General features: G+C 38.9%; 1 protein-coding gene across 1 annotated transcript; it reads right to left on the minus strand.

Moving 5' to 3' along the window:
* Positions 1-12,706: 12,706 nt before the first annotated feature.
* HDAC2 (histone deacetylase 2) lies at positions 12,707-46,573 on the minus strand. The gene is made up of 14 exons (XM_001925318.7): positions 46,282-46,573; positions 34,578-34,690; positions 33,363-33,480; positions 30,965-31,039; positions 30,360-30,498; positions 27,322-27,463; positions 24,224-24,316; positions 24,034-24,142; positions 19,336-19,476; positions 18,989-19,097; positions 17,834-17,964; positions 16,706-16,861; positions 13,749-13,806; positions 12,707-13,082 (listed from the first exon to the last, which is right to left on the minus strand). The coding sequence occupies exons 1-14, from the start codon at positions 46,331-46,333 to the stop codon at positions 13,052-13,054; spliced, it is 1,467 nt and encodes a 488-aa protein (XP_001925353.2). The 5' UTR covers positions 46,334-46,573; the 3' UTR covers positions 12,707-13,051.
* Positions 46,574-72,089: the final 25,516 nt, after the last annotated feature.

Below are 72,089 nucleotides of genomic sequence, written 5' to 3' on the forward strand. Positions count from 1 at the left end.
CCCACAGGCTCCTCTACCCAGCTCCGCCTTGCGCTCTTCTCTTGTGCTTTACTCCACGGGCTCCAGCCACACTGTTCTTTCCATTTCTCAAATGTACTAGAGTTTTGCTGCCGCAGGCTGCTGCGTGCTGCTCCCTCTGTCTGGAGTCTGACACCCAGCTCTTCATTAGGTGAATTACTGCTCATTCTTTAGACCTCAGCTGAAAAGTCAGACTTTGCTGACACCCTTTCTCCCTTCATCCTCTCTCCCTTGCATCTCAATCTAATTTAATTTCCTCTCTATTCTCTTCATGCCACTCCTTCCTTCCCATTATATAGCTCTTACCACAATAATAACTACCTAAGTGTCTGCATGTGTGCTTATTTAACGTCTGCCTCTTTCATAAGATGAAAAGCTGGATTTAGGGGCCAATGCTATGAACACCACAGTAAATACATCATTTAGGAAAGGGTGTTAACATGCACATTTTTTAAGGCGAAATGTGCACAGCACAGAATCGAGCATTATAAAGTGAACAATCTGGTGACATTCAGTGCATTCACAATGTACAACCACTTCTATCTAGTTTCAGAACATTTTAATGCCCCCCTAAAGAAAATCTCATATCCACCAAGTACGTATTCCCCAACTCCCCCTCTGCCATAGCCCCTGGCAACTACCAATTTGTATTCTCCTGCTAACAATTTATCTGTTCTGGATATTTTACATAAATGAAATCATACAATGTGTAACTCTTTGTGCCGGGCTTTTTTTGCACTTGGTCTTAATGGTTTCAGAGTTTATCCACATTGTAGCACCTATAACATTTATATAAGTCCATAGTTTTTCCTTGTGTCTTCATCTGGCTTTGGTATCAAGGAAAGACTGATTTCATAGAAGATAGTGTTCCTTCCTCTTCTACTTTTTGGAAGAATTTGAGAAGGATTGGTATTAATACTTCTTTAAATGTCTGGCAGAATTTACCAGTGAAGCCATTTGGTCCTGAACTTTTCTTTATTGGTAAGTTTTTGCTTGTTTTTTTGTTTTTACTGCTGATTCAATTTCAATCTTCTTTACTTGTCATGTCTATTGAGATATTCTATCTCTTCTTGAGTCGGTTTTGATAACGGAAATGGAATTTCTCCATTTCAACTAGGTTACTAAATTATTGGCACAAAATTCTCCACAGTATTCTCTTATAATCCTCTTCATTTCTGTTAAGTTTGGCAGCCATGCCTCCACTTCCACTACTGATTTTAGTTATTTATGTGTTCTCTTTTATTTATTTATTTATTTATTTATTTATTTATTTATTTATTTTTGCGGCGGTACTCACAGCATACATAAGTTCCCAGGCCAGTCAAAGCAGTGACCCTCACTACAGCAATGACAATGCCAGTTTCCTAACCCACTGAGCCATCAAGAAACTCCCTTCTCTCTTAGCATAGCCTAGCTGAAAGTTTGTCAATCTTGTTAATCTTTTCAAGTTTGATGAAATATACAAATCTACAAATCTAAGAAGCTCCATGAACTTGAAGAGTTATAAACACAAAGAGATCTACACTGAGACAGAGTAGGGTCTCACAGTTCAGCATGAAGGCTTTCATTTTTTTTCAGTGTGTCACCTCAGGTCTTAAGTCTCTGAGGCCAGAGCCAATCTGGTTCAACTTCTGCAGAGGGCAAATCTCTTCTATTGGGGTAGAGGAAGTGTGCCTTGCAGGCTTCTCAGGGTAGGTATTTAGACATCTAGCTGCTCCTCTTAAAAACATTACCAGTCTTCCCATTTTTATTTCCGATCAGCACTACAGCTTTCAGCGATGCCTCCCATTCTAAGCCTTTCTGAGTTTTGGCAAGGAACTGACTGCTTCCTGGCTTTTACCCTTGCAGGAGTAGGTTTCTTTCTTTCTTTTCTAAGTTGTTTTAATTTTTATTTTTGGTTTCTTTCTTTCCTTCCTTCCCTTTTCTTTCTTTCAGAAGTTTTCTATTTCCTTTTTTAAAATTATTTTTATTTTATTTTATGCTTCCTTCCTTCCTCCCACCCTTTGTTTCTTTCTTGCTTGCTGGCCTACACCACAGCCACAGCAATGCCAGATCTAAGCCGTATCTGCAACCTACACCACAGCTCACGGCAATGCCAGATCCTTAACCTACTGAGGGAGGCCAGGGATCGAACCTGCATCCTCATGGATACTAGTCAGGTTCATTACTGGTAAGTCACAACAGGAACTCCAAGAGTAGGTTTCAATCACCACTTTCTGTTAACTTTCCAAAATGAGCATTTCTCTCCCATTCTCCTTCTGGATTTAGTTATTAACCTTTTCTTTTCTTTTCTTTTTTTTTAACCTATTAGTGGTTTTAAAAAGGACCAGAGATAAACTCATATCTCACTTAATCTTTAGATCTATCTGAAGTCCATATTATTGCCACTGTATAGATGAAGAAACTGAGACCAGAGTTTAGGAAACTTGTCCAAGGCTACAAAGATACAAAGTGGTGATTTTTATACTACCTTGTAGTAGTAAGCTATACTTAGCATCACTAAGCATAAGTAGTCACAATTCATTCTCATGTCATCTGGTTTCAGCAAGTGTTCTTTATAGAAAAGTTTTCTTTATAGCATTCCCTCTGTTCTCTATGGTAAATACAAGAAGTTCACCCTCCTAGTGCTCACACCCCAAGACCAGACAGGTTCATTATTTTCACCTTTACTCATACTCAATATTCTAGAGACACAGGAATCTCTGTGAGGTGATTACTAGCAAAGTTTTAAAAAGCAGTAAAGAGGAAACAAACTGGTGGTGATAGTGGCTGAGAGAGATTTGAAAAGTTGTGCAGGAAGCAAGAGTGGATCTGCTTCTAAGAGGGCCAGACAAGAGTGACTCAAGCCCAGCCTGCCTGAGCCCATGGAGAGAATGGTTTTTCCTCTCCATTGCACACAACAGCTAATACCAGAGAGTCCTTTGGAAAGAGGATCAGGGCAGTTATGAATTTACTTCCTCTCAATTCCAGGTAGATCCTACAGTGCCTGTACGGCAATATCAGAGTTGACTCTTTCAAGTATCTCTACTTTGTCAGCTGGCATGATACCAAGCTTTTCAGTAGAGTGTGTGTCACCAGGAGGGGCTTCTCTTCTCTGGTTCTGGTGTGCTTTTCTCACTCAGCAAGTGCTTGCAGTGTGAATGGCTTCTCCAGCACCTGGCTCCTGCATCACCAGTCAGTTCTCTAGCACTTGGCCCCATCACACAATGGTCAGCAGCATCTCCCTAGCATTGTAGAGGGAGAATTCATGGCAAGTTGTTGGAGGGTGGATTTCCAGCATGTTCCACCCCTGCAGTACCCCTGTGACTTCTCTGTCACTCAGAGAGCCATGAATGTGTCCTCACCAGAGCTGGATCTGCCTTGGGTGGAGGTGATGTGCTATTCTTTAGACAACCTCTCTCAGCCCTAGGGGCTCACAGCTCTTACTCCTGTGGGAGAATCTCTGCAATTATTTTCGTTTTGTAGGTTGCCCACCTGGTGTGTATGAGATTTGATTATATCATGAAATTGCTCCTCCAACCAGCTTGTTGTAGCTTCTTTGTCTTTGGATGAGATTATCTTTTTTTTGGTAGGTTTCAGTCTTTTTGGCCAATGGTTGTTCAGTAGTTAGTCATAATTTCAGTGTTTTCATGATAGGAGGTGAGCTCAAGTCCTACTACTCCTCCAGTTTGTCTCCTAATCTCTGCGAAATTAGATTACCCACTATAGTCACAAATAGATCTGAAATAAAATGAACTTATAGTGTTTTCTATCTAACTCTAGAAGTAAGAATCATTAAATTAAGATACCTAATGCTTTACCATTTACTTAAAGATGCATCATGTGCTAATTTGGCTTTCAAATATTTTTCAAAAATGTATTCAACATCAAAGGGGAATAATAGCACAGGGAGTTTTCTTGCTGCTCAGTGGATTAAGAAGCATTATCACTGCAGTACCTTGGGTCTGCTGTGATGGGGGTTCGATCCCTGGCCTGAGAGCTTCCATATGATGCAGGTGCAGCTAAAAAATACAAAAGGAGTAGCACAGAATTTGCACTTAAGCTTGGTACGTATAAAATTAACTATACAAGTAAATATGTCTAAAAATAATATTTTCTTTTTTAATTCACCAAAAAGAAATCTTATTTGCAACTGATTGATGGGGAGGATGATAGCTAATAATGCTTTGAATTTAAGATTACAAAGAAAATCTTTTCCTGGAAAATACTATATGTCCCCCTCAGATCCCATGGAAATTAGAAATTCAACCTGTTTAAAAGAATATAACTTCTGAAAAGCTAATGAGATGTAGGCTTCCCATTCTTGCACATGGAGGGCTGTTTTCTACCACAGGAGCACACAAGGGTGCTTTGAAGCACCTTCATCTCACCTAGAATCTAAGCTAAGGCAACCCAAGTTTGAACTATCATTCCAGGCTACAGAATAAGACTTTTTTTTTTTTTTTTTTTGCTTTTTTAAGGCCACACCCGAGGCATACGGAGGTTCCCAGGCTAGGGGTCAAATCAAAGTGACAGCTGCCAGCCCACACCACAGCCACAGCAATGCAGGATCTGAACTGTGTCTGTGACCTACACCACAGCTCACAGCAACGCCGAATCCTTAACCCACTGAGAGGGGCCAGGGATCAAACCCGCAACCTCAGAGTTCCTAGTCAGATTTGTTTCTGCTGCACCATGATGGGAACTCCAGAATAAGATTTTTGAAGTGCTTTTCTTACCTAAGGGCATAGCAGTTCAATTAAAAAGGACAAAAGAGAAACTCTTGTCTCTTAAACACTAGTTGCCAGAACATGGTGACCTCTTATTGGTATTTGTCAGGCAGAAGCAATTTTGAGAAATGTTTTCTGTTTTAACTTAGGAACTACTTTTCTATATTTGCCTATTTATTGAAAAATTTCAACTTCACAATGGCCAATTAAGCATATGCAACTTGACTGGAGGTTGCCCCTGAAATGTTGATTTCTGAAGAAACAAAAAAGGTAACTAGTTTTATGATACATAAGAGAAGTTGGAAGGTTCTGATTTATCAAGAGAACCAAAATTCATAACCCAAGAGAGATTAGAGTCTTAGAGTTCAACTCACTCCTAAACACATACCACTGGTCACAAGGTAGGCCTGGCAAAAAATACCCATTCAGAATTTTACTATTAAATTTACTTTTGAAATAATTTGTACATATTTCCTCAACAGAGTAAATATCCTTAAATTATTAAATAAAAAGGGCAAAAACACAATCTAATCAAGAACTCAGGTGTTCCTTATAATTTATTCCACCAAATTCCAATTAGAAGTGACTAATAATCATGGAGTTTCCATTGTGGCACAGAGGAAATGAATCCGACTAGGATCTATGAGACTGCGGGTTCCATCCGTGGCCTTGCTCAGTGGGTTAAGGATCTGGCATTGCCATGAACTGTGGTGTAGGTCGCAGACACAGCTGGGATCTGTCGTTGCTGTGGCTGTGGTGTAGGCCAGCAGCTGTAGCTCCGATTTGACCCCTAGCCTGGATCATCCATAGCCGCAAGCACAGCCCTAAAAAGCAAAAAAAAAAAAAGCTAATAACCAAACTCTGCAAAGTTTTCTAATGTCAAAGATCAAAGAGGTTATGTACTTAGTTTAGTAACAGAAGTTGTGGAACAAGAGTCATTGTCCCTGCATATGAACTTCACTATACTGAGCTACATTTCTCAGAAATCAATTTCAATTTTCCTTTTCTATCGTGTATTTTAAATGATTACACTCCCAGCCAAAACTGAAAATTACTCTGGCTCTAACATTCATTTCCGTTCCACTTCTTTCCCCCCTCCATTCTACTTCTGACTAGAAAGGTTACAAGTAACATTTACTATCAGGTACACTCTACTGTGTTTTATTGAGTGTAAAGCTCAGGAATTAGTGTTATAATTGTTTTATTTAAAGAAGCTGTTAATGAGCGTTACTCAGCTTGTTCAGTGGACAACCAAGTGACTAAATGAAAAACTGCACAAACAATAGAACCAAATTTAAACAATGGAATATCTGCCATCTTGTGGTAAGGTCGAGGAAGTGCAGCAACAGTTGAGCAGCTTCTAAATATTGTTACTTCCTGCGTATTCCTTCACTCTAACATTGCTACTCATGCAACTAGTCAATGACAATATAAGTCTTATTTTTTCCATAATCCATTAGCAACATTTTGCTTGACAGATTTCAGCAGCACGAAGAACCCTCTAAAGTTGCCAAATCTCAGTAACTTCCTTGTTGAAACCAGTTCTCAAGACTGCTCTCCGCCTTCCAAAGCTTAGTAGTTTGATACAAGTAGGCACCAATCTGCAACAGAAGGCTCCTAAGCAATTCATTTGATATCTAAAGAAACACTTCAAGATTTAAGATTTCCCTCATCATTCTGGCCTCATCTATCTCCCTTCACCTGACCTAACAACAATAATAGTTAACACTTACTGAGCTTTAACTATGCATCAACTCAACCTTCACAATAGCCTTAATCAGGTGAGGAGGACTATCTTCTTTAAGAAGCAACTGAGGCAGAGAGAGATTAGCAACTTGCACAAGATTGTGGAAAAGAAGAAGGGATCTTTTTTTTTTTTTTTTTTTTTGTCTTTTTTGTTGTTGTTGCTATTTCTTGGGCCGCTCCCCTGGCATATGGAGGTTCCCCGACTAGGGGTTGAATCAGAGCTGTAGCCTCCGGCCTACACCACAGCTCACGGCAACGCCGGATCGTTAACCCACTGAGCAAGTGCAGGGACCGAACCCGCAACCTCATGGTTCCTAGTCGGATTCGTTAACCACTGCGCCACGACGGGAACTCCCAGAAGGGATCTTAAGCCATTGAAACTTACTACTTGTGACAGCATACAAAACTTTCACTTAAAACCTTGAAAATTCATGTCATTTATACAATATAAATAAATGCTATGAATCTTAGGTATCAGAGAAGCTTCAGTAGTAATATTACTGAAGCCAGAGAAACCAGAAGATACAGGTAAATTGCTTCAACATAAGAACTTCAAAAAATCTCCTACTGACAGAGTCCTAGTAGCTTTGGTTATTACATAACTACCTTAGAGTATCAACGCAGATTTGGAAGGCATCAGCCACGACACAAGAAAATGAGATATTAGGAACAACTCAGTAGTATCTTCATTCAATTAATTAAAGGGTTCCTTTCCCACCAAGTTGAGGTCTTAAAGTGCCATTAAAAAAACAAACAAGGAGTTCCCAACTGTGGCATAGTTAAGTAACAATCCAGGGTTGTCTGTGAGATAGAACAGGCTTGATTCCTGGCATGGCACAGTGGGTTAAGAATGTGTGGCATAGATTGCAGCTGCAGCTCGAATTTGATCCCTGACCCAGGAATTTCCATATGCTGTGGGTGGGTGTGGCCAAAAAAATTAAAGATACATTTTAAAAATACAACAATTAAATGGTAGGGATGGTTAACAGCTACTTTACGTCCATCAGGACCACATGATTCTTCCGGATGACTAACATTCTTATCTTTGGTGTTAGAGCTCTTAGCCACATGGCAAATCTTCCTTCTCCTGGAAAGAAATGAAACTAAGATAATCACTAATGTCCCAGCAATACTGAACTACATGAACCTGCAAGTCATCGCAAAAAATTTGAGACAAGGAAGACAGATGTAAGGTCGTGTAAAATTTATATCCCTTTGACTAGAAATTATCTGCTCATGTTTTTATTAATTAAAAAAAACTATACCATGAGTTCCCACTGTGACTCAGTGGTAAAAAACCCAACTAGTATCCACGAGGATGCAGGCTCAATCCCTGGCCTCACTCAGTGGGTTAAAGATTTGGCGCTGCCGTGATTGTGGTGTAGATGCCAGTCAAGGCTCTGATTCCATATTGCTGTGGCTGTGGTGTAGGCTGGCAGCTGTAGTTCCAATTCAACCCCTAGTCTGGAAACTTCCATATGCCGCAGGTGTGGCCCTAAAAAGACATAAATACATACTTACATAAATAATACACATTAACAAATTGAAGCATAAAAACATGATCTTAATAGATGCAGAAAAAGGTTTTGATAAAATTCAACATTTATTTATGATAAAACTCTTCAGAATGTGGACACAGAGGAAACATACCTCAACATAATAAAGGCCATATATGACAAAGCCATAGCTAACATCATATTCCACAGGGAAAAGCTGAAGGCATTTCCTCTAAGACCAGGAATAAGACAAAGATGTCTACTCTTGTCACTTTTGTTCAACATAGTTTTGGAAGTCCTAGCCACAGCAATCAAAGAAAAATAAAAGAATCCCAAATTGGAAAGAAGTAAAACTGTCACTGTTTGCAGATAACATGATGCCCTTAAGAGAAAATTCTAAAGATGCTTCTAGAAAACCATTAGGGCTTATTAATGAATTTGGTGAAATTAATACACACAAACCTGTTGCATTTTGATACACTAACAACAAAATACTAGAAAGAGAAATTAAGGAAACAATGCCATTTACCACTGCATCAAAAAGAATACCTAGGAATAAACCTAACCAAGGGAGCAAAAGACCTTCAAAACCTGTAAGACAGTGGTGAAAGAAGCTGAAGACAAAACAAAGATATGGAAAGATACACCATGTTCTTGGATTGAAAATATCAATAATCTTAAAATGACAATCCTACCCAAGGCAATCTACAGATTCAACGCAATCCCTTTCAAATTACCAATGGCATTTTTCACAGAACTAGGACAAAAATGTTTAAAAATTTCTATGGAAATGAAATAGCCAAATAGCCAAAGCAATCTTGAAAAAGATCATTACAATTATCATATATACATTGTTATATATCATATACTTATTGTATCATATAAAATATATAATTATCAACAGTAGAAAATTGATAGGACACTGTAAGCCAACTATAATAGAAAAAACAAAAATCATTTAAAAAACAAATAATAAAATATAATTACAATTAATGATAATTTATTATCGAGATGTAATTATAATTTAAAAAGAAAAATGGAACATGATAATTATGATTGTAATAATGATCACTATTATAAAAATGCAAATCAAAATTACAATGAGGTATCACCTCACACTGGTCAGAATAGCCATTTTAAAAAGTCTACAAATAATAAATGCCAGAGAAGGTATGGAGAAAAGGGAGCCCTCCTGCACTGTTGGTGAAAATGTAAATTGGTACAGCCACTATGGAGGACAGTATAGAGGTTCCTTAAAAACTGGGAAGAGTTGCCACATGATCCAACAATCCCAATCTTGGGCATATATCTGGAGAAAACTCTAATTGGAAAAGACACATGCACCCCAATATTCATAGTAGCATTATTTACAATAGCCAAGACATGGAAACAACCTAAATGTCTATCAACAGATCAATGGATAAGAAGATGTGGTACATATATACAATGGAATAAAGCCATTTGCAGTAACATGGATGGATCTAGATATTATCACACCAAGTGAACTAAGCCAGAAAGGAACAAATGCCATATGATACTGCTTCTTTGTGAGATCTAAAATATGACACAGATAAACTTATTTATGAAACAGAAACAGATTCAAAGACATCAAAAACTTACTTATGGTTACCACAGGGGAAAGGGAATTGGGAGGGATAAATTAAGAGTTTGGGATTATCAGATGCAAACTACTATGTAGGAAATAAATAAATAACAAGGTTCTGCTCTATATATGGAACTATACTGAGTAATTTGTAATAACCAATAATGGAAAAGAATTTTAGAATATATATATATACACACACACAACATAAATATATTATATATATGAATCAATTTGCTATACATCCAAAACAATGCTTTGTAAATTAACCACACTCCAATTTTTTAAAAAGGTTGAAAAAATTGTGGAATATTCACCTGGTCCAGTATTCGCATCACCACGAAAGGAGCCGATGCTCCAAGGCTACCAGTTTCACAATCATATTTCACAAATATTTGCATAAAGTGATTTTGTATATTTTTCTCTTTTTTTTACATGAAAGGTAGTTTGCCTGATGTCCCAAGACTTTCTTGAACTTGGTTTTTTCATTTAATGATGTTTTTACCTTGACCTCTATATATAGTACATAATTCTCATACTTGTTATATAGTATTTTTTTCCTAAGTATATTCAAACCCATCTCTGCTGAAGATTTAGGCATTTTCAAATGGTCATTTTAATCATTTACTTTAAACAATGTTGCATAATGAAGACTTGAACATCACATTGCACTTAAAGTATGTTATATTTTCCAACATGAAATTTTAAATCAGATTATTTGATTTTAACATAGAATGTTAAATGAAGTTAAAGGTTATACTGACCTACACACCCTACTGCAATACATGACAATTTCCTTGAACCCTTCCAGTTTTTTGAAATTTGCAACATACATTTAAAAGATTAGGTTAAACAATTTATGCATCATCACAGCTTTTTAAATTGCATATTTAAGAACTATTTGCACTTCTTCCCAAGTTAACTGTTCATATTCTTCAAGCCTTAAAATACCCTTTTCCTACTATCTTTAGATAACTCTTGAACTGTGACATTATAATTCTGTACACTCCCCACCCCATTTCTCAATTAGAAGTTGCTGGCTTACAGAATTCTATTTTCAGTCAAATATCAATTGTTTCTTTTATAGTCTGGGTTTGGCATCATACTTACAAAGGCCTAGTACCTTCTCAAGTCTCTTTTGGTTGGTTGCTCATAATTAATTTCATTTTACCATTCCAACTTACCTGATTCTTCTGGTGGAAGGCATAAAACTGTTTTTCCATTTGGCTACCCATTATCCCAACATCACTTAAGGAAAAATCTCTTTGCTCACTAATTTGAAATAGTTTTATCCAATATTAATTTCCATATGTATTAGGCTATTTATCTTGACATTCTGTATCATGATCTTTTTCATTATACAGCAGAATAACTTCTTCACACTTCTATTTCTAGAAATTTTTGTTATTGGTATTGCAAATGGGGTCTTCCTTCTTCAACAGATCTTCTGGTTTCTGTATATTAATGTTGCACCAAGCCACCTGGCTGAACTTGCTGATTTCGCAGCATTCTCTTATGGCTTCAGTTTTAAGTAAATGCTTCTATTCGTAAGCAGGAAAACAAAACATTATTGTGACCAAGGAGGTTGATTACAGTATTGAAAACATTTTTTTGGCATAAACTTACAAACAGAACACTAATACAGAGCAGTTAAAATACAGCTGTACTAGTTCAACAGTAGATAATTACAAGGTAAAGAAGCAAGTGTATATATGAATACCATTTATTTCACAAACAATAAATGCAAGCCACTGCTCCACTAATGACAGGACATAATTTTTTTTTGTCTTTTTGTCATTTCTTGGGCTGCTCTCGTGGCATATGGAGGTTCCCAGGCTAGGGGTTGAATCAGAGCTGTAGCCACCGGCCTATGCCAAAGCCACAGCAACGCAGGATCCGAGCTGTGTCTGCAACCTGCACCACAGCTCACGGCAATGCCAGATCCTTAACCCACTGAGCAAGGTCAGGGATCGAACTCGCAACCTCATGGTTCCTAGACAGATTCGTTAACCACTGCGCCACGACGGGACATAATTCTTAAGGTTCTAAGGTTTTATATGCTGACAGATACATGGCGAAAACACGGACAAGATGTGGTTCATTCTGAAAAGTGGGAGGGGAATTAAATGGCAAAGTGGATAAAGAGAGCTTCAACTTCTGTGTTTTTATTTAAAGAAACAAACAAAAAAAGCTTGAAGCAAATAAGACAAAAGTGAAGCATCAATTAAATACAGGTGGGAAAATGGCTGTTCACTACAAAAGCCCAGGTGCTGTAGTAAATGTCTGAAGTATGTTGTAACACAGGGGCTTTTAAAGAAACATTTTTTTAATCTCAAAATAATCAATTTGGGCTTGGCTGAGAGAGTTCACTGATTTCAGCAAGTTTCTCAAAAAAATTGCTTCCCTTATCTTAGTAGTAGAAATCACGCCATTTATCTTCTTTCTACCATCAGGATGCAAAGCTCTGGGAGCAGCCATACAATTTCCATTACAGTCAGTTGCACAAAGCCTTAAAACAATCAATAAATTGAATGATAAATGACTTTGAGTGTTTATTCCCTTGGTTTGAAAACCTGGGTGTAATAATGGAACCCAAATATCATGAGAATGCAGTAGAAGAACCAGGTTTTCTCCAAGCAGCAGGTTTTTATTTTAGACTTACTATAAATACAGAAAGGTTCCTCTGATCAAATACAACCATACAACTCCTTGTCTACTTGGTATATACGTAGGGATGGCAAAAGTCACGTATAGCTAGTTTCCTCCTCTGATTATAGATTTCTTTTTTCAACTCAATTTCCATTTTCAATTTTTTGACTCTTTGGTTCAGCTCAAAGATAACTCCTATATCTCAATTGCATAGCTTGTATCATTAATTTCAGAGATAAATTATGATAATGAGATATCAATCTTCAATATTAACCAGTTAACCTATAAAGGACAAGACGGCACAACTCCTATGATACTAAGAAATAACAATATGGAAAATACTCTTTGCTGAAGAAACGATGTTGCATGTTTTTGAAGCTGTAATCAGTATCGTTCACCTATAGTGTATTCTATTTCTAAAGAAAAGATCATGTCACTAGCTTATGAGAAAAGACTCCATGTTGTAATAAACAGACAAAAGACAATCCAAGTACAATTTTTTAATAAAGATAATTACAAAAGATGGAAAAATCAGCTCAGAAAGGCCAATTACTTCTTTAATAGATCAGGTTTTTGACATAATAATGCACATCAATTTTAAATACTATCACATAAAGCATGGTGGAGAAAAGAAATTTTGCTTCATAATTAGAAAACTCACAATAAAACTTGCCAAGAAAAACAAAAACAAAAAAAGCAATTTTGAAAATAAATACAGTCCATGCCAAAGTAGTATAAAACGAAGCCAGATGTCTTCAAAAAGAAAACATTTTTCTTCCCAATATTTTCTCACTTTTTTGTGGTTTCTGAAATTGGTGAAACTCTCAAATTCAAGGGTTGCTGAGCTGTTCTGATTTGGCTCTGTTAAAAGAAGCATCATGAAATATTAATAATGGTACAATCTCAGTTTAAATGCACTGACCAGGACTATGGGCTCATGACAAAAACAAGCTGATAGTGCCTGAGTGTTTTTGGAGTACTGACTGCCTGGATCTTTCTAGTGATTTTACAATCTACTCCTACTTTACAGGATATAAAGACTAGTACAAAATTATTAAGCATGTATTACATGCTTTCTGACAATAAAACTCAATTTTGGTTCTTTTTTTAAATTATGTTATGCTAGCCAAGTGCTTCTTAAATTTACCTGTCTCGCGACACTAAAAAAATTGTGTATATAAGAATAAAAAGCACCACAAAGGTTCAGGAGTGCCCATGTAAAAGTAAATAGCAAAAAAAAAAGTCTCAGATAAACTGATCCATATTAAGTTACAATACTGATTATTGTAGTCAAGCTACATAAATGAAAAATAAGCAAGTAGATGACATACAAAAGAATGATTAAGGTAATCTATATTGTCTTATGCAACATTACAGACTAAAATTCAGAGCATCTCATAACAACTTAATGATGTTCCCAGGTTCAGTTCAACATTTCTCAAAATACATGTATACCCCCCAACCCTGGTAAATGTGTTAATTATTTTTATAGTATATAAAAATTACTAGGTAAGGAATATACCTTACCCTTTGGTATCTGTTTTTTCACCACTATTGTCCTTGGATTTATCTTCTTCCTTAACATCTAAAAACAAAAAAATTGGGAAGAGATTAACACCTACTTCGAAATATAAAATACATATATTTTAAAATATATCTTACTTAAAATATAAAAAACTGTCATATACAATTGTACTGTTCATGGATTCAATAAGTAAATAAGCTTTGTGTGACAGGCTGTGCCAAAATGACAGAGGTTCAATGTGTACTTTGTACTCCTGCCTTTCCAAGTGGTCTTCTATGGGATCAGAGTTACAGTCAGGAAGTGCATGAACCATGAACTTCAGCCACAGACACTGCAGGGCACTGTGGGAGACCAGGAAAGGTTACCAGGAGAAAGTGACATTTGAGATGTATTCTGAAGAATGAAGAGCTTCTGGGTAGGAAAAGGGGAAAAGTATCTTAAATACAAGGAAAATAGACTTTGAGGAAAGAAAAAATTAAGTTGGGACTTCCCGCCGTGGCTCAGTGGTCAGCAAACCCGACTGGAATCCATGGGGGACTCGGGTTCTATCCCTGGCCTTGCTCAGTGGGTTGAGGATCCGGCGTTGCCGTGAGCTATGGTATAGGTCGAAGACATGACTCAGACCCAAGGCAGCTGTGGCTCTCATTCAACCCCTGGCCTGGAAACCTCTATCTGCTGTGGGTGCAGCCCTTAAAAGACAAAAAGACAAAATATAATAAGAAAGAAAGAAAAAATTAGGTTGGAAGGAAGAGCTAAAAGACCAATGTGGCTGGAGTACTATGAGAAAGAGGTAGTAGAATTAAATGAGCCCAGAGATACAGCAGAGGCTAAATCCCACTGTTTACATACCATTAGTTTTTAACCCTATGTAAGTACCAAAACTATCATTTTAATAAGTTAATGAGATAGTAGGACTAATACTATACACTCAAGATTACTTAAACAAATTAGCCCAAACATGATTTAATTTTCCTTTAGCTAAGCAAATGAACTGAAGTTGTGACGTAATGATTATAATACAAACACATGGCAGTATGGTTTTTATGACATTTGTTTTGACTTCTGGCTTAATTTTGGATAGGCAAATCTAAAAAACTCCAAGAGCAAATAGGATGGGGGGGGGGGAAGAAGTGACCCTAACTTCAGGTTTTGAACTACGTATTTTAAAAAATGTTTTCTACGGTAATACTTCTTTCCTCTGACTGCAAGATTTTAACAAATGCAAGACCCTATAAGAAGAATTTCATTACCAAATTAAAAAAAAAAAACCCAAATATCAATTAATATCAGCAACAAAAGTATTTAAGAGCAAAATACTATGAGATTAATCCACCACCAGGCCATTAAGCCATATCAAAAGGTACTCTCATTTTCAGCAAGAACGGCAATGAAAGATAAAGCACCCTAGTGCACCCATTTTCCCATTTGGAAGAAAAAGCACAGAAAAGACAGATTTTAAAATGAGAAGAAACACCAAAAAGGAAAACAAACAAAATAACCAGACAGGACATACTGACAGTAAGAGAAAAGAAAAATACTAGAAAAATCCTACAGCTAAAGCTAAGTCCTTACCTCAATCATAGCTGGAATTTCTGGATGTCAATCAGTACACAAGAGCAGACTGGAGCCATCATTGTAATACATTGGGAAGTTAAAATTATAAAATGGCAGATAGGGAACAGTAGCCTATAGAGGAGTCAATCCACAAACAAGAATGGAACTATATGTGTCAGATATGCTACAGATTCCTAACTCTCTAATGAAAAAGAACACAAGAGCCAGCTTACTCACAAAACTTCAATGTGACAGGAAAAGGAGGATGGATCAGTTATCCCGGAATCTTGTTTTCTACAAGCTACATGGTCAAAATTAACAGGTCAACTGAAACCTGTGCTCACTGCCATTACTGCACATTGGTATCAGGTATCCATCAAGAAATGTACCACGGAGTTCCAGTCATGGTGCAGTGGTTAACGAATCCGACTAGGAACCATGAGGTTGCAGGTTCAATCCCTGGCCTTGCTGCTCAGTGGGTTAAGGATCTGGCGTTGCTGTGAGCTGTGGTGCAGGCTGCAGACGCGGCTCGGATCCTGCACTGCTGTGGCTCTGGTGTAGGCTGGCGGCTACAGCTTCAAATGGACCCCTAACCTAGGAATCTCCATATGCCATGGGAGCAGCCCACGAAAATGGCAAAAAGACAAAAAAAGAAATGCACCAGGTGCTGAGAATACAGAGATTTAAGACACTGTATTCTCTAGCCATGAACACGTCAATCCAGCAGAGAGCTATATAAAATCCCTCATGAGGTGCTATACTACGATGTCTTAAAATAAAATAAAATGATCAAGGTATGTATTAGTGCTCCGGGAACTCAGAAAAAAGATAATACTTTCTGGTAGCAAATTCAATGCCCTAAAGCATCTATTTTCTCAATAAACTGACAGCATTTTTAAAGTTAAGACATCAGAAAGTTATGATCTCCCAGCCCAGCTTCCAAATCCCTTCCTTTCTATAGTTTTTGTTTCCTTCAAACAATTTCTGAACAAAGCCTATTCTCTGAGCCTTTTCAAAATGGTGAAACTGGTATAAGGATAGATAATGTGGCCCTTTTGTGTTTTATTCCTATCAAATAAACTTACAGGTAGTTAAAAACTCTCTTAGGATTTCAGCTTTGCTGACAGGCTACAAATGGATCTAAAACTACCTTGTCCTCTCTCTTACCCAATCTGTATCATAATGCAATGTTGACTATTTTAAGCCTATGTCACTAAGAAGAGATCGTTTCCTATATTATAAAAGCAAATGTGACTAATAACATTTAGCTCTAAATAACATGGGGGGGGGTGTCACCTACTTGGCACACCTACCCCCTCTCCAATACCCGTGCAATTGACCTCAGGATCTCGTAACAACTGCAGTGCAGCTCATTTTTAAAAATTTACAATTAAAACACATTTACCTGCTTTTTTGTCCTCTGTTTCCTTCTTGTCTTCTTCAATTCTAGCTTTCTTTGCTCCTTTCTTATGATCAGCCACATTTCTACGGCCTCCTTCCCCTTCGTCCTCTGAATCTGAGAATTCTTCATCACACGCTATCCGTTTGTCTGATGCTCGAACTAATACATTAAAGATTTTTAATATAGTTTTGACAAAAGCAATCTCAATGTCTGACAACTGTTATAGTGCACTCCTGTACAAATGAACTAGCCAGTTACAACATTTAAAAGTATAGAAGTTCCCGATGTAGTTCAGTGGGTTAAGAACCAGACAGAGTGTCCATGAGGATGCAGGTTTGACCTCTGGCCTCGCTCAGTGGATTAAGCATCCAATGTTGCTGTGAGCTGTGGTACAGGTTGCAGATGCAGCTCTGATCTAGTGTTGCCGTGGCTGTGGCGTAGGCCTCAGGTACAGCTCTGATTCGACCCCTAGCCTGGGAACTTACATATGCCACAGGTGCAGCCCTATAAAGAAAAAAAATTTGGATAACAGATGCCTAATGATTTTGAGATAAGAACTGAATGTATGGCTTGCTAAATTCTGAAAATACAGCTTTAATCCAGGAGTAATTCAAAGTTACTCCTCATTAAAAAACAAAACAAACTGCTTAAGAGGAAAAAAAAAATTGTGCTTTCCTAATAGGAAGTGGGAATGATATCTTCATATAAAAAGTAACCTTTTTATTTCAGAGCAGAGAGAAATAAAAAATACTGTTAACACCAAGTATAGACCACACAATTATGCTATAAATCTACACATCATAGCAAGTGAAATTAGAGACTGTAACATCAAACAGAAGGTGCTCAATGTCATTCAACTCACTCTACATAAATGGTTCATTTGTGGAAACTTCTGATCATATATGTAGTTATATAAACTGAAATTGCTGATACTCAAATTAGGCTCTGAGACAGTGGAAATTAAATCTATGGAAGATTAAAGAGGGCAAGAAAAGACAGTAGTAATAGTATACTCACGAAACGTGAACCACAGTGAGGTTCTTGGGCCACCAAAAAAAAAACCTTCAATTTGTAGTGATCTTTTAATAAACCAGAAAATATAACAGAACCCACATAAGGGCACTATCTTACTAGAAATTCTCTTGTCTGGATCTTCTCCATCTTCATCTCCACTGTCTTCATGAACTGCATCTTCTGGAATAGCTTGCATTTGGACACCAGGTGCATGAGGCAACATGCGTAAATTTTCAAATAAACGCTGTCTAAATTACAACATGTACAATTATTAGAAAATATTATTTTCTTTCAAGGCCCTTTTAAATGTAAGAGGAAACATTAAGCAAAAACTGGCTCTTCTATCTAGCTTAACCTATGAAGTAAAATATTATCATTTACTAAACACTGATACTTTACATATTACTAACCCTTAAAATTTACATGATATATATTATTTCACCCCCCATCTTAAGGAGAAGGAAATATAAACACAAAGGCAGGTTAACTTGCCAAATGTCACGGAGCTGCTGTGTGGTATAGAGGACACAAACCCAGGCCTGGGTACTACAATGTCTAACACTTTACTCTTTAAGGTAAAGCGTTATCAAAATGTTTCAATACAGATAAATTTCATTTTCGTGTAAAGCAAGAAAGTTTAAAATTTGGTGTCCTTTTCAATTTAAAAATCCATCTTGGCGTTCCCACCGTGGTGCAGCTGGTTAAGGATCCAGCATTGGTGCACTCTGGCTTGAATTTGTTCCGTGGCTTGGAACTTTCATATGCTGCAAGCTAGCCAGAAAGTAAGAAAAATCTATATCGACTAATACAAGATGTAAATTTTGTTTTGTTTTGTTTTGTTTTAGGGATGCACTGGCCGCATATGGAGTTTTCCCAGGCTAAGGGTCCAATCAGAGCTGTGGCCGCCAGCCTACACCACAGCCACAGCAATGTGGGATCTGAGCCACCTCTGTGACCTACACCACAGCTCACAGCAATGCCAGATCCTTAAACCACTGAGAGAGGCCAGGGATTGAACCCGCAACCTCAGTTTTCTAGTCGGATTCGTTTCTACTGCGCCATGATGGGAACTCTGAAAACTCCGAAAATGTATGAATCCCATACATTCTCCATTATCGTATAAAATTAAATCAATAAAGTTTTCAACTGCTTTTGACAAAGATAAATACCTTACATATAAAGCTTAACATGACCTACTGCACTTGGCCTTCGAAAGGCTCCTAAAGCTATATCAAGATGAGGGTTTATCAAATCAATTCAATGATGTCTTACTTTATCTTTTCCATATATTCTGGAGTGTTCTGGTTTGTCATGTTTGAAGGACTAATATGCAGCTTGAAGTCCGGTCCAAAATACTCAAAGTAATCATTATATGGCAATTCTATTAAAAACAATGGAATGGTTACATATTAAAAGCTCAGTTTTCACACAAATCCATGCACAAAATCCAGATTGAAGTCGTGATATATTTCCAGAGAAAATGTTGAAAAGTGAACGTAAGTGAACTCATTAAGTGACCTTCTATTTACATGGTTTCTGAATCTACTCTAATCATCTAACCATCTAGTTCTATAAACTGACAGTTCACCCAATAAAGACATCATAATAAGAACATTTACCATTGGGAATCTCACAATCAAGGGCGACTGCGGTCTCATATGTCCAACATCGAGCAACATTACGGATTGTGTATCCACCTCCTCCCAGCATTAATAACGGTAAATTGAAAGTTTTTACAACTTCCACACATTTAGCGTGACCTAAGACAAAGAGGATTTGGGTAATGATACATCTGCACATTGTTAGCAGTTGAAAAAAAGAATTTTAAAAAGATAAATACTAAATTTTTACTCAACCAAAACTGCTTTTTTAAACATTTAAAAAACAAATAATATATAAAAATTTCAAGTAAATTTGTAGCCTAAAGCTCTTTATCAAACACCTTTCACATAATGATACACAAAACACAGTAAGACCTAACTGGCTATGTTAGCAAGTGTCCTTGACAGAAAAGTCAAACATACACCTATATTAAGATTAATGAATATAACATTTTTGTTGATGGGATGTGAACACATTATGTTCATGTGAGGTGACCTGGGGAATGAGGTTACAATGAAGCATTAAGCACAATCTAATCTAAACTGGTTTGTTACCACATTCCTCCACAGACATAAAGAGAAGAATTATTTAAGGCTATACAGGTTTAATTGTAGGTTATATTTATTTATTTAGTCTCTTTTAGGGCCGCACCCATGGCATATAGAGCTCCCAGGCTAGGGGTCAAATCAGAGCTATAGCTGCTGGCCTACGCCACAGTCACACCAGATCCAAGCTGTGTCTGTGACGTATACCACAGCTCATGGGAATGTCACATCCTTAACCCACTGAGCAAGGCCAGGGATTGGACCTGGGTCCTCATGGATACTAGTTAGATTCGTTTCTGCTGAGCCATGACGGGAACTCCTAATTGTAGGTTATCTTTAGATAGTAGTATTATGAATAATTTTCTTAACTTAAAAAACTTTAACTAATTTCTATGTGTAGAAATATCAATATAAAGTAAACTTAACATAAAACATTTCCTTTGGATGACCTAGTTCAATAACCAAGTACAAGTTACCAGTAACTTCTTGGATTATCATCATTAAGGAATTTAATTCAATGTTTAAAGTAAGAAAAAAAATCCTTTCATTATAGAAGACATTGATGTGTTAAATAATATTTGGAAAAAGCAAAAAATACAAAGAAAAAACTACCTAAAACTCTTATTATCCAAAGACAGCTTTCTGAATACTCTCAATTCTTTGAGTTAATTTGTTTTCTTCATTTAACTATACTGTGAGCATTTTCATTAAGTATTCTTCAATAGTTGCATTACATGATTCACAATCCAATTTTTATTACTGCAATAGAAAAATTCAAACTTCTTAAAAGAGATGAAAACCATCTGGGTATTTTAAAAGACTTAACAAACAAAATATCAACTTAAAAAGACTTCCAAGCAAAGAGAGCTGCTGGCTAACCAAAAGACATTTACTTTTCTTTCATCTTAAAACCTGATAAAAAAAATAAATAAAAATAGGGATTTTTTAAAGGCTAAAACCTATAAAAATGAAGAGTGGGAGAACATTCAACAGTAACAATATAAATGAAAAGAGAAAGGAAAGGATGAGAGGTACACTGACTTAGCAGACCTGAGAAGTGCGAATTGAAGCTGGCAGTGGAGAAAGCTCGGATTCATGTTTAAGACTTGGGATTGCAAACATCCTTATATGCTTTTATACAAGTGAAATGCTATCAGTCAGTTGAAATATAATGTAGACTTACAGTTAAAAGTAAAATGCTGCAGTACATAATCATGAAAACTATTACTTTTAAGTACAAAGGCATTAAGAACCTTCAAATAGTTTAAACAAAAAAACCTAAAATGTTAATATACATTTTAAGTGTGTATTAGGTAGATTTTGAGATCATATCCATTTTGAGGAAACAGATGGTTATTGGAACATTAAGTTCAACAATATGAAACTGCTATTTGTCCACTATTGACATCAAGAATAGGAGCAATTAACTTCAAATTGTTCAATCCAACTCAAGCAAAATATAAATATAATTCTAATGCTACCTGGTATAGGAGCCATCGTAGCATTAAATAAAATAGCCCTTACTACCTGTACTTAATTATTAAATTCCATTTAGGCCAAAGTTTTAGGAAAAGATTTGACTTCACATTTTATGACAAAATTCAAAGCAGATCTTCAACTTGTTATCTAAAAGTTCACAAGGAAAACAACTCCAAAATCAGGTACAATATCCACGACAAATCACTACTAACTTACATACTAAATTTTAAGAATTTATTAAATAAGGAGTTCCCGTCGTGGCGCAGTGGTTAATGAATCCGACTAGGAACCATGAGGTTGCGGGTTCGGTCCCTGCCCTTGCTCAGTGGGTTAACGATCCGGCGTTGCCGTGAGCTGTGGTGTAGGTTGCAGACGCGGCTCGGATCCCGCGTTGCTGTGGCTCTGGCGTAGGCCGGTGGCTACAGCTCCGATTCAACCCCTAGCCTGGAAACCTCCATATGCCGTGGGAGCAGCCCAAGAAATAGCAACAACAACAACAACAACAACAAAAGAATTTATTAAATAAGTTCTCAGGTTTATTCTTAGACCCTAGCAGTTCATTCCGTAACGGTCTTTACTTTGATCTGGACCTCCATCATATGTTGACTTCAACACTCAGATGCAAAGAACAGCTCTATGTTCTACCAGGTCTACAGAGGAAATTTGCCCAAACAGGAACAAGTCAGAAGGCTACTCTTCAAGAAGTGAAATGGATAGAATACTTGATGCATCTCAACATAATGAACTGTTTGCAGACAATGCTTGTTATATGAATGAGTACAGAGAAAACTAAGGAAATAAAAAAACTGTGCAGGAAAAACAAGTTACATAAAAGGAAAACCAAATTAAGTTGAAACATAGCTTAATGCTGTTGATGATGCCATAAACAATGAATATCACAACAAAAATTCTAGTATAAATACCAGAAAAATGTAAAAATGGAGATACTGAAAGGGTAGTATGCATACTTTGGGGCCAAAGTGGTGAAAGAGCTAAATCCCTCTTCTTCAGCAATGGAAAGTGATTATACAAGGTTAAAATTAAAAGTTAACAATAATAAAGCTCACGTGTTATTTAAAGAAAGGTAAGCACCAAAAGTAACAAACAAAAATGCTGAAAATTATTCTAAGTGTAATATGTGGTATCTGAAAAACGAATAATGAACAAACATAACTAAATAGAAAACAGTCATAGATATAGAGAACAAACAAGTGTTTTCCAGAGGGGAGGAGAGAAAGAGATGGGGAAGAGTAAGAGATATAAACACTGCTACAAAGTAAATGAGCCACAGGTATGAAATACAGAGTATGGGGAATACAATCAATAGCATAATGTTTGTATGGTGACAGATGACAACCAGACTTCTTATGGTGATCATTTTGAAATGTATCAAAATATCAAACCACTATGTTGTGGACCAGGAACTAACATAGTGTTGTAGGTCAATTATACTTCAAAACCAAACAAAAGGAGTTCCTGCCGTGGCTCAATCTGACTAGGAACCATGAGGTTGTGGGTTCGATCCCTGGCCTTGCCCAGTGGGTTGGGGATCCGGCGTTGCTGTGAGCTGTGGTGTAGGTTGCAGATGCGGCTAGGATCCTGCGTTGCTGTGGCTCTGGTGTAGGCCAGTGGCTAAGGCTCCGATTAGACCCCCTAGCCTGGGAACCTCCATACACCACGGGAGCGGCCCTAGAAAGGGCAAAAAGACAAAAAAACAAAACAACAAACTCATAAAAAAAGAGATCATATTTGTGATTAACAGAGGCAAGAAGTGGTGGAGGAGAAATTAGATGAAGGCAGTCAAAACGCACAAACTTCCAGTTACAAGATAAGTATTAGGGACATAATGAACATGGTAATAACTAACACTGTATGTTATAAATCAAAGTTGAGAGTAAATCCTAAGAGTTCTCATCACAAAGAAAATTAAAATATACATATATTTTAATCTATTTACTTAACATATCTATAGAAGATGATCAATGTTCACTAAACCTACTATGGTAATCACTTCCTGTTTGCAAGCCAAATCATTATGTGTACACTTTAAGTTTATACAGTGCTGCAATGATATCTCAATAGAACTGGAATAAGAAACAGAAGTTTAAAAAAAAGAAAGCTGCCTCAGCTGGTACTGCAACAAGCCTTGTTAAAACTATTCATGTATGGGAGGTCCCGTTGTGGCTCAGCGGTTAACGAATCCAACTAGGAACCATGAGGTTGTGGGTTTGATCCCTGGCCTTGCTCAGTGGGTTAAGGATCCAGTGTTGCCGTGAGCTGTGGTGTGGGTTGCAGACGCAGATTGGATCCTGCATTGCTGTGGCTCTGGCATAGGCCGGCAGCTACAGCTCCGATTTGACCCCCTAGCCTGGGAACCTCCATACACCATGGGAGCGGCCCAAGAAATGGCAAAAAGACAAAAAAAAAAAAAAAAAAAAAATTCATGTATGAATGTATATATAAATTTGACAAAATAAAAGACTAATTTATTCAAACAAAATTAACTTTAGTTATAAAAATCAAATACACATGGCAAAATCTAAATACACATGGCAAAAACCCATAAAAAACACAAAATATATAGTTCCGTGTTAAAATAGCAGGTAAAAATTTACAAGGACAATTTTTATGGGAAGTTCTCGGGAATAAAAAACTTTTTTCTGGGCTTATCACCCCTTAGAGGTTGCTTACCTTTGACTGTCAGATTGAAGCAACCAAGTCTATCACCAGATAATGAGTCAGCACCACATTGTAACACCACAGCACTAGGTTGATACATCTCCATCACTTTTGAGATAATCTATGTACAAGGTAATAAATGTTAGTATCTCTAAACAACATTTAAAAATTCCTTTTTGTTTCTGAAAATAGTAATACTTACAGGTTTAAATATCTGCCCATATGATTCATCATCTATACCATCTCTCATTGGAAAATTGACAGCATAGTATTTGCCTTTTCCTGCACCAATATCCTGAAATACAGAGTTAAATAGATCTTAGAGAATACTTCACAATAAAAAGTTTGACATATTTATTAAAATATTTTTTTTTTAATTAAAAGGTCTGGGTAACAAGGCCCATTTTTTTTTTTTTTTTTTTTTTTGTCTTTTTAGTGCCGCACCTGAAGTACATGGAAGTTCCCAGGCTAGGAGTCGAATCGGAGCTATAGCTGCTGGCCCACACCACAGCCACGCGGGATCCAAGCTGTGTTGGCAACCTACACACAGCTCATAGCAACACCTGATCCTTAACCCACTGAGGGAGGCCAGGAATCAAACCCGCATCCTCATGGATGCTAGTCAGTTTCGTTAACCACTGAGCCATGATGGCAACTCCTTCTTATTAATTAATTAATTTATTGACTTTAAAGCCCAATTCTAAATTCACCTTGTAGGTTAAGAAAGGAAATAATACAGAATAAGTACATATTTCAACATTTATGGATTGCTTATAAAGCTGTAAAGACCCAAATCCAATTAATCTGTAATGATTATTCTGGAGAGAAAAGAAATTTAACACAGTTAAAGGCAATTCAAAGTTAAATATTATACCAATCCAAGAAATTTGTCATAAAACATACAAGACAACTTCATGAGCAAAACGGTAGGGAATATAAACTCAGAGCCAAAGAACCCTGCACGAGCTGGGTTCCAGCTACACAATACACTTAAAATATGTATATACATATATGACATATGCTTATTTTATTTATATTATGCCATGCACATGTGTATCTATGTATGTATATGTTTATATAGATATATACCCATAAACAGGTGACCCCTGAACACCAGGGTTAGGGGAATAGTGGTTTTAAAAAAAAAAAAAAAATAAGGAAAAGCTAGTCATGTCATGAATGCATAACATACAGGTAGATATAGATATACAAAACGTGTTAACTGACTATGTTATGTTATCAAGAAGGCTTCCAATCTACAGTAGGCTATTAGTATGTATGCTTTGGGGGGGTTCACAGTTATATGCAGATTCCTGAGTACCTGGGAGTCACCACCTTGATCTTGTTTTTCAAAGGTCAACTCTATAATGCCTCAATATAGATGAATCTTCAGGATTACGAAAACAAATACAAGTTCTTTTCTGGTCTCTCATGGAACGACCTCAGCTTGAATCCATTTTTTAAAAAAGCACAGTTTTCCTTTCAATATAATAGTTACTATGATCCAATTTTCTTTTTTTTTTTCGTCTTTTTTAAAAGGGCTGCACCTGCAGCACATGGAGGTTCCCAGGCTAGGGGTCCAATCAGAGCTACAGCTGCCGGCCTATACCACAGCCACAGCAATGCCAGATCCGAGCCACGTCTGTGATGTACACCACAGCTCACAGCAACACGGGATCCTTAACCCACTGAATGAGGCCAGGGATTGAACCTGCAACCTCATGGTTCCTAGTCAGATTTGTTTCCACTGCACCACGACAGGAACTCCCTATTCCAACTTTCAATGAAGAAAAAGCATGGAATTACAAACCTACAACTGTTCTTAAAAAATCTACATATATATGTAACTAAATACAAATTATACAAATGTGGGCAAACTAAGAAATTGTGAATCCCTTGGCTTCTGCACTGAAAACACAGTTGGAATGTACATTGACACTATGATTTCAGAATAAAGTTGGTCAGCATTTCTCACTTCAGCTAAGGGTGGTAACTCAGAGCTGTGGCCTTTGCCAAGTTTTATCACTTCCATTTCTTATTCCACAACTGCTTCTTTATCACACCTTTGGGTTTTTTCTTCTACTCAGCACAGTTTTAATAATGACTGAAGCTCAGGCTAGTCTTCTTTTCTCATTTAGAATGAATTGTCTAATAGAAAAGGTAATGTTTATTAAATTACACTTGAGTTTCATATAAGTTCCAACATAACTACACATATAATGTAACAATTGATTTTACTTTCCTAAATTCGGGGGACACCTTTATAATATCCACAGGAAAAAAACTGATGTTTCACACAGGGAGTATAAAATCTTAAGAAAAGAGATGTTTAATGTCATTCCTAATCTTTTAAAAACACATTCTCCAATATTCTCCAGCAACTTCCAACAACTATAAGCACACTGTCAGAAATTAAGACAGAAGCCTCCATTTGCCACTTCCAGATTAATTAGAATTATACTGCAAAGACACTACCTTTCTTTAAGCTTAAGGCTGTGAAAGCTTTTTGCTTAATTCCCACCAGAATGCAATGGTTAGATACAAATGACTCCCTACCCACTTAGAAGTAAAAATAGGTTTCTACATCTCAACTCTTACGGAAGGAGCACCATCTTGTGGTCAAATAATGAAGAGTCATACTTCAACATGCTTGTAGTTTGGTTCAAAAAACAAAAACTAAAACCTCTGGAGAGACAAAAAATAACCTTCAAGAGCACCATATGAAAGAAGGTTAACAGAAAGATAATAGAAATAAATGCATTTAATGTAACAGGCAAGCAGGATAAGATATGATACTTTCTCTCCCCAAAGGCAGAGTATATGTGTGTCTATGTGTATTTATATATACACACATTACAAATTTCAGAATCCAAAGGACAGAAGAGATCAAAATTAGTTCAATTAAATAAAAACCAATCATAAAGGGAGGAAGTACACAGAACCTTAAAAGACTCCATCAATTATTTTTTCCACAATCTTTATATATTCAACAGCAATACAGGTTACCATCAAGTAGGTTTTGAAGGTTCAAACTAAACACCAAGAAAACTGCCTTCCTGCTTTGTGGATGTTCAAAAATATTTATGCACTCAAAGAATAGAGCTCAGTAAAACAAAGTCCTTTAAGTTCCCATTAAATTTTTGCTTATCATCAGCAAAAGTGAATTCTAACAGATGTTACAGCATTTAAAATGACTTACTTCTTCATAAAAGCTTCAAATTAACGATTTGAAGGATTTGTAGGATTACTAACCTCCTAGGTTAATTTCCTAGCATATATTCAAACAGAACTCAGTCTTACCCTCAAGTCTCCTGTTCCAGGAAAGTATTCCCCATATTTATGGAATGATACAGTCATTACACGATCTGTTGTATAAAAAGCTTCTTCAACACCATCACCATGATGGATATCAATATCAATATATAAGACTCTCTGATGATACCTGAAAACAAAGCCATAAGTAAGTTTCCAAAAAGGTTTAAAGATGGAAAGAAAGAACCACCATGGATTTAAGAAACCTATATTTGAGCTCCCGCATTCCAGAATGTTTAATCCTTTTTCTTCACTTTCAGTCTAAGACACCATTCAAAGAGACCATCCTGAAGTTACAGTTTGAGTCTTGGAACTTTAATCTTCCCTTTACACCCAATCTAAGTGAGAAAACGTATAGTACATATTTCTATATATTACTAACTGAAGTTATTAATAATATAATTATAACTATTACAGTAACATAATATATAATAATGTAGTATATGTTTCTATATAGTAATAACTTACACCTTTCTTTGAGCCATGCCCACAGCATGTAGAAGATCCCAGCCCAAGGATCCAACCCGTGCCACAGCAGTGACCCAAGCTGCTTTAATCTTCCCTTTACACCCAATCTAAGTGAGAAAATGTATAGTACATGTTTCTATATATTAATAACTGGTTTATAATAATATAATTTTAACTATTATAATAACATAATATGTAATAATATAGTATATGTTTCTATATAGTAATAACTTACACCTTTCTTTGAGCCACGCCCATAGCATGTAAAAGATCCCAGTCCAGGGATGCAACCCGTGCCGCAGCAATGACCCAAGCTGCTGCAATGATCATGCCAGATTCTTAAACTACTGTGACACAAGGGAACTCCTAATAACTGAAGGTTATAGCTTAAGACTGTTACTTTAAAACACCTCTCTTGTAAATCTTCAGCATTAAAAGATAGGATTTCACAATCTATAGTTCATAGACCAAATCTGGACAATGGTTTCCTTTTGCACAGCCTTTGAGATAAGAATAATTTTAACATTTCTTTACATGGCTGAAACATAAAATTAAAACAAGAAGTCTGTGACATGACAACTAAATGAAATTAAAATTTCAATGTTCAGAAGCAGAGTTACTGAAACATGGCCACGCTTGGTTCAAGTACTGTCTATAGCTCCTGTTTCATTTCAGCTGAAGAAGAGCTGTGACAGAAACCACAACTGATACTCTCCTCACTTCATGGTGCTGGTCGGAGCACTATAAATCTCAGTAATGCAGTTATATAATTCAGATGCACTTTAAGAGCCACCTGTATTACCATACTGAACATCCTACAACCAGTGCATATCCATGTCAAAACAAGAAAGAAGGAAAGTGAACTTCACGTATCATCCTTTCAAGGCATAATAAAGCCAGGATTATTACAGAGTTAGATGGCAGAGCACTGTGTTGATTTTACAATGATATCATGGCCATGTTAAAAGAATATATTAAGTTGCCATTACCAGACTAAGCACTCATAAGCATATCCTCAACTTGCAGGAAAGCAACATTCAAAAAACTTAGGAAATAAAAACCAACGTCTCAACATAGAATTTTTCACAAAAATAAAAACAAAGCATAACCAAAGTAAGTGTTTATAAACTGTCAATTAATTAATCATGTTTACACCATTTGAAGAAATGTGTCCAGAGAAACTAAACTGGACTTGTTAAGATTATTAGTATGTGGGCAAGAACTGCTTCTCAGAGATGAATTAAACATCAATACTGGCACCAACATCAATACTGAATTAAAAAACAAGGCAAATGATTTCACATGGTTTTCCTTGGCTTTCAATTAATCAACTGACACAGCTCAGGTGTTTACTGAAGGAGTCAATATCAATTTTTTTTTTTTATCTTTTGTCTTTTTAGGGCCACACCTGCAGCATAAGGAGGTTCCCAGGCTAGTGGTGGAATCAGACCTGTTAGCTCCCAGCTCACACCACAGCCATAGCAACGTAGGATCCGAGTCAGGTCCACAGCTCATGGCAATGCCAGATCCCCAACCACTAAGCAAGGCCAGGGATTGAACCTTCGTCCTCATGGATGCTAGTCAGATTTGTTTCCACTAAGCCATGATGGGAACTCCCCAATACCAAATTTTAAGTGGCTGAAAAATTAACCTCTGTAAATAATATACATAGAATAATTTCAGGCAAGAACACTTTCAAAGTCAAGAAAACACTAACTTGTTACAATGTGAAGTAGAATATGCTAACAACTAATGATGGTAAAAAAATAAAATCTAACTTTGTGAATCTCCAAAATCAAAAATACCCTTACAGATTTCACTCTAACTGCAGTCAAAGATAACTTTAAAACTCCTTTAGCAACTTAGAGATAATTATCTCCATTTGTAGAGAACACAGCTCCCTTCTAAGTGGAAGCTAGGCAGTAAGCTAGTCTCAATAGGTAAACAAATTCCTTTAATACTGGTTTCATATTTTTGCCTTCAAAAGTTAAATTTATAAAAATTTTTTCACTAATTACAGCTATAACTCAAATCTAAATTGCCAACTATTTCTAATTTTTTTTTTTTTTTTTTTTTTTTTTGGTCTTTTTCTAGGGCTGTACCCACGGCACATGGAGGTTCCCAGGCTAAGGGTCCAATCGGAGCTGTAGCCGCCGGCCTACACCACAGCCACAGCAATGCCAGAGCCACACCATGTCTGTGACCTACACCACAGCTCATGGCAACACTGGATCCTTAATCCACTGAGCGAGGCCAGGGATTGAACTCACAACTTCATGGTTCCTAGTTGGATTTGCTGACCACTGAGCCACGACAGGAACTCCTAGTATTTTTTAAAAAGGTACTTAATGGAGTCTCAGATATTGATAGGCACTTCTCATTCTTCATAATCCAAGGACTGGGCGAATTTCCTGTACTTCTACAATGGTTGGAATGAATCCATAGACAATAACAATTAACTATTTCAAATTAATGTCTACTTTTTCTTAAAGCCATAGATTTTTAGTTTTAATTGAAACATTTTTTCATAGGAAAAATAGCAACACAAATTAACTTACTTTAGTAACTCAAGGATGGCAAGCACAATATCATTAACATAACAGAATCCTGATGCTTCTGATTTCTTAGCATGGTGTAATCCTCCAGCCCAGTTAACAGCCATATCAGTTTGTTGTCGGTTTAACTTCACAGCCCCAGCTAACAAACAAGACAGGTGAGACTTTTTAAATGTTTAAAATAAAAAATTAGTATAACTAGATAAAAGCCCCATGCCATGTATAAGTAAAAGAGTACAAAATCGTAGAAGGTAAGGATTACTGTCTAGTGCACTAAGAGTTTCTTCAGATTAACTATTCTCCCATAGCTGTGATCTGATTAAGTAAGAGCATGTAGGTGGAAAGTGGTAGTGACAATGGCAGCTAGAAGAAAGAGAGGAAAAAAGAAGCCTAAGTGAAAATGCAAGTAAAAAAACTGAAAATTTCAAAAAAGTTTGAGCCATTATGATCATAAAACACGGAGGGACGAGGGTTTAAAGATTACTGTACTCTACCATGAATATTTCTACTTGTTATTAAAATCTACCACTATTAAAACTTGTTTTAAACCAAAAGATACATTCCAAGTTTAAATCAACTTTTAAATTTGATCGAATCAGGACACTTACCAACTGAGCCACCAGTTGAAAGCTGACAAAATTCAAAGAGTCCATCAAAGACTGGACAATCCTCTCCAACATTAACTGTGGAAGATGGATTTCATTAATTTCAATCCATTCTGTGAATTAATGAAAGTCTTTTCTTACAAAAACTATTTCCTACAAATATTTTTGTTTGATACAGTCATAAAACATACACATCATAGTAGTAATCTGAAGTTTGCAATTTTATCCAAGGCAATTTTATCCAATTTTTATCCAATTTTATCCAAGTACTATGTGTGAAATATCACCACCAATTCTTAGCAAGATTATTTGTGGCATCTATCTGGCTTATTAACAAGAAATCATAGCTATTAAAATATAAAAGATATTTGGTGTTATTCTGTTTAGGATTCAGCATTGTCACTGCTGGGATTTGGGTTCAATTGCTGGTCTGGGAACTTCTGCATGCCATGGGCGCAAGGTGCTGGGGCAGGGAACACACAAAACAAAAACCCCAAAACCCCAAAAATCCATAGGCTTAAAATTTCTAGGCATCTCTCCCTATATACACAGCTATACATTAATCAAGACTAAGAAGTTTAAACAAATAACTTCAACAGCGTTATGGTTTACGTTCTTTAAAACATAAGTACTCAGAACATCCATACCAAAAAGATACAAGTGGCTGCCTATGTCCAAGGTTAGCTTTGGTTGATCTTGAAAGATGATAAGTATTATTAACTAAGCTCATGAAGCCAAGATACAGAAGGTACAGAAGGGAAATGAAGCATGGGGAGACAACACATGGAGATACACAACACAACATACTTAGTTCCTTACTGAGACTGAAGGAGACACAGATGCTTATAACCCATTTTCAGTCTCTCCTCAAGAAAAACCTTTTTTAACCTTTTCAAGAAAAAAGGTCATTATTTTATATAGCTTTGCCTTTTTTAACCGTTTCAAGAAAAAAGGTCATTATTTTATATAGCTTTGTACACCCTTAATTTATTAACACCATAAAGAATAAATTTTAGCCTCTTGCTGCTCAGATAGGGTCATAATCTTAACACAATTCACTATTACATAAATTTTAAACCAATCCTGTTCATTCATTTGCCGTAGGGTTACCCATGACTTCTTTATCTAAGCCTAAATACCCACTGAAAAAACAGAAACAGGTGTTCCCCTTGTGGCACAGTGGAAACAAATCTGATTAGGAACCATGAGGTTGCAGGTCCAATCCCTGGCCTTGCTCAGTGGGTTAAGAATCCAGCATTGCTATGAGCTGTGGTGTAGGTCACACACGCAGCTCAGATTCTGCATGGCTGTGTCTGTGGCACAGGCCGGCAACTGTAGCTCTGACTGGACCCCTAGCCTTGGAACCCCCATATGCCATGAGCGCAGCCCTAAAAAGCGGAAAAAAAAAAAAAAGATAAATTTATAAAAAAAGGCAACAAATATTATCTATATTATAGCATTTTATTGAATCAAATGAGATAATCTATTCTAGAAATGTACATAAAGTTCTATGAATTTATGAGATGTTTAGAAACTACACTTAATTATTACTGAAATTGTTTTTTAAAAAAATCATTACTGAAGTCCAACAATAAAAACACTGATGAGAATGAACTCCAGTATCAAGCGTCAAAAGATAACATTCTAGTCATTTTAGAATGACATTGGGCATCTTCAAGCCAACCAGTCTCTAATAATAAAAACTGTTTTTATCTACAAGAGAACACTATGTAGAAGAGAATCAAAAGCTTCACAAATATCACAAAACTAAGTGATGGACAGACAGTATGTACAGCTGTCCCTTGGTATCCTTAGGGGATTGGTCCCAGGACCCTGAGGACCAAAATCTGACGATGTTCAAATCCTTTATATAGTATTTGCATATTCCTGTGGCAATCTTCCCATACATTAAAATCATCTCTAGATTACTTACATACCCATACAACGTAAGTATACAGTTGTAAATACAATGTAAATAGTTGCCAGCAGGAAGCAAATTCAGGTTTTATTTTTTGGAACTTTCTGGAATAGTTCGGATTAACTAAAGCACACAAATAGGTAGGAGGTATACTCACCAGGCTTAGGCTAAAGTACAATCAATTTTTTTAAAAGCTGGAGAGTGAGGTTTCCCTACTGATATCCATTATCCCAAAGTTAACAAGGAACCAAAACAAAGCAGAGAACATCCAAATAGCTTTGGTAGTTTGGTGGACCAATAGGCTTCAGATAGGTTGTTTTACTTAAGTAGTTTTGGTGTTATTACACTGACTTTTCAAATCAATAAATAATTAAAATAGATCAGGACAAAATACCTAGATTTGGAAAAATCTAATTATAAGCTTCTAAAAGTACTCATTTATACTTATCACTACTAATGTATATTTTTAACACAGAAACGTACATCTCTGCATCTGCTTACTATACTCAGACATGTTATCTGGCCTTATTGAACGCAGAAATTTGATGTATTCATCACTGTGGTATTTTGTCATTTCTTCAGCAGTGGCTTTATGGGGCCTCTGTGAAGAAAAATAAATGTCAGAACTGCAGAATTACAACTGGTTATATCAAATACAAAGTATACAATTTCCCCTAACGATACTCTCGAAAAAGAATTAGGTCTGTCAGGACAAAGTAGATAAAATTCTAAAGCTAATCTATATTTATACATGTGTGTTTTAGGAAACAGTAATCATAGCTAAAGATAATTCATATTCCTATAAAAAGATTAGGGAGGTCTAACACCAACTATGAATTAGTCACTCCTTTTATTTTAGTGGAAATAAGTCAACTCTTCTCAAGACAAATCCATGTTCATACACTCTCCTTTCTCACATTATCTTTATTAACCTTCTGCTCTATATCCAGCAATTTCATCAACGACCAATAAACTTCAGTAAGGATGAGACTCATTCAGACAGAATGGATTCATTCTCTATAGTCTGTTCTAATCTCTCTTCCTTTGACTATCCTAATGATCCTTGTTCCTAGGAGGGTAATTTCATTTATGACACTTCTTCCACAAGGCTTCCTGATTGGTCTTATCCAACTCTTCTCCAAATGTCTATATTTGAAAGAAACAAAGTCACATATAATGCACAACATTAGTAACTGCTTCAAGTCTTTCTTTTCTTCCCATAGATAAGAACTGTTACATCTCTTATCTGTTTATATATACTGTATCTTTTCTACAAAATCAATACTTTGTTTGCTCACTAACACAATGTTCCTTATGCCAACAAATATCTGTAGGATTAATTTTCTACCTAATTCTTTTGTAACAGCCTCAGGTCAACTCTTCAGAAGCACAGACAGGTCAATATTTATTGTAATAAAAATATTTACTATGATAAATTGAGTTGTTTTCCAGATATGTGAAAACCTGGGGGAGGGAAACTGCTTTTTAAAATGGTTGAAGGAAGAGGGAAAAAAAGAGACCACAGGTCCCAAACTCTCAAGTTTTCTCTGAAGAATAAAACAAAAAGAGGAGTTTGTTTTCTTCTGTAACTTTTCATCTACTAAATGCCCTCTAACTTTGAAAACAAAGTTTCAAAGTAGCAGTTTAAAGAAAAAAAAAAAAAAAATCAGTGAATATTTTACCAAAAAGCATACTCACATATATTTCCATCTTTCTATATAAGCCATAATTTAGCAGCAAGTTATGCGTCATGCGGATTCTATGAGGTTTCATGGGGTGACCCTGTCCATAATAATAATTTCCAATATCACCTAAAATAGAAAAGAGACAAAATGAACAATACTAACAAAAGAATCTTCATGAACTATCTAAATTTTTACAGTTCATCATCAGAAGGCATTTTTCACCTAAGTAAGCTTTATTTAAAATCTTAAATAAGGATTTTAGATTTTACAACTTTCAAACTGTATTGGTTTTCTACCAAGATACTACGCACGGAGTTCCCGTCGTGGCGCAGTGGTTAACGAATCCGACTAGGAACCATGAGGTTGCGGGTTCGATCCCTGACCTTGCTCAGTGGGTTAAGGATCCGGTGTTGCCGTGAGCTGCGGTGTAGGTTGCAGACACGGCTCGGATCTCAAGTTGCTGTGGCTCTGGCGTAGGCCGGTGGCTACAGCTCTGATTCGACCCCTAGCCTGGGAACCTCCACATGCCATGGGAGCGGCCCAAAGAAATAGCAAAAAGACAAAAAAAAAAAAAGATACTATGCACATTTTTACATGCCAATTACTCCATTAATACATTATGTCTGCTCACAGATTAAGGTAAGCAAGCTTTTCCGATCTTTAGTTTACCAAACTTTCTTATTTAGGAGCAACCCAAATAAAATACTTTTTACTCACTTATAAAAAAATTTTGTTCCTTAATGATATCTGCTTTTAGTAATCATTGGCAAATTCAGATGCTCAAGGTAAATCCTCTGAGTTTCATCAGTATGATCTAAAAATTTTACAGCAAATACTGCTTCTGGGATGATTCACTGGTGTCCCAGAAATTCTTTTTTTTTGGGGGGGGGGCACATCCACAGCATGTATAAGTCCCCAGGCCACAGACAGAACCCACAGAGCATCGACTGAGCCACCAGATCCTCAACTGGCTGAGCCGCCAGGAAATTCCATTCCAGAAAATCTTTATAGTTGGTATTATTCTGGCTAAAATATTCTGTATATCCAATATCATAGTTAATAACAGAAATTTTGGCAACTGAAATTTGGATTTTAAGTAAAGTTTTGCTACGACAGCATATTTAGGACATTTTTTAAGGTAATAAGGATACTTTGTCTCATTCTTCATGATTAGAAAGTGATAACTCCTGGAGTTCCTGCAGTTGCACAGTGGTTAATGAACCTGACTAGTATCCATAAGGATGCAGGTTCAATCCCTGGCTTTGCTCAGTGGGTTAAGGATCCAGTGTTGCCATGAGCTGTGGTGTAGGTTGCAGACAAGGCTTGGGTATGGCATGGCTGTGATGTAGACTGGCAGCTGTAGCTCCAATTCAACCCCTAGCCTGAGAATTTCCATATGCCGCTGGCGCGGCCCTAAAAAGACAAAAACAACAACAAAAAGGTGATAATTCCTAACCTATCTTTTTATGACATCTTATATTCCAAGGTCTTAAAACTTACATGTAAGATTTTAAATCAAGTAACACCAAAATTCTGGATTTTTGTTTATCAAATTTCAAGGATACCAATTAAATACACACTCTCTTTCTAATGTAATGGGCGATTTTTACAACAGTCTTTATTAGAAATCACTTTCAGTACTAATTCTAGTTTTTAAGCAAGGAATTCTAAAATTTTGTTAGGACAAACTGATTTTAATGGTTTGAAGTTAATCATTTAGACAAGTTCATATAACAAAAACTAGGGATAAAGAATGCCATTAATTCATCTTCTAAATCAAAAATTCTTTCAAGATCCTGCCTAAACACACACCTTTTTCTGTTTAATGGAAACTAAGAATTCAGAAACTTTTGGTTCTTCTCTCTTCCATATTTTTGACAATAGTCCAGGATGAACATTCATTTTTATAACATAACTGTTTCTATTACTACTTGTTTTGTTGATATCACACCTCTCTAATTAACTCTTCATTTTCAACACAAGCTCTCCTCTGAAAACGATTCAAACATAGACATGGTCATTTAAAGGGAAAGCCATCTTCCTTAATGCAATAAAGCACGGGGACACTCCTCTGCATTTATCACAATTCAGAGGCTATGACTTCAGGAAAGTACCTTCCAAGCAATAAAGCTGTGGCCTACAGAGTGGCAGCACATATATACAGTTTCTTAAAAGCAGCTTGGTCTCAATGAATTCTTAGCTATGGAAAGCCCACTAGAGTTACAAAGCATCAAGGACCTAAGTTAATGCAAATAAGGTATTTCTAAGTTTTTTTCACTACCAAAAGAGATCACAAGAATAATAAAGAAACTCTTGTCTTCACATAACTTCCATCTGCCTCTGTGCAAGAATCATGAAGGTGAAATGTCTTTTAATATCTAGTCTTGTTTTTTTTTTTTTTTTTTAGGGCTGTACCCAAGGCACATGGAGGTTCCCAGGCTAGGGGTCCAATCAGAGCCGCTGCTGCTGGCCTACACCAGAGCCACAGCAACGCCAGATCTGAGCCATGCCTGCAACCCACACCACAGCCCATGGCAATGCCAGATCTTCAACCCACTGAGCGAGGCCAGGGATTGAACCCGCAACCTCATGTTTCCTGGTCAGATTTGTTTCCACTGCACTACAACAGGAACTCCTCTAATATCTAATCTTAATATCAAAAACTCTTGCTTATATACATACTGAAAATCTAATGAAAAGCCATTACTAATTTAATAATGCAAAAGACCACAATAATTTATAAAAGGGAGAGTTCAGTTGCAATTTCACAGCAAGAGTGCTTGAAAAAAAGATGTTAACAGTATTAACACATAGAGAGCTTACTAGGAGGCGCTATTCCAAGCACTTCATGTGTACTACCTGTTAACCTTCTCAACAACTCTACGATACAGCTATTATTACTACTGTTCCTATTTTATAATAATGGGTGTCAGTGAGAAGCAGTCAATTGAGGCAGTACTATCAAACCACACAGTTAGCAAGTAGAGGATCTAGATTCAAACTCAAGCAGGCAGGGCAACTCTGCCAATTGAAAGTAGTACCTACCAGCAAAGTAGTAACACTTACAGTCATTAGAAACAAATAGTAGGGGGGAAGCCTGATAAGGACATAATATGGAATACAAACATTTTAATAAAGGCTTAGGGTCTTTTTTAATTTAAAGAAAATGACCATAGAAACGATGTGTATAATTCATCAAAGTACTTATTTTTTATCAACAAGGTCCTCAGATTTTATATGAACATACACATCTTTCAACAAGTTTTCCCGATACCTGGGGCCCCAGTTTCACCAAGAACATGCACACCACCTAAACGACACATCAGCAAGGGCAGCCAAGCTATGGATAACTGCCATTTGGTTTATGAAGAATTATTCAAGAATGTAATTTAAAAGAATCCTCTCCAACTTTTACCTGCTTAATTCCATCTCAAAATTCCCTACATTGCTGCTTTGTAGTCATCCACTTTTTTTTTTTTTCCTCTCTTTTTTTGCAGGTGGGGGCACACGTGTGGTTTATGAAAGTTCCCAGGCTAGGGGTCGAATCAGAGCTACAGCTGCCAGCCTACACCACAGCCACAGCAACGCAGAATTCGAGCCACATCTGTGACCTACACCATAGTTCCTGGGAATGCCAGATCCTTAACCCATTGAATGAGGCCAGGGATCGAACCCGCATCCTCATGGTTACTAGTCCTTTTCGTTACCACTTAGCCACAATGGGAACTCACCACCCACTTCTTTTTTTTTTTTTTTTTTTTTTCGGTCTTTTTAGGGCCGCATCTGCAGCATATGGAGGTTCCCAGGCTAGGGACTGAATTGGAGCTGTATGTAGCTGCCAGTCTACACCACAGCCACAACAACGTGGGATCCAAGCTGCATCTGTGATCTACACCACAGTTCATGGCAATGCCGGATCCTTAACCCACTGAGTGAGGCCAGGGATCAAACCTGAGTCCTCACATATATTAGTCAGATTGATTTCCACTGAGCCACGATGGGAACTTAGCCATCCAGGTTTTTTGTTTTTTTTTTTTTTTCCTCTCTCATTTTATTACAAAATAAATAAAATTATCTAAGAAATTTTGGGAAAAAATGGAGAATCAACTCATGCATAATACAGTTGCTGTACAAAAGCCAATGTGAACATTTCAAAATGTTTGTTACAAGGATTTTTTGATGTGTATTTTAAAGCATTACCATTTATTATCTTATATTTCCTGCTTTTGACACCAAGTAGTGTAATAAAACAATTTCCAGGAATTCCCATTGTGGCTCAGCAGACTGGGAACCCAACTAGTATACATGAGGATGCAGGTTCATTCCCTGGCCTGGCTCAGTGGATTAAGGACCCAGCATTGCCACCAAGCTGAGGTATAGTTTGCAAATGCAGCTCAGATCTGGCGCTGCTGTGGCTGTGGCATAGGCTGGCAGCTCTAGCTCTGATTCGACCCCAGCATGGGAACTTCCATATGCTGTAGGTGTAGCCTTTCAGCCACTTTTAAATAAAGATAAAATGGCTTTCCTTAGTTTTAGAAACTTGTGGATTTCATTCATCTCTTTTAAATGATCAGCAATGTAAATTGGGCATTTAAAATACTACCCCGATTTTCATCAAGTATCCAGAAAACTTAGTTGAAGGTGGTTCCTTGAATACAACAAACTTTGCCAATGTCAAGAAATTACCAAAAAGATTTAGTCATCTGCAAAATTTTCATCACTGCTCACTCTTCAAGAAGCTATCAGGGGAACTGCCACTGTGGCACAGTGGGTTAAGTATCAAAAGAAGCTATCAGACAACTGGCGACCAAGGTATACAATCTCTTTTATCTAAAGTTCTTAGGACTAGATGTATTTCAGATTTTTTTTCAGGTTTTAAAAATGTAATATGATACATATGCCATACATTATGTGATCTCCTAGAGTCTGGGGAGCATTCTTAAATCAAATAGTAACATTTTTGCAGCAAAAATGTCTGACTATTCACAACAGGTGTAATAAAGATCATAAATATTAATTCAGGTTAAGCATTTGATTACAAATAAGTTACAAAAAAAATTTTTTTTTGGCTTTTTCTAGGGCTGCACCCTCAGCATATGGAGGTTCCCAGGCTAGCAGTCTAATCAGATCTGTAGCCACCAGCCTACACGAAAGCCACAGCAACGGAGGATCCGAGCCAAGTCTGTGACCTACACAACTCACTGCAACGCCAATCCTTAACCCACTGAGTGAGGCCAGGGATCGAACCCGCAACTTCATGGTTCCTAGTTGGATTCATTTCCACTGAGCCACGATGGGAACTCCCAAAAAATTTTTTTTTCACTTTTCAGATAATAATTGGATTTCAGGACCATGAAATGTACTTTTACCCCTAAAGGTAAGTTGACCAAAAAAAATGATCCAGGAAAAAAAAGAGGAAGTATTACTTCTGTCTTCCAGACTACATTACTTAGTCCACTAGAAGATATTAACACACTGACCACTTGTTGAAACATTCAGTCTTGGCTTCCATAATCCATCTTCCTGAATTTTACTACCACCTCACAGCCACTCCTCCACCAACCTTTAAATATCAGGAGTTTCTCAAGTTCACTCAAGTCACTTAACAAATCAAGAGCCTACCATATGCCATGTGAAGTCATGTAAGTCAGTGAAGCAAGAGCGCTGGCGAAAATCTTCTCTCAGGAATACATCACCTAGATGCTCAATTCAGGAATTCAGAAGCCATCCTTTATCAATCATCACCAAGCCCCAACTCCACTTCTAATCCGTCAACAAGTTCTATCAGTTTTACTCCCCAAACCTCCCTTAAATATGTCTATCAATGGCAATCACATTGTATGTGGACCAATATATACATGATATGTGCCTTCAGTCTTATAGTCTACTACTCTTTTTTTTTGGTCTTTTTAGGGCTGCACCCGCAGCATATGGAAGTTCCCAGGCCAGGGGTCTAATTGGAGCTGTAGCCACCAGCCTAGGCCACAGCCATCACCAGATCTACACCACAGCTGCGACCTATACCACAGCTCATGGCAACACTGGGTCCTTAACCCACTGAGCGAGGCCAGGAATCAAACTTGCAACTTCATGGTTCCTAGTTGCATTCATTTCCACTTCGCCATGACGGGACCTCCACATTCTACTCTTGATCATCCTTTCTCCACTTGCCAGATTCTCTCTTAAGAAACCTTCAATGGCTTTCAGTTCCCTGAATAAAGTCCAAATCTCTTACCACAAAGTCTTGTGTGGTCTGGCCCTTTATGACCTGGCCCAGCACCCCCCATGCCTTCCTTCCTCTTGGCTTCCTTTCTGTTAAGTGCACCAGGTTCTTTCTAACTACCCAGCCATGTCTTGTATAGAAGAATTTTTTTTTTTTTTAATAACAGCCACACCCACAGCATATGAAGTTCCCTGGCTGGGGGTCTAATCAGAGCTGCAGCTGCTGGCCTATGCCATAGCCACAGCAACACAGGACCTGAAACACATCTGTGACCTATGCCCTAAGCCGCAGCTTGTGGCAACGCCAGACCCTTAACCCACTAAGCAAGCCAGGGACTGAACCCAAACCCTCATGGACACTATGTCAGATTCTTAACCCACTGAGACACAACAGGAACTCCTGAGGGAAAACTCTTTCAAGGAGGTTGGCCCATTCTCTTCCTTCAGGCCTTCTCTTGCCTGATGACCTTATAAAGTTCACACTATCTAACGTAGTCTACCATTTCCATCTTTAGGACTTCAATCTTTTGTCTACCTGGCACATAGTAGGGACTTTAAGCTCATTTGATATTTCTGAACCCCAAAGTTGACTTCATTCTTACACTTCAACTTTTAAATCTGACCTTACCCATACTTCATTGCTATTACCATTCCCCAAGAAATGATTAACCCCACTCCCAATTTGTTTCCTTTAAGGATTTGTCAACGCAAGCATTTTTTAAAATTTTTTGTTAAGGAGGGAGTCCCAGTCATGGCACAGCAGAAATGAATCTGACTAGTATCTATGAGGATGAAGGTCTGATCCCCCGCCTCACTCAGTGGGTTAAGGATAAGGATCTGGTGTTGCCATGAGCTATGGTGTGCTTGGATCTGGCACTGCTGTGGCTGTGGTATAGGCCAGTGGCTACGGCTCCAATTCGCCCCTAGCCTGGGAACCTCATGTGCCATGGGTGTGGCAATAAATAAATAAATAATAAAAATTTTGCTAGGGGAAATAAGTATTACTTTTTGTGGTAGCAGAGAAACCTTTTTTGTAACAGTAGTAGTAGTATCAGCAATAGTTCTACTCTGTGTCACCAAAAGAAAAAGGAAAAATCTCTTAGGTACCAGGTTTTAACTCTCCTTGAACATTAAAACTAGACAATGTACAAAAGGATAAGTAGTGGATTGAGTCAAACAGAGATACAAACCTATTTTCATGAAAAAATAAACAAAACACCACTTGTCCTGTTTGTAACTCAAAGTGGCTGAAAGAATTAGAGAAAATATTATATGAAAGTGCTTTATCTATATAAATGTAAGATTTTAATTTATTCATCAATAATGTAAAAAATTACTTAATTTAGGCTGGTGGAGGTACAGACATTAGCAAAATAGACTCTGTCCTCATGAAATTTATATTCTAGTGGGGAAAGAGACAAAAGCTGGGTGGCATAATTGATAAGGAGGAAAAACAGTATTGGGAATTAAGGTAATAGGGAAAACCTTCTCTGATAAGGTGAAATTTGAATGAAGTAAATGGCAAAAAAAAATATCTGGGAAAAGAGAATCCAAGTATATGAAAATCTCAGTCTTATGTTCTACTATGTTTAAATTAATGATGTGCAGGAGTTCCCGTCATGGCGCAGTGGTTAAGGAATCCGACTAGGATCCATGAGGTTGCGGGTTCGGTCCCTGCCCTTGCTCAGTGGGTTAACGATCCGGCGTTGCCATGAGCTGTGGTGTAGGTTGCAGACGCGGCTCGGATCCCGCGTTGCTGTGGCTCTGGCATAGGCTGGCAGCTACAGCTCCGATTCAACCCCTAGCCTGGGAACCTCCATATGCCGCAGGAGCGGCCCAAAGAAATAGCAAAAAGACAAAAAAAAATAAATAAATAAATAAATAAATTAATGATGTGCAATTAAAATCACTGGTATTTATGAACTGCTGCTGTAATTCATTCAGCACACTGATTTCCCCCAAAGAAATGATTTCCAGGTAAGAACCCATGAAGTTATATCAAAGGCTATCTAGCAAAAAGGCTTTGACACCACTGTTACAAATAGGTCTAAGACAATCTGTTGGCTGTCAAGTAGAATTTTTACAATACCCTACAGTAAACTAAGTGTATTAGAAGACATGATCTTGGTAACTTTATATAGTCTTTGTACAGTGTTGAATGCTTTTTCTCTGAACTATTTATCTCCAAGTATTTTGATGTATCCTATCAAAGGAGGAAAAAACAGAGCTCAGAGCAATGCATATAGTTACATAAATTATGTATATATACAATCCCATTACACTGAATATACAGTAAAATGGTCAATAAATGTGATTTGACTCAAGCTTAAACAGTTAATATTTCTAGATAAAGCATTAAGAATATGAGTATTTCATCAGAACCTAACACACATGGTTTGCTAATTACATTTAAGTACAGAAATCACATCATTTTCAAATCAGAAGGGATCTCAGTGTCTACTATCATTTTATAGGTGGTTATTGACAATCTTGCAGTATATACTGGATGATCAAGATTTAGATATATGTTTTTGAGAATGAGTCATCAGTCAATAGCTGCAATAAGTAAGAACTTCTCTTACTTTTCCTCAAACACTAACGAACACCTCACTGAAGGCTCACTTGGAACCATTAATCCAGTGATCCAAAGAGTATGATACCAAGGACTACAATGTGCACAGAGAATAGTACATGTGTCTTCAGAAACTTCTTTGATTTGCTAGACAGTCTCTCTCTGTCACCAAGAATAGGCCTAATGGTCCCAGTAAGGCTAAAGGTAGGATTCCTATGTTTAGAGAACTTGCTACTTCACTCCTTTCCTCTTTATCTTTCTTCCTTCTACTACCAAGTTAAAACTAGCTACTCTAATCTAATAGATTATTAAGGCCATATTATTACTGATCCTACTCACTCCCAATCCAATTCATGTTGCACATTTAATTCTTTGATGCATAAGCTGCCTTACTTGCATCCTCCTTCCTTGCAAAAAAAAAAAAAAAAAAAAAAAACTATCACTACTTTTATAAACATAATAGGGTTTTTGTGGTGATGAGAATGCAAGCTTTTGGAATTAACTACACACAGCGTAATATACTATCATATACAAAGAATTAGCATAATGATACCTATTCAATTTAATAACCTCTACAAAACATGTTATTACCCCCACCTCCCCAAAAAGAACCCAAAGCAAATTCCAAATATAAGCAACTACAAATTCCATTCTAAAAATGAGGCAAGGAAGAGCCAGAGACAAAAGACAGATAACCTAACCAGGGATAGATATCCAAACATTCGGTTAGTTATACACCTGCTGTTGGCCATCAAATAAAGCTTTATAAAGGTCCACCATAAAGTACTGACTAGGTCACAATCACAAGACTACTCTTTCTATCAAGTCTGCATCCTGCCCTTGGGACCACAGCTTGCTCCCATTCCCTCAACAAAGGCTCATCATAAATGGGCCCAGGAATATACAGCTATTGATAAAACTGACGCTTAGGTGTACCTCCTGGTTCTGCAGTTCAAGCCTGGTGACCACAAGTTTCAAGCAGCTTACTTCTCCAGAGCCTATCACTGTCAGCAACTAACAGCTGTAGGAAGAGCATTAGCACTAGTTACTCCAAACTTTTAAAACCTTTGTCCTTTACCCCAAGACCCGACAAGAACAAATCTCTAAACCTCAGAAACAATATTGTTTTAAAAATTAACTTACACATATTGTTATTTACTTTCCAATTTAGCCAGGCAATGCAAGGAAAGGCCAGTGACTCAAAATATGCATGAATTCTTAAAGAAAGAACTTTAAGAAGCCTTATAATAATTCACGTTAAAATTAAAATATATCCCTCTCTCCACCCCTCCATAACGGCATAATTTCAGATCAATCTGTATCACACATATAAGCGGACTTCTCAAAAAACAGGTCTTTAAAACATGGCTGTTACTACTGAGTATTGGCTACCAAATACTGAACTATTTAAATTTCTTTTCCAAGATTTTAGATTTTTCCACAATGACACAGGTGGTTATTTCATATAAACAGGCATCAAAATAATTTATCCTTGCTAACTTGAGATATGGTACAGCTATTTTAAAATTAAAGGCAGATTTATTCTGACCTAGTCCTCTAAGATCTTTCCACCACTCTTTAAAACTTTGTGATTTATAATACACTGAATGTGGCAAAAGCATCCAAAATTTGTATTGCTTCATTCAAACTGGATAGACCTTTTCAGGTCATTGAATCTAGCTTCTTTGTTAAATTTTACAATTTCTTTCTAGGAACTATTTACCTACTTAAGTTAATGCCTTTGTGCAATCTGTAAAGCAGCTAACTACTCTGTTTAGTGTAATTTATAGCATCCGGATTCAAAAAGATTTAATGTTACTGCTCAAACTGCAATTGAGAAGAACCCTTTAAATTATATGACTTTTACACACTGTTCCATGAGCTCAAGACTATCATTATTTATACCAATTTCTGCACTACTCCTCAAAGTTTTCCTGCACCGCGACTCCCACCACCTAGAAATAGCCTTCGCAAGCTAGATGCCAATGCTAGCTTCCCTACACCTCCAAAGCAGGGTATATTTCCCGATCAAACAAAGAGCAACAAAGAAGTGGGTGGTAACCACCTCACAGAGGCAAGCCAGGACCCATCGGGTCTGAGCTGCAACACAAGCAGCAGCAGCAGCCCCACGCTGCCCTACCACCGTCTTAATTTCCCGAGAAGACTGACTACCTCCAACTCGAAAACCCTCATTTTTATTGAGGAAGTGAAGCTTTTTCATTTGAATGCTAAGAAAGTGGCGCTCAAAGAAAGCGGCAAACAAAGGAGAGGAAAGAAGCCCAGGCAAAACAGCGGTGTGAGTGTACCCCAAAGCGGACGTGGGCCCCCACCTTCAGGAGCTACTCTCCGCTACCCACCCTGGTTGAGGGGTCTGGGGAGAGGCCGGCGCGGAGGAGGGGACAGCCTTTCTCCGGCCAGCCAGGGACGGAGGGGAGGGAGAGGTAAGGAGGGATGGGGGCGGGAGGGGAGGGATGGGGGCGGGAGGGGCGGAGCTCTCGCGGCCGTCGGGCTTTGTGTGGAGTCTGGGCCGGGGAAGCTGTTTTGACCCGGGGGGAGGGATGGGTACAAGGGGCCGGTGCAGAGCACCCCCAAACCTCCGCTCCCACGAGTGGCGGGCGGGAGAGGCGCGCGGGAGAACCGTCTGCTTCACACCAGCACGAAGCCTGGTAGGCCGGCGGCAGTCCGGACTGCCGGAGGAAGACGGCCAGGAGGGAAAAGTGGGGCGTCCACTTAGCCCCTGGCCGAGACTCCTGGACGGCGCCGGGTCGGGAATGGGTTAGGATGCGGCCAAACATCGGTCCCTCCTTCTGACCTGAACCCTCGCACCTGGGACCACTCGCGACGGCTGCTGCAGAGCCCCGTGCGGCTCGAGGCCCGGCGCCGCAGCCCTGCCCGCTACCCTCCCGCCAGCCCAGCCTCTCACCATCATAGTAGTAGCAGACTTTCTTCTTGCCGCCTCCCTGACTGTACGCCATGGGCTCCCCGGCCACCGCCGCCGCCGCCGCCTCCGGGCTCGGACTCCTGCTGCTGCTGCTGCTGCCGCCGCGGCTCGGCGCCGAAAGAAAAGGGCTGGGGTGAAGGTTGAACTGGCAGTCCTGCGGGGAAAGGCAGGCCAGAGGGAGGCGAGGAGGGGGTGCCGGGAGGGCTCGGTACCGCCCGGCCGAGGGGCCGAGAGCGCGGACCGGGGGGTGGCAGCGGCGCCAACTCGCGACACTGGGGAGGGGGAGGGGGCAGCCAAACCACCTCCGGAGGCCGAGGGGAGGTGGGATGCATCCACTGCGACTCCACGGGGGAAGAGGGGACACGACCCGAGAAAGAGGCCTCTTCAGTCCTGGGTAAAGAGGCCTCCTAATGATGAGCAACTTGCAGAGGGCCGCTCCAAATACAGTCGTAAAATGATTTTTTTTTAAGGACAGGCTTTCTCTCCGTAAGTGGGTGAAGGAAGCGTGGAGCCGGATAAACGCTCCCCCCTTCGGCTCTTCGTACAGTGGTTGCGCCTATCCCGAGCCTGCGCAGTCGGCGCCTCCTCAACCGTAGCCCGGGCGCTTAGACCCCTTCCGCGACGTCCCACGCCGCTCCCCTCCCCCACTGTCGCGAAGCTCCTGCCCGGGCGGACCACGTGCTGCAAGCGCCGCAGGGAGACCCCTCTCTCGCACTCCTTTGGCCTTGCCGAATCCTCCAGGCAGCAGTCCACGGACCCTCAACCGAGTCTGCTTGAATTTCATTTATTTTTTCATTTTTTGCTGATTTTTGCTCAGAGGTTCTTATCTATTAAGGGGACCTGTTACAGATATTAAGGAGTGGAATGTACTGCCTAGGTTTGAATGGGCATTTTATGGAATGCATTTATGAGTTAGACAGGGTTCTAAGCATTTGCATTTATGATAGATTTCATTGATACCCATTTGTAATAGGTACCAGTTAACTCATTTGAGACGCCCAACAACGCTGGGATGTAAGTATTATTTCTAGTCCTTCTTTATAAATGGAGCATATTAAGGAAATTGGTCTTCTCAGATGTTAATGGTCTAGGGTTTGATTTGACTTTCTCCAAAATCTACATACCCTAGCTACTCCGTTATTACTGCTTCCGCTGGCTGGGCACTGGAAGATTGGAGCAGAAAGCTCAGAGAAAGGACTTTCAAAACTTGGAATTTGTGAATACCTTTGTCACTGTGTCAAGTCAACATTTATCAAGTAGCTACTCTAAGCCAGCCACTTTATAGGGGATTGACAGTCTGCAAAGGAGAACTCTTAGCTCACTCTACCATTTACAGTTTTCCTCAAAAACACACTCCTATATCCCCATCAAAACAACAGCAAAAAAGGCCATATTAAAGTAGGAACCAGTCAGAATCACTACCAAGATCCTCTTTATTTTGCTATTTGACTTCAAAATCCCCAAGTAGTACATACTTACAGCAGCAATTTTCCTGGACCTTGCCCCCCAAAAATTTAGAAAAAGTAAGTTGAGGGTAACCTCCCTCCCCCTCCACCCAAGTCTGTATTTTTAGCAGGCACCTCAAATGGTACAAGAACCACCTTGTGAGAAACCTTGGCTTAGAAGTAAAAATTACATGGTATTGATGGTAAAAGTTTTACTTCATCAAGTCCAAAATCAACTCAGTAAGATTCTGAGAACAGAATAAGTTAATTTAGTAGAAGCTAATGTTCTTCCCAGATCCAGCAGAGTGGCTTCTGAAATGAGACTTTATTCATCTCAGGAAGACTTCCCTGATTTACTCCCTCCCCATTCCCAAGTCTGTTTTTTTTCTGTCCCTCATTTGGTAGTTGTGGCTTGTACCCCTCTAGCGCAACACACACCATGTTACTGTTGCCCACAGTTTCTCTGAATTTCTGACTAGAACCGAGTGTCATGAGAAGAAGGACTATGTCTGTCTCACCCATAAGTGTATCTGTGGGCCTTTGACTGGGGGACAAGTCACTTGATTATCTGAATTATCTGTAAGATGAGGCAGTATTACTTGGAGAGTAATTAATTCTTCATGTGAATATTGAGTACCTTAAATCAGAAAATTAATACAGAACAATTTTTAAATAATAAAGATCTCTGTGAATATAAGGAATTAGTAAGATTATTGTTATAATACTAGTAATAACTTTTATTGTTGGAATCAATAGCACTTAGCCTTGAACATGTGAGAAGAGCCTGGACATAAATTTTGATTGGTTGAGGAACTATTTATTATTTAATAATTTTATTTTTAATTTTTTAACTGAAGTATAGTTGATTTACAATGTTGTGTTTCTGGTGTAGAGCAAAGTAATTCATTTATATATATGTGTGTGTATATATATATATTCTTTTTCATATTCTTTTCCATTATTAGTTTATTACAGGAGATTGAATATAGTCCCCTATATACAGTAGGACCTTGTTATTTGTCTGTTTTATAAAGTAGTTTGTATCTGCTAATCCCACATTCCTAGTTTATCCCTCCTCTACCCTCTTTCCCCTTTGGTAAACATAAGTGTGTTTTCTATGTCTGTGAGTCTGTTTCTCTTTAATAGATAAGTTCATTTGTGTCATATTTTAGATTCCACACATAAGTGATATCGTATGATATTTGTCTTTCTCTGTTTGACTTCAGGTAGTATGATAATCTCTAGGTCCATTCATGTTGCTGCAAATGGCATTTCTTTTTTTTTTTTTTAGGGCTGTGCCTATGGCATATGGAAGTTCCCAGGTTAGGGGTTGAATCAGAGCTGCAGCTGCCGGCCTATATAACAACCACAGCAACATGGGATCTGAGCTGTGTCTACGCTGTAGGTTGTGGCAACATTGGATCCTTAACACACTGAGCGAGGCCAAGGATAGAACCCATCACTCACACTAGGTCAGATTCTTAACCTGCTGAGCCACAACAGAAACTCCCTAGTGTCATTTTTTTCATTCATTTTTTATGACTGAGTAGTATTCCATTTTATGTATACCACATCTTCTTTATCCATTCATCTGTCTATGGATATTTAGTTAGCTTTCTTGTCTTGGCTATTGTGAATAGTGCTGCTATGAATATTGAGGTTCATGCATCTTTTCAAATTAGAGTTTTCTTTAGATATATGCCCAGGAGTAGTATTGCTGGATCATATGGCAACTCTAGTTTTAGTTTTTTAAGGAACCTCCTTACTAATTTCTGTAGTGGCTGCACCAATTTACATTCCCACCAGCAGTGTAGGAAGGTTCCCTTTTCTCCATGCCCTCTCCAGCATTTGTTATTTGTAGACTTTTTAATGATGCCCGTTCTAACCAGTGTGAGGTGATACTTCCTTGTAGTTTTGATTTGCATTTCTCTGATAACTAGGGATGTTGAACATCTTTTCATGTGCCTGTTGGTCATCTGTATGTCTTCTTTGGAGAAATGTCTATGTAAGTCTTTGGCCCATTTTTCTTTATTGGGTTGTTTGTTTTTTTGTTATTGATTTATATGAGCTGTTTGTATGTTTTTGAATTAAGTCTTTATCAGTCGCATCATTTGCAAATATTTTTCTCCCGGTCCATAGGTTGTCTTTTTGTTTATGGTTTCTTTTTCTGTGCAAAAACTTGTAAGTTTGATTAGATCTCATTTGTTTATTTTTGTTTTTATTTCTATTGACTTGGGAGACTGACCTAAGAAAACATCTGTATGGCTTATGCCAGAGAATGCTTTGTCTAAGTTCTCTTCTAGGAGGTATTGGGGTCATGCCTTATACTTTAGTCTTTAAGCCATTTTGAGTTGATTTTTGTGTATAGTATTCATTGATTTACACACAGCTGTCCTGTTTTCCCAGTATCACTTGCCGAAGAGACTCTCTTTTTCCCATTTTCTATTCTTATCATCTTTGCCCAAGATTAATTGACCATAGGTATGTCAGGGTAAATTTCTTACCACCTTTTCTAAATGACTGACTAGCATCAGCAGGATTACCAATCACAGAGTGCACATAAATGAGTCAGTGGTCCCTCTGGGGAATTCTTCCAAGTAACTAAGGGTGGCCCTTTTTCAGAGAGATCTCCTCCATCTGGTCTCTTATGACCACACCTGGGGTACAAGTTCTTGTGATTATGGAAGTGGAAGAGTTAACGTGTGGCTTCCACACTAGTAGTGTAGTCCTGGGAGTGAACAAGGTGTCCCTTGAAAGAAAGTGTTGATTACAATTGTTGAGGCTTTGTAGTGGGACCAACATAAGTCTGAGTACAGATGGATGTGCCTCCAGCATGATGAAGAAGTTCCCACACCTGGAGGAAAGTTATAACAATGGGGATAATGTTCAGGCATCTATCTTTACTCTTTTTTTTTTTTTTTTTGGTCTTTTTGTCTTTTGTCTTTTTGTTGTTGTTGTTGTTGTTGCTATCTCTTGGGCCGCTTCCTCAGCATATGGAGGTTCCCAGGCTAGGGGTTGAATCGGAGCTGTAGCCACCGGCCTACTCCAGAGCCACAGCAACGCGGGATCCAAGCCGCGTCTACAACCTACACCACAGCTCACGGCAACGCCGGATCGTTAACCCACTGAGCAAGGGCAGGGACCGAACCCGCGACCTCATGGTTCCTAGTCGGATTCGTTAACCACTGCGCCACAACGGGAGCTCCCAGGCATCTATCTTTAAAACTACCGTCTGGTATTCATCCTGAAACCACATCCTCAATTTCTTCTCATTAGGAGGCAATACAGTGGAGGGACATGTAATTCCTAGCTGACCTATCTAGTCAGTGTGTTTGCTACCAATTCCTATGGACTTTCCTCAAATTCTGTTGGCTGATAAAGCCTTGATCTTTCCTTTCTCAGAAAGCTGTGCCACTCTCAACATCCTAGCCTCATCACCAAAACTGTCAAGAAATGTGAAGGATCTGAGATTTAGATGTGGTCATAAGAGGCTCAGATACAAATGACATATAATTAACTTTGATGGTTCTTCTAGTTATTATACTGACAGGCTCATCTTTCTTTTCATAAAATCACGTGAAAACCCTTAATTTTTCTCATACAGTATTCAACTAGAAAATGAAAAATTACTATTAGAAATAGTAAATTTCTTTAGTAAAAATTACTAAAGAAAAATTATCATTAACCTCATCAACCTCAGATCCAACCCCTTTAGGTCATTGTGATGGTTAATTTTATGTGTCAACATAATTTGTCCACAGGGTGCCTAGATATTAGGTTAACATCATTCTGGGTGTTTCTAGGCGGGATTAACTTTTGCATCAGTAGGTCAAGTAGAGCAGATTGCCCTCCCCAGTATGAATGGGCTTCATCTAATCAGATGAAGGTCTGGATTGAACCTAAGACTAACCTCCTCCTGAGCAAAAGGGAATTCTACCAGTGGATGGCCTTCAGACCCAAACTACAATATTGACCTTTCCTGAGTCTCCAGTTGGCTGACCTCCCACAACAAAAATTTTGGACATAGTAGCCTCCATACTTACAGGAGCCAATTCCTTAAAATAAATCTCTTTCTATAGCTACTCACATCTTATTTGTTCTGTTTCTCTGGAGAACCCTGACTAATACAATTATATTAGAATACAATGGAATGAGGACTTCATTCCTAAAGAATAAACTGTGTGCTGCAAAACTGAAATCTGGTGCACCACACCTCGCCTATAGGAACGCTTTCTTTAAGCTATTAGGAAACCATAGAACTATAGAAGAAAAATAACTGAATATATAATTTATATATTTTGCTGAGTTTCCCTTTCCACTGTATTTCCAGACACAGACATACTTCATATTATTGCTTCACTTTATTGTGCTTTGCTGACACTGCATTTTTTTTTTTGACAAATTGAAGATTTGTGGTGACCCTGCATGGAGCAAGTCTATTGGCATCATTTTTTTTCCAAACGGCATTTGCTCACTTCACATCTCTTTTGGCACTTCTTACAATATGTCAAACTTGTTCATTATTATTATGTTTATTATGATGGTCTTTGATCAGTGGTCTTTTTTTAATTTTTATTTTTTCCATTATAGTTGATTTACAGTGTCCTGTCAATTTCTACTGTACAGCAAAGTGACCCAGTAATACATACATACATATTCTTTTTCTCACATTATCCTCCATCATGTTCCATCACAAGTGACTGGATATAGTTCCTGTGCTATACAGCAGGATCTCATTACTTACGTGATCACTGGTCTTTGATATTACTGCTGTGATTTGCAGAAGGCTCAGATGATGGTTAGTATTTTTAGCAATAAAGCATTTTTTAATTAAAGCACTTGCATTGTTTCTTTAGACATAATGCACATTTAATAGACTACAGCACATTTAATAGACTACAGCATAGTATAAACATTAGTTTTATCTGCACTGGGAAACCAAAAAAATTCATGTGACTCACTTTAGTGTGGTTATCTGGAACCAGACCTGCAAAGTTTGCGTGGTATCCCTTTACTTTAAAACTACTTATAGCAGGCAATAAGGATTCTTGCTATGCCTAGTGGAAAATTCTTCAATATCTTCAAAATAAACATTTACCAGAATTTAGCTTAGCTCATCTCATTCTGTTAAACAAAACTTTTCCATTAAATTATATGTTACTCACTGCTTTCCATTATATTACTTATATATACTCGTTGACTAGGTAGAGTTGAAGCGGGATTAATTATTCACCTTACTTTTATTTCTTCATTTAATTGTCATTTGACTAAAGTTTTAGGATAATAAGAAACACCTAAAATTGTAGATTCCCAAAAAGTTAATCTGCAAATTCAACTTCAGTATAATAAAATTATTTTTTAAATCATTTAGAAAATAATCTTGGCGTTCCCATTGGGGCTCAGCAGGTTAAGGACCCAACGTCTCCATTAGGATGTGGGTTCAATCCTGTGTTAAGAATCTGGTGTCACCACAAGCTGCAGTGTAGTCCCCAGATGTGGCTCAGATCTGATGTTGCTGTGTCGTAGGCCTCAGGTACAGCTTGGATCAACCCTTAGCCCAGGAACTTCCATATGCCACAGTTGTGGCCATAAAAAGAAAAAAGGAAAGAATCTTAATGGAATTTTTTGATTATAAAAGTGCTTGCTGGGAGTTCCCTGATGGCCTAGTGGGTTAAGGATCCGGCATTGCCATGATCTATGGTGTATATTGCAGATGCGGCTCGGATCTGGCATTGCTGTGGCTCTGGCATAGGCTGGCAGCTGTAGCTTCAATTAGACCCCTAGCCTGGGAACTTCCATATGCTGTGGGTGTGGCCCTAAAAGCAAAAAAAAGAAAAAAGAAAAAATTTATTATTGAAAAAAGACAAATTCTTTTATTTTTATTTTTATTTTTATTTTGCTTTTTAGGGCCGCACCCATGGCATATGGATGTTCCCAGGCTAGAGGTCTAATCAGAGCTATAGCTGCCGGCCACAGCCACAGCTCACAGCAACACTGGATCCTCAACCCACTGAGCGAGCCCAGGGATTGAACCCACAACCTCCTGGTTCCTAGTCAGATTCGTTTCTGCTGCACCATGATGGGAAATTCCTAAATTTCTATATATATAAGTGCAAAACAAATTCATGAATAATTTAAGATTTGTTTAACCAAACCTCTATTACATTAAAAAAAAAAATCTTTGGCTCTTATAAAACAGTGTTTTCATTAAATCTATCTATGACAATAAATTTTTGTTTTTGTCCAATATTTACCTTAAAAAGCTTTTGATATATAGTTCTCTATGGTTTGGTTCACTAGAATTATATTATTAAACTGTGCTGGTTCACTAGAATTATATTCTAAAACTGTTCCTTTATGAGGCATAGTTGGAAGTTGTAGCTAGAGGTTTGATCTGTCTACTACCTTTTCTCTTCTCTCTTTTGGTTCTTTAGGTGAACCAACATAACATCTTACTGTGCCCCTCTTTTGGATCATGATCCTGGAAGGGTTGTTAATCACCTTGCCTCCCTTCTCCACTCCCAGGCATGTGCTTGTGATCCAAATTGGACCAGAGTATCCCCCCAGACATTGCTGATAAAGCAAATTGAGAGACTTATTTTATCTGTTCTTGGCTGTCTTCCCTGGCCTTAAGGAGAAGCCTGTTTGTACAAAGAGCCAACTGAAAGAAATATGGAGAGAAGTAGAAAATGATAGATAATGGATGGATGGGCAGGTACGTAGGTAGACAGGTGGATGGATTGATGGATGGATAGGAAACATTTGAACCTATGTATCTAGCCATACCTGAAAGTTACAACCACCTCTGGACTCCCCAGTTATGTGGGCAGTAAATTCCCATTTTTTGCTTAAACAAGTTGATTTGGCTCTCTGTCACTTATAACCATAACAGCCTTGATAATACATGAAGAAAATTATTTTAATATCTATATATACATTTACTTCCTAGCATGTGGTTCATTAGTTTAAAACATAGAATTTCTGCTCTCAAGCTTACATGATTTATCACTAGCCTCTACCTATCAAAACATCCAACTTGGCAGGAATACTGTACTTTAAGGAAAGATGATCGTTTTAGAAACTGAACATTGTGATTAAAGAATTAAACAGTTTATAATGTTCTCACATTTCAAAATGTAATTCTATAATATTCCTTTAAGTGCTTCATATGCAATGAAAATAGGCATTCAATTATAAAAATTCAAATTACTCATAGCTTTTTAAGAACACATATTCTGCAAAAGACTGTCATATAATGTTGCTTTTCAGTTGTATCTTTTCCTTTTGGGAGAACTTTCCCAGTTGTATTTTCACCATCTTCTCTTAGCACTTGCATAGTTTTTGACACAGTTCTTCTGCAAGAGCATATATAAAGCTAAGGAAGTATGATTGGCATCAATTTATAAGTCAGGATATAAATACTGTTACATCTCATTTTTCACTAAAGTTCGAAAACTCACATGCCATCTTTAACAGGAAAGATAGTGTCTCCTCTTAACATCTTTCCTCCCAAATTGCCCGAGAACTCTGAGAAATATCACGTTCAAGGTTAATCCTGGCAAATAGAGATGGCAGTGAAGTATGCAGTAGCTCTCCCTTGCCACAAGGTGTCACAGAAAGAAGAGTTTGCATGGACAGACCACCTTCTGCTACAAAGCAACACTTGCTGGTCCAAGCCCCTGTCCAGAATCCATGCCATCCCTCTATATTCCCAATTTCTGATGACCACCCATTCCTTCCCAAAGCAGAATCAGCCTATGAGCATTGCTGAATTCAAGAGAATCCAATTGTAAGCATTGGAGCTTGTGGTCAAACACAGGTATTCAGGAATCCTTCCTTTTATAGTTTGATTGGGGATGCTCTGGAGGAGAGAGTGGTCTAATCCAGTAGGTATTCAACTTTTGTCAATGACCCACATATAAGTATTATAACAATGCACATACACTGGAAACAAAAAAATCTTAAATGATTCAGTGAATAAGAAAATTTCAACCAAAAATCTCAATGGTCTGCATTGACCTGCAGAAAAATATTTAGATACCAAGTATTGGTAAGGTTTCCCAATGTGTAGATCTTGGGTCACCTATGTCAGAATCATTTTTGAGGCATTTACTAAAATGCAGATTCCCTGGTCTCATTTCAGATCTCCTGATTCAGAAATTTAGGTGGTGGGCCAAAAACCTGGCATTTTCAGTAAGCAATACTTACTCTTCCTAGGGAGGCAAGCCTTCTGCTCTTTTCTTTTCTTTTTTTCTTTCTTTCTGCCTGTCTGTCTGTTTTTTGTATTTTAGAGCCACACGTACAGCATAAGGAAGTTCCTAGGCTAGAGGCTGAATCTGAGCTGCAGCTGCTGGTCTACACCGCAGCCACAGCAATGCAAGATCCAAGCCACGTCTGCAGCCTACAACACAACTCATGGCAACACTGGATCCTTAACCCACTGAGCGAGGCCAGGGATTGAACCCACATCCTCATGGATAATAGTTGGGTTCATTACCACTGAGCCACAATGGGAACTCCCTCTGCTCTTTCTATTTCATTATATTCCATGTTCTAGTCTTGAAGAAGTCCCCATATTCTAGTCTCCTGAATGGGTCATGATCCACAGCTTTAAAAACCCTGATGATAGGGCATCTATCTGGAGAAAGCCATAATTCGAAAAGATACATGCACCCCAGTGTTCACTGCAGCATTATTTACACTAGCCAAGATGAGGAAGCAATCTAAATATCTATCAACAGAGGAATAGATAAAGATATGGTATGTATATATGGTGGAATATTATTCAGCCATAAAAAGAATGAAATAATGCCATTTGCAGCAACATGGATGGACCTAGAGATCATATCAGAGAAAGACAAATAGCATATGATATGTTATATGTAGAATATAATAAAAATGATACAAAAGAACGTAAAAAAACAGAAACAAACTCAGAGACTTCAAAACCAATTTTATGGTTACCATAGGTGAAACTGTTGAGGGGAGGGAAGAATTTGGAAAAGTGGGAATAACATATATACACTACTCTATAAAATGAATGACTAACAAAAACCTACTGTATAGCACAGGAAAATCTACTCAATAATTTGTAATAACCTGTATGGGAAAAAAGAATGGACATGTTTTTATGAGTGTATAACTGATACACTTTTCTCTATATCTGAAACTAAAACCATATTGCAAGTCAACTATAATAAAATTAAAAAAGAAACCTGGTGATATAATGGGATTGATTGCAGTGATAAATTCAGATGTTCAGTACTCATTTTTGAGCCAGAGCTCCAGTTCTTCAGGAAAAGCAGGGTGATGCAACAGAAGGGTAAATGAATAACTGCAGTTCCAATGCAAATTTCTAAGAGTAGGAGACCCCTGAAGGGTTTTGAGTGGCGAGTTTGCAGCTAGAGATGAAGATCTGGGAATCAGCAGCTAATAGTTAAAAACCTATCAAAGCTGTGAGGATGAGATCACTGGGGAAGAACGTGCAAAGTGAGAAGAGGAGAGGACTGGGACAGAACTGTAAGTAGCACCAATATTTGGAAGAGGAGGCAAAGAATCTCCAGCAGCAGCTGCTGGAGAAGTAAGATGCCACAGGAGCCCAGGAAGCCCAGAGGTATTAGAGAGGTTGATGTTGCATGCATCAGAGGGACCACATATTCAAAAGCTCTGAAAATTGTCCAGTGGCTCCACACTTAAGATTCAACAGCTGGTGGGACTTGCCAGGTATCTTACCTAGGTTTTCTACGTGGGTTTCCAACCCTTGCAGTTGTAGACTACATAACTAGCTGTCAGCCTTGATTCTTTTGCTAATCTCTAGTTTATCCTCTAGGCAGACTCTGCCTGGAATCCAGTCTGGACTCAGACACATGCATGCCATCAAACCCTAGCCTATGATGGAAATGAATATACAGTCAGTATCAATCGTGGACCAGGTGTGCACTCACCACTTCAGGGAATCTCACAACAATCCTGCAAGAAGCAGGGATATTTCCTCTCATTTTACGGATGAGAAAACAAAGGCTTAGAGAAGCAAAATCACGGGAGACAAGGCTCACAGTTGTAGAATGGCAGAGCCAAGACAAGAGCCCAGGTCTGTCTAGCTCCAAAGCCAGTGCTTCTCCCACATTACTTGTTGGCTTGCTCAGCACCAAGGACCCAGCCTGCCTTTGACCACCATTCTCAGGAGGTGAGGCTTAGAACTTTGTCTCCCAAATCCCAATAGATGCTGACTAGGTTTTTGTCCAAATTTAATGGGCCCTTGAGCTACAGAGTGGTTGGCTAGCTGGCTCCATATATTGTGGCTGTCCAGAATGACCACTGCTGTCTCTCTCTTACTAGATCAATCCAGATGCCATATTGATGCCAAGTTTCCTGCTCTGTGCTCCTTGTCCACTTCCATCCTCCCCTTCCCTTCTGCACCAGCCTGCCAGCAAGGTCTCAGCATGCTGCAGGCTAAACTTCTAAGGATTATGACATTAAGGATCTAAACTGAGGAGTTCCTGTTGTGGCTCAGCAGAAATAAACCCAGCTGGGATCCAGGTTTGATTCAGGTTTGATCCCAGATTCAGGTTTGATCCCTGGCCCTGCTCAGTGGGTTAAGGATCCAGTGTTGCTGTGACCTTTGGTGTAGGTCACAGACCTGGCTTGGATCCCACATTGCTATGGCTATGGCATAGGTTAGGCAGCTGCAGCTCCTATTTGACCCCCAGCCTAGGAACTCCCATATGCCACAAGTGCGGCCCTAAAAAGCAGGAAAAAAAAAAAAGATTTAAATTGAACAAGAACTCTATATGAGATGAACTATGGAAGGGCTACTGGAAAAGTAGCATGCAATTAGGGACTGCATTAATAAAAAAAAATTGTGTCTGGTGAAGGTTTGGGGGTATTACAGATATGAGACATTCATGCATATTTCTAAAACAATATAGATTATGTGCTCAAGGCGTCACAAGGAACAGTGGGGGGAGAAAATGGAGAGATTGTTTACTCCCAAAGGATGGAAGGAGATAATTTTTGAAGTGGGTCTTGAAATACTGGTTGAGTTTTGATAGGTGGTGTTGGAAGTCAGACTTTCTAGGCTGAGTTAACAGTAGGAAGAAAGAAATAGAAGAGCAAAAACGCATGTCAAACACATGCAACAGAAAGTAGGATGTACAGGAGAAAGAAGAGGAAGTCAAGGTTTTATAAAAAGTTGGGGTCATATCATCTAAGATTTTCAATACTACTGTTCTTTGCTAGTTAGGCAATTATGAAATTGGAGTTCTTGCTTATCAGTCATTTGTGAGTTTAGAAGATTGCCACAGTCCTCGGAGCCTCATTGTGTCTGGATGAGCTGCAAGGAGCAACCTTCCCATTGTTGAGGCTGAGAGTTGGGTGCAGAGTTTGTGGTGACCTCAGGGATGTGCCATTAGCCTGCCTTGGGTCTCCTCTTGGCTGTGTGTCCATTAGACCAAGCGTCCAGCAACCCAGCCAATCCTCTCATTTACCTGCTAGTCAGCTCTCTCTCTCTCTTTTTTTTTTTTTTTGTCTTTTTAGGGCAACACCCATGGCACATGGAGGTTCCCTGGCTAGGGATCCAATCAGAGCTGTAGCTGCCAACCTACACCACACCACAGCAACACTAGATGGGAGCCCCATCTGCAACCTACACCAGAGCTCACGGCAATGCCAGATCCTTTAACCCGCTGAGCGAGGCCAGGGATTGAACTCCTCTTTTTTTTTTTTTTTTTTTGTCTTTTTAGGGCCACACCCACGGCATATGGAAGTTCCCAGGCTAGGGGTTGAATTGAAGCTGTAGCTACCAGCCTACACTACAGCCACAGCCATGAGGGATCCTAGCCAGATCCCAACCCACTGAGCAAGGCCAGGGATCAAACCCAAGTCCTCATGGATACTAGTCAGATTTGTTTCCAATACACCACACCAGGAACTCCTAGTCAGCATTCCTTTATTGCAAGTAATGGGAGTTTACAGAAAAGAGGGATTTATTAAAATAATTTGGTGGTCTGTTACAGAACTGGAGCACCTGCTGCAGTCCTGTGTTAGGAATACATTCGAATTGGGCTGAAATTGGAGCTTTCTCTCTACCCTCTCTCTGCAGACTGACTGCCTCTGCTGCTCCCATCCCCATGCAGAAAACATGACCATCAACAGCTCCTGAATCCACCTGCAGAGGGTGATTCTTTGTCATTCCCCCAGCATCTGGGAAGGGCCCAGCATCTGACTGGCTAATTTTGGTTCAGTACTCACCCTGCTGTCAATCAACCATGCTGGTGAGGAGGAAAAATTGTCTGAACTGGGCTGTGCAGAGCCATATGAGGAGACTTGTGAAGGGGAAGAAGGAGGGCACAAGACCCACCCATGACCTCCCTGTAGACCTGAACTGTCCAAAACAGGAAACAGTGGTCTCCTGTGGTTTGGGAATTGTAAAGGCATATTACTCAGAACAAAATAAAATTAAAAATTCAGGTTCACAGTCGCATTAGCTTCATTTCAAGGGCTTAAACGCCACATAAGATTGGTGGCCCCCGTATCAGTGATTGCATATAGAGACCATTTCCATCATTGTAGACATTTCTATTAGCTCTCATCTAGAGTTTAGGCATTACGGGTTCTACTAGCAAAAGTTTCAAGCATTCTGGCTGCCACAACCAGCAGATTTCTTTGGGACAAGAACAATTCAAAGACAGTTGATCCTCTCTGTTGATAACCTGAAAAGAGTTTCTTAGGATGCCTCAAAATTAGTTTTTGATTACCTCCCATTTGAACACCCAGCAAAGTCTCCTAAACTCATCATGCCTGAATGCCTAATCTGCTTTACTCCAAACCTCAAAGATGACTAATTTAATCATGCCTCTCATCTTTATTATGCAAGTTCCCAGGAAGATTCAATTTCTTTAATTAATCAATCAATTAATTAATTAATTAAGGCTGCACCCAAGTCATATGGAAGTTCCAGGCTAGGGGTTGAATCAGAGCTGCAGCTGCTGGCCTATGCTACAGCCACAGCAATGCCAGATCTGAGCCTCATTTGCAACCTACACCACAGCTCACAGCAATGCTGGATCCTTAACCCACTGAGTGAGGCCAGGGATTGAACCTGTGTCCTCATGAATACTGGTTGGGTTTGTTATCACTGAGCCACCGCAGGAACTCCTTGATTTCTTTAAGTTAGCTGTCTTACCCAGTTCCCATAATATCCTCTGCTTCTTCCGCTGCTCATTTCCTCCCCTGTGCGGGGTCTCTCTCAAACCTCCGTGTAGCAGAGAGGACCAGCTGCTCCCCAACATTCAGCTTCCCTTTCGTAGGGCAAAGATGTCACCAGGCAGGACTCTGCCCTCTAGTCCTTCGATGTGGCCACGTGACTAGCTCTCACCAATGAAATGAGGAAGGGATTTATGTCATCTCTCTCTGATGGGCTTTTGAAAAGAATCTGTGCCTTCCCTGCTGTCTTACTCCTGTTTAAATAGGAAGGATCCTGCAGCTCTAGGGGTTGGCAGAGCCGAGATATGAAAGGAGCTTAGATCTCTGAGTGACTCAGGAGAGAAAAAGTTGTAGCCAATGCACAATATCTGCATTGGACTCTTAACCTGGGTATGAGAAAACTAGCCACTGAAAATTGGGGGTTTGTTTAAACATTTGTCTAGGATTACCATAACTGGGACCTAATTACCTTTCTTACACCCTCAACCTTCTCACTTTACATTCCATCTCCTGTTATTCCTCGGGATTCAGTTCTCCTGTGCTTTCTGGAAGAAGCTGCTCTTTTTCCCAGAGCGGGAACCACAGAGCTGAAACTCTTCATTGCATCTTTCAGACGATTTTACCTTGGAAATTAATGCTGTCCAACTCTTCCTAGCCAGTGCTGAGCACATAGGGTTGGTATGATCATTGTTAGTATATGCTCAAGGAGAGAATTTGAAAATCAAACAGACTATCAGCACTGAGTCAGTGTCTATGGCAACTGTAAGAAATACATAAAGTTGTATGCACATGAAATTCTCTGATCACCAAAAGGAAAACACTAATTTCCTCCCAGTCTGAAACCTCTTATTAGTCTCTCTACTTCTCTCCCTACCCAACATTTATTTGCCTCAGCTCTCCCATTGCTACAGAGGGTGTGGGCAGCAGAGGGAGATGCAACATAAGACATCAGTGTTAAGAAGCCTACCTGGAAAGGCCAAAGACCCAAGAAGATCCTGCAGCTGACTTCTCTTGCTTATATAACCAAAGCATAAGGCTCTAGTTTGCTGAAGCTGCTCAATGATGTGGTAATTTACTGATGATTCAGTTTAGAGCTCTGGAAAAAAAAAAAAAAAAAAAAAAACTTTTAATTTGTATTTCTGAAAATAGTCCTAAAATTCAAGTCTCTTGCATATCTTGAATATTACCGTATAATTGGTGATTTAAGGTCAGCACATTTTTGCAGTCTGTCTAAAAGAACTTACTTTTCCATAAAACCACCCGTTTATTTTCCACTTATTAGATTCATAGCAGGTTTTTTCAAAGCTGATTTTCACCTTGACCTGCAGACCATGGCAGAATATGAATTTGGGGGAAGGCAAGTAGCATTGTCTTTCTTCAACAAAGTCTGTGAATCCTACCAAGAAGAACTCTAAGAAATGATGCCCATCTAATGCATATGGTGAAAGTTACTCCCTCACCACCTTTTTTTTTTTCTTTTGATTTATTTCTTTAGGTTTACTACACTTGCCTCTAGTAGTTACAGAATCTTATATCACTCAGATTCTCCATCTGATGGCAAAAGTGTGTATCGTAAGAGGGTGTTTTTATGCTGTGGTGAAACCTATCTTTACGTAGATACTCTGGGCCAGAGGATGGATCAACAAATAGAATGGATGGCAATGAAGAACCACGGGGCGCAGCATCCCTGAGTGGCAGATCCCATGTGGAAAATGGCAATGGATACAGCTGGCCTTTTGGAGAACAATTATTCCTTTAAGACCCCAGGCAGGCATTTTAACCAGTGACTACCAGGCAGGCTTGGCATAGCTTAGGCTCAATTACAGCTAGGACTATTTTATTTCTGAATAACTGAGAGAAGTAGAAATTATGAGTTTTTTCTCTATCTCTGCGCATGTTTGGCTTGATATGGGATATCATTTCCCAGACCAGGGATTGAACCCTGGCATCAGCAGTGAAAGTGCCGAGTCCTAACCTCTAGACCACCAGGGAACTCCCTGGGTTTTATTTATTTAGGCCACACCTGTGGCCTGCGGATGTTCCAGGGCCAGGGATCAAATTCCCTCCACAGCTGCCACTCAAAGAGCCACAGCAGTGACAATGCCAGATCCTTAACCTGCTGCACCACCAAGGTTTATTTTTTAAAAAGGAAATAACTACAAATATAAATGACTGTTGTAACAGCAGACATCATATTTCTTTCTAAAGTGAGGATCGTATTAATAGATGCAAACCATTGCATTTGGAATGGACAAGCAATGACATCCTGCTTTATAGCACGGGGAACTATATCTAGTCACCTGTGATGGAGCATGACTACAGAGGACAATGTGAGAAAAAGAATGTAAATACGTAGGTGTGACTGAGTCACTTTGCTGTACAGTAGAAAACTGACAGAACACTGTAAACCAACTATAATGGAAAAAATAAAAATCATTTAAAATAAAAAAAAGAAAACGAGAACCCTAATTTTTAAGTTTCCCTGCTTTAGCTTTTTTATATTAAAGTATAGTTGATGTACAATATTATGTTACAGGTATACAATACAGTGATTCACAATGTTTAAAGGCTATCCTTCATTTACAGTTATTATAAAATATTGGCTATATTTGCTGTGTTGTATAATTTGTAAGGATCATATTTAGAATACCCCAAATCAGGATACACTGCTGATAAGACATCAGGATACCAGAAGATGGAAGTGTCTTAAGCAAACTGTCCCTAAAAAATTTAATGCCAAGGGTAAGACTTTGAAAAGTTTTTTTTCTTTTTTTAAGATTTTGAAAAGGGTTTGCAAAGAAAGCCAAATCCCTAAGACAAGCAGTTCTAACACCCACATAATCATCATCATCTTTGTCAGAAATGCTGCACCCCCAGCCAGAGGTGCTTAAAGTGTGGTTTCTGGCACAGCTGCTTAGAATCCCCTGCCCTGATAACGTAAAATAAAGATTCCCAGGCCCCAAGACCCTGGAGGTGGGACTAGCGATTTGAATTGGTAAGCAGCTGACCTCATTCTTCCGCTCACTCAGGTCTGAGAAATCCTGCTCTCTGCTCTTTAAGGAAAGCCAACAATAGAGCCCGGCCCCATAGCTCTCCAATGGAGAGATTCTTCTGCCTCCCTACTAGGTCACCTTGAGCCGAAACTTATAACTCCTGGCTTCCCGCCCCCCACCCCAACCCCCACCCCGACCCCGCTGCCGGCCAGGGCTCGGTGGACCAGAGAGAGCCAGCGGGCTGTAGTGAGCTCCACCCACCTCCCCCAGGTCCAGGCTTTGGTCCTTTACACTTTACCAGCACATTTTTTTCTCTTAAAGAGGGCAACCATTTCAAATCTCACCTTAAAAGAAAAAATCACCACCACTAAACTATACCAAAGCAGGTTTTCAGCAGCCTTTTGAGCCACTGTTCCAGGAAAAAAGGAAAAAAAGGAGGTCAGACGAAGCTGGGTCCTGGGCCAACCTGGGCTTTCGTGCTTAAAGAGAAATACTATCCAGCTAGGATGTTCATTTATTTCTTTTTAAAATTAAAATAATAAGAGCTATGTTTTATTACCTGAAGTACCTTTCTTCTTGGACCTTTATTTTTGTAGTAGTTACAGAAATTTATTAAAACTCAGTAGTAAGGTTTAGCAATTGGTTATCATTGTGAATGAAATTAACTTTGTCATAAATGTACAACCCAGAGACCTGATTTGATTTCAGCTCCAAAAAATAATTAAGGGCACTTGTATTTTGCATCTTTACCCATATCTTATGTGGTTCACTACAAATAGACTGCAACCTAGGAATTCGGATTCCTGGATTCCTGGTCCAGTTTCCACTTACTACTCACCTCTTGATATTTACGGAACTAGTAGTCATCTTCCATATATTTTAGCCTCATTCTCCCGGTCTTTAGAAGAAAAAAGAAAATAACAGTAGCAGTGATAGAATCTCCTCCCCTCCAGAGATTTAGTGAATAAATGAGTAAGAGAGGGTCCACGCCCAGAGTCAAAAGGCAGGAGTAACACTTTCTCAACACTTCAGCTCTGAGCCAGTTCCATCCAGCCATCTCCAATTCCTGCATGATTCCTCTACCTTCTAAATCCAGATCTCCTCTGAAGGAGCTAATCTTGCAAAATTCCTCTGGACAGGTGTGCACCCATTTCTCTGATATATGGGTACCTTCAAGACATCTCTTAGAGTTCCCGTCGTGGTTCAGTGGTTAATGAATCTGACTAGGAACCAGGAGGTTGCGGGTTCAATCCCCGCCCTTGCTGAGTGGGTTAACGATCCGGCATTGCCGTGAGCTGTGGTGTAGGTCGCAGAAGCAGTTTGGATCCCGCATTGCTGTGGCTCTGGCATAGGCTGGCAGCTACAGCTCCGATTCAACCCCTAGCCTGGGAACCTCCATATGCCGCGGGAGCGGCTCAAGAAATGGCAAAAAGACAAAAAAAAAAAAAAAAAAAAGACATCTCGATAGTAGTTCTTTGTATTTCATTGTTTGGAACTATTTATTTATCCATTCAAAGAATAGTTTTATGTACCTACTATGTGCCAGGCTCTCTTTCAGCCCATGAATAAAAGAGACAAATTTCCAATCCTTGAAATAAATAAATAAATAATGGAAGAAAGCAAATGGAAATGTTAGGACCTAGGGGATATGTAATGAAAAGGCAACTATGAGATGGGATAGCAGCTGGCAGAGGGGAAAAGGTGGTATAGAGGACAAATATATCACTAGAGAACCTATAAACTGAATAGCATGCAACCTTTTAAGAAATAAATGTTTTGCAGTTCCTGTTGTGGCTCAGTGGTAACGAACCCAACTAGTATCCATGAGGAAGTGGGTTTGATCCCTGGCCTGGCTCAGGGGGTTAAGGATTAGGCATATGCTGTGAGCTGTCATGTAGGTTGCAGACGTGGCTGGGATTTGGTGTTGGTTGCTGTGGCTGTGGTGTAGACCAGCCACTACATCCCCTAGCCTGGGAACTTCCAATATGCTGCGGAGGCAGCCCTAAAAAGAGAAAGAAGGAAAGAAAGAAAGAAAGAAAGAGAGAGAGAGAGAGAGAGAGAGAGGGAAAGAAAAGAAAGAAAGAAAGAAAGAAAGAAAGAAAGAAAGAAAGAAAGAAAGAAAGAAAGAAAGAAAGAAAGAAAGAAAGAAAGAAGGAAAGAAAGAAGGGAGGGAGGGAGGAAGGAAAGGAAAGGAAGGGAGGAAGGAAGGAAGGAAGGGGAAGGAAGGAAGGAAGAGAAAGAAAGAAAGAAGGAAAAGAGGAGGGGAGGGAAGAAAGAAAGAAATGGTTTAAGTCAGTGGTTTTGATAGTGGAAAAGACAAGAATATTAGCAGATTACAAAAAGGGACATGTCAAGACTACAAATAAATTTCAGTGAAAATGGAAACGGATCACCTTCTATTATCATATCAATGGCCACAAAGCGAGAGGGAATAGATACTTCACCAAAAAAATACTCTCTCTTTTTTTTTTTTTTTCTGGCCATGCCTGTGGCATGTGGACGTTCCCAGGTCAAGGAACAACCCAAGCCACAGCAGTGATCTGAACTGCTGCAGTGGCAATGCTCTGAGCTACCAGAGAACTCCCTAGAGAAATATTCTTCACAGCTTCTTTCCAAGATGACATACACCTGCTTCATTCTTCATTTTATACACAAAAATAATTTAGAATGGAATTGTTTCCACACTCACAACCTGACACCCTTAGAAATCTGAATCTCATGCCACCTTAGAGCAGAAAGCAAAATTGGAAAATTAGAGTATGAGAAAAGAGCTTGAGGAAAGAAGACCAAATAGAAGCCACAGAAGGATGCGCTTCTGATCTGTATATGTCAACACAGTTTAGTCTATAATCTATGTTAATCACCATCTATAAGTGGAGACCTCAGCCTGCTTGACTTGATGGTAAAAATTCTTTTCGGTGGCAGTGGTTTTCATGTCTTTTTTGCTAGGAGTTTCATTTCTTTTCCTTCCTATTAGAGAGTGAAATGGAAGCCCACTAGTAGAATACATCCATCCGCATAATTCTGACACAGTAGCCTGTGTGGTATAAACATTTCCCTGTTTCCCTTTATGAGAGTTATTTTTCATTGCGTTGGTGATAATCAGTAAAGATCCTAACAGGATGGCAGGCAGTGTTTCAGGAAACTTGCAATTCCATCTCCATCATCAAGTTCAAACAAAGCACTTGGCCACCATTCTGGAGGGACCCTGTGGGAAGATCTTCCTCTTTTCCTTTGTGTTTCATTGCCTGTTGCCACTCATAGAATGTGAGCATGGCAGAATCAAGACATCACTGTTTGGAGTTCCTGCCAGTGGGAAAGCTTTGGGTTTTGAGCCCAGATCCCACATTTATATCATTGTACAGCAGTCCTTGCTAAGAAGGAGGTGGCTGTTGCAACCATGTCATTGTAACCTGGGGCCATTAGGAGTTCATCCAATGGTCAAGCCTATGGAAGGAAAGAGTGGGAGTGGAAGTAGCATTAGAAGTGCATCTTAGAACACATTTGGATTGTCACATTTTAAGGGTGGTGAAGCCTGCACCAGGGCAGGGTTGGTACCAAATGAGAGTGGGGCTTTGTCTTCGCAATTCTCATTTGCAGATTTGTTGCAGTAGTTTGAACAGCACGGATTTTATTTTTTATTATTTATTTATGTATTTTTTTTGTCTTTTTAAGGCCACACCTGAGGTGTATGGAGGTCCCCAGGTTAGAGGTTGAATTAGAGCCTTAGCCACCAGCTTACACCACAGCCACAGCAACGTGGGATTCTTCGAGTACGCTGAAGCTTGCAGCAATGCCGGACTCTTAACCCATTGAGTGAGGCCAGGGATCCGAACCCCCATCCTCATGGATACTAGTCAGGTTCTTAACCTACTGAGCCACAAGGGGAACTCACACAGATTTAATTTTTTAAAGGGCATTTAGCAACTGGTGGAATTTCTCCAGAATCGAAACCTTTGATAATAGGTCATCTACAAAAGGAAAGTTCCACCATGAATTTTGTTTTGTAAGAAAGCACAGCAGCCTCCATTTATTATTTCCCTCTATCGGGGTACTCCGATAGAGGGTGATTCAATTTTAGATGTCAAGCATTCTCTCTCTCTCTCTTTCTCTCTCGGGTGTGAGGGAAGCTTTGCAATATGCTCCTGCAAGACTTCTCAAACATGATAAATGAGATTTTCAATCTTCCCATTCAAACTGTAACTGCCTGAAAAGCCAAGAAGTGGAGTGAGGGGGTGGAGCTGAAGGTGACAGATTGATGAAGAGAAGAAGAAATGAATTTGGAAAGGGAGGGACGAGCAGACCAATGAAGAGCTGTAAAAACCAGAAAAGCAATTCCAAATTAGATTTAGAAATGGCAGAATGACAAGGTGAAATTTTCTATAGGGAGAAAGTTGCTAGGCTGCCACATTTGAGACAGCCTGGAATTTTTGAGAAGGGATAATTAAAAAAAAAAACAAAAAACAACCCTAGAAAAGGGTGATCATATCCTAAGAGGCAGGAATTGATCAGAGTAAATGCAGAGGGGCGCTTAGGGTGGCTTCTCTGGAGACATTTACTTGGCTCTAGGTTTCAATTTGATCAAAACGGCTCATTTGTTTATAGACAATTGATGGAATGTCAAATACATAAGTCAGAGTTAAGGTCATAGAGAACTGACCACAGGAGCTTTTGCATGAATCTTGGATTTCAAAAGACCCCCTCACTCGGGCCTTTCTTTTAGCTCTGTGACTCGTGTTACTCTCTTCCTGAAAATTGCTTAGAAAGATAGGATCCAGATGACACACCTTCAAATCTCACTGTGTGTACTGCTTCCTGCTCCTCACCCTAAGCTTGGTGTTGGCAAGGTTGAAGGAAAAGCAAGCAGAAATTTCCTTTAGAACCGATGGGAAACACTGCTGCTCAGGTTCAGTGGTTTTCTGGGCTTCTATGGGGTCTCTCCCTTTGTTTCCAGCAGGAAACTCTATGCACCTGCCTTTTCACCCTCATGAGGTTGTCCTCTGGAAAGTCTGATTGCCTTTGAATCTTACAGTGCCTGGAGCAAGAGAGGTAGACCAGCCTTATCTTCCCACCTGACTCCAAGGTTTCTAGTGAGAACTAACGAAAATAAGGTATTGAGAGGTGCTCTGTAAAGCCATACAAGCACAACTCATATACAGGTATAATCAGCATTATTCCCTTTTTTTTTTTTTTTTTTTTTTTTTTTTTTGCTTTTTAGGGCCACACCCACGGCATATGGAAGTACCCAGGCTACGGGTCAAATCAGAGCTACAGCTGCTGGCTTACACTACAGCCACAGCAACTTGGGACCCAAGCCGCCTCTTTGGCCTACACCACTGCTCATGGCAACACTGGATCCCCCACCCACTGATCGAGGCCAGGGATCGAACCCACATCCTCATGGATACTAGTCTGATACATTTCTGCTGCACCACAATGGGAACCCCTGATCATAGCATTATTCTTTTTTTTTTTTTTTCCATCTTTTGTCTTTCTAGGGCTGCACTCGCAGCATATGGAAGTTCCCAGTCCAATCGGAGCTGTAGCCGCCAGCCTACACCAGAGCCACAGCAACACCAGATCCTTAACCTACTGAGCGAGGACAGGGATCAAACCCATGTCCTCATGGATGCTAGTCGAGTTCGTTAACCACTGACCCACGATGGGAACTCCCCATAGCATTGTTCTTAAAAGTCTTGCTCTGAAGCTCCTGTTCTTGCTTTTTCTCTCTCTCATGTATGGATATATAACTACATGAGCATTTGTGTGCACTCAGGTGAGCACATTTGCAAAATTTCTGATGCCTGATTTTAAAAAAGTTCTTCCCAAATGACTCTAAAATGTTTATAAAGTTTAGATTGCAATTAGTACCATGGTACATTTACACATAATGGTCAACTTCAATATAAACACAGTTTAAGAGCGACCCATCGCCAACAGAACAGGAACTGGAGGAGGTGCTTTTGTAATGAGCATCTTTTTTCATCAGCCTCAGCATTCTCAGAACAAACTGAATTGAGTAATCCCCATAAGGCCTAAAGATGAACTATCTTATTTTTGACAAAGATGAACTCAGTGTCAGGGTTGTGCAAGAATGTAATTGCTGTTTCTTTTATTATCATATATAGTACCTTTCCTTTGAGAAGCCAAAGGCACTTTACACACTCTGACAGTGATTCTCACAGTGTCCCTCTGGGCCCGGTAGGCTTCATTACAAACAATAAGTATGAAACTGCCCTTTATTTTGAAATGTCCCCTATAGAATTTATTAACAACAGAGTGGATTGTCATGATTCATGGATTCCAAAAGGAGTTTATTTCATGAGCATTAGAGAAAATGGAAGATTCCCATGGATCTCCATTTATTGGAATTTCGTTGTTTTAGGAAACTAACTGCATGGAGAACAACTCCAGTGCCTCTGAAAAGGATCTCTCAAAATTGCTAACATTTAAATGAAAAGAAGTATAGATGATGATTACATTATGTAAAATAGATATGGAATGATTATCCAATTTACTGACTTGCTGAAAATCGGCAAACCAGATACTGCAGCTACCTACTTTTTCTGACTGCGGATTTAGTTGTTTGACTAGAGATGCCAGTCAGCGTAGGAGCTAATTAGTGACATGGGCAGGGAGGTCATACTCTGAGCCAATCAGATGATCTCTCCTGAGCATTTCAAGCAGGAGGTTCCAAAAGAATAAACCATTAACAGTGGGGGGAGAAAGTGAAAGGGAGTGAGATAGAAGCAGGTCATGCATGAGGTAGATCTACACCTGAGCTATGGTTATGAATGAGCAGACACTTCAAGATGGAACAAAGAATTATAGACCAAAGGGTCAAGAAACCGATTCATAGGAAAAGAAAACAGACAGCATATGGAGAAGAGTTAGTGCTCTGCAAATGGTGGAGCACTGCAGCAAAGACAGACCATTGCTGAAGACTCCCTCAAAACCCTGAAGAGCAGCCCTTTAGTTTATTCTTCCTGACTCTTGAGCCTTGACCTTCTCTGGCTCCTCTTTGTGTATCTGGGACATTCCTTTTTCTTTATCTTATTTGCATGTTCCTACTACTCTGACTCATTTGAGTTAGTTTGAGTCTTTGTTCCTGGAAACCAAACAATTCCTTGGGACAGTGGCTCTCCTATCTGATGTGGTGCAGCAGATATATTTGTTGTTCAGTGCCCACTTACTAGGGTATGAATACAAGCCACAGTCATTCACTTAAAATATATATCTATATAAAAGATTCTTGGAGTTCCCGTCGTGGTTCAGCGGAAATGATTCTGACTAGCATCCGTGAGGACGAAGTTTCAATCCCTAGCCCCGCTCAGTGGGTTAAGGATCTGGCGTTGCTGTTGCCATAAGCTGTGGTGTAGGTTGAAGATGTGGCTCAGATCCTGTGTGGCTGTAACTGTGGCATAGGCCAGCAGCTACAGCTCTGATTCGACCCCTAGCCTGGGAACCTCCATATGCTATGGGTGTGGCCCTAAAAAACATATTCTTCCCAGGACGCCTTCCAACAATCTGAGATCAAAGTTTCCTCTGTAGATAATTCTTAAGGAGGCTAACTGCATCTTTTAGCTTCCAGGCAGGATAAAGTACCAGGCTAATAAAAAGGCACAAGGACTGGGGTGTTGATGCAATCTCAGTGCATCCTCTTTCTAGCCAATTGTTTCTGTCCTACCCAATCACACTAGTATCAGACCACATACTCAAAACAACTGACAACTTACTCTCTGTTTTATTCTTCTCCCCAAACACTGCTTTTAGAATTGGCTATTTCCTTTGGCCATCTGAGTCATGCAACTGTCTCTCATCATCATTCTCTGACTTTGCTTAACACTCTCTTAAAAGGTATTAAGTATAGAGAGTTCCCGTTATGGCTCATCAGGTTAAGAACATGACGTAGTGTCCCCAAGGATGGGGGTTCATCCCTGGGCTCGCTCAGTGGGTTAAAAATCTGGCGTTGCCTGTGTCGCTGTGGCTGTGGTGTAGGTTGGCAGCTACAGCTCTGATTCAACCCCTAGACCAGGAACTTCCAAAAAAAAAAGAAAAGAAAGAAAAAAAATGCCTTAAAAATTATTTAGTCATCATTGAAAAATAAAATTAGAAGGACTCATGTTCACAGTTTTCATTAATGTTTACT

Source organism: Sus scrofa, chromosome 1 (assembly GCF_054392235.1).
Source record: "Sus scrofa isolate SSC_HxYL_T2T_F1_AM1 chromosome 1, Sscrofa_HxYL_maternal_Yorkshire_Landrace_v2.0, whole genome shotgun sequence".
In the NCBI taxonomy this organism is placed as follows: Eukaryota; Metazoa; Chordata; class Mammalia; order Artiodactyla; family Suidae; genus Sus; species Sus scrofa.

What these genes read in the sequence shown, in the direction of transcription:
- HDAC2 (XM_001925318.7), bottom strand. Translation starts at nt 46,333, where the DNA reads ATGGCGTACAGTCAGGGAGGCGGCAAGAAGAAAGTCTGCTACTACTAT. An exon ending in GAATATATGGAAAAGATAAA is followed by an intron (nt 17,965 to 18,988) that starts GTAAGACATCAT and finishes GTTGTAATTTAG; the next exon opens with ACAGCGTTTATTTGAAAATT. An exon ending in AACAGAGGACAAAAAAGCAG is followed by an intron (nt 13,807 to 16,705) that starts GTAAATGTGTTT and finishes TTTTGTTTTTAG; the next exon opens with ATGTTAAGGAAGAAGATAAA.